Below are 55861 nucleotides of genomic sequence, written 5' to 3'. Positions count from 1 at the left end.
CTGTTTTTTTCTCTGTATGAGCAATAAACAATTGCTCGAAACAATTATGGTCGGGAACATGTAACATTCTCCTGTTTAGCACGTTCTATTTCGAATTTTAACGATAATTACATGTTACAAAGATTCTTAATATCTTTATTATTAATAATATCAAGAGACATAGACTCTTGATTTTTTCCTTGCGGAAAAAATTGCTATGATATTGTTACAACAATATGATTGATGAAAAGAAATGTATGTGGATTCAAGTTCATATTATATTGAGTATAACTATTAAAATATGCCCATTTATACATAATATAATTCTGATCCAATCGTACGTTTTTAATAAGTAACATTTGATTAAACTACTCTCGTGTACGATTACCAAAGAATTATTGTTCTCTTTCTAAAGTGATTTATAGAAAAAATAGTATAATTGAGAGATCTGTAGAATATATTTATAGAGCACTGAAAATGCAGTTTTATTACAGCTATAGAATAGATTACTACCAACTACTTGCGAAAAATTTTCACATAAAATAAAGTGTGTGTTACATTGTGCTGCTTATTGTACATTATTATTGAGATAATTATGGATAAAATTTGTAAAATAATTTTATCTTCAAAGCATAGGATTTGAGGACTCTATTCCTTATTTACAAAGATAACATTCAAGATGAAAATTTTTAGTTTACATTTTTAAGTTATCACAATTACAAGAGTTAAGAATAATCATTATGATAACAACTATATAGATCACTCCCAGAGGACTATAGTCCTTGTAACTTTTATATAGATAGGCGAAAAATTATTATTCTGTTGTAACAATCACAATTTTTCTTCGGTGTTGGATAATTAAAACTACCTATAAGTTACCTATAAACTGTAATTTTTATGAATTGTTGCAGTTCGAATGCCTTGTGCTTTGCGTGTAGAGCAATGACCGAGCGTAAAACTTCCACGTGCGGTCTTGTGTGTTGCGATCTTCTTTTACTTCGAATCTAACAATAAGGTATTTAAGAAGGATGTATTAAGCTACACGAATCAAAGGTATATATTAATATTTTAAATAGAAATCGAAACAAGCTTTTTTGCTCGCAAAGTTAGTCCGCGGACAGAGCCGATTCGAATCTCGCGATTTCGCGAGCGGCAGGTTCCGTGTCTGGCGATGTCATCGCTCCCGCATATGACGAGAAATCCGAGGAAACCAGGCGCGCGCTTCCGCGCTGCGTCGCGTCATCCAACTCTCCCGCGATTTCCATCGCGAAATCCTCGAGCATACCACATTCGACCGATCATGCCGATTTAGCATGCCGCGAATCGCGTCTGCGACGTGATCGTGATCGTGCTCTCTTCGCGCGCGGTAGCGCCCCATCGTTGTCTCCCGTCCGCCCGCGGCGCTCCTCGGACGGGAAGGGAGTAGCCGACACGTCCTCCACATGGACGGTCGTTCACCCTCGCCGTTGGATCACACAGACAGAGCGTAGACCGCGTTTCTCCTGTTCTTTTCCTCGTACTGGCCGTTGCAATTACCGTCCGCTCTTTTCCGGTCTTCTTGCCCGCGTCCTCCTCTTTCGTTTATCGAATCCTGTGCCAGAGTATTGATAAAAGTTGCAGAATAACTATAACTTAACTTTCTGACAATGAGTCATTTTCGCTCCTTCCTTTCCCATCTCTCTCTCTCTCTCTCTTTTTCCGTGCATGACAAATGAGATATCATGAGATTTCTAAATTTTGAGGAATTTGTATTGTCCATGAATAATGATTTGGCAAAGAAAAATGAAACAATGGAATATTCTGAAGTGACAGTGGAAAGGGAACACGGATAATTTTCTCTTCCAGAGAAATTCCTTTCGGACGGTCATTCACCTCCATTAATAATATAAGGGATATGAACGTGCTATGCTGCTTGTTTCTTGTTCTTTCCTCTTTTTTCCTCCTATTATCTACAAAACGGATTAGGACTGACTTATTTTCTTCATTCGTTCTCATTTGCTGGCGATGAAGGCTCCGAGATCATACCATTATTTAATTAATTGACACACATAATTCCTTTCAGTACTCTTTAATTAATAATAAAAACATAGGATATTAATGATACAAAAACTCTTTTCAACGATATTACATTTAAAATATTACGTTTTAAAAAATGTCTTAAAATTAATATTTCAAATGTTGACACTAAGTCGAGAAAAAAATTTTTTTTAAATTATGAAATTGCATTTTAATTGATGCACTTAACATATTTTGATGCGATAAGAAAATACTTATTATAAGAAGTCATATATATTTCATGTTTGGATATATGCGTATATATAAAATGATTTTTTGTTAATATATTTTGACGATTTCACAACAGTTTTAAACAAGCTGTAATTAATTTTGAAAATCTTGGATTGTAAGAAACATTATGAAAAATGATATTATTGAAAAATAATGGATAAAAATATCGTATCTCTCAAAACCTTTGAAAAGTTAAAAGTTAATTGGTATGACTTTTCCAAACATCCTTATCTAATTCTCATACCAAACTGAAAGGGACTCTGAAAGACATCACCACACAATGAAAATGACTTTCCGTTTATTTCGTTAAAGAGAAACGTTCGTTAACGAGAAGAAAATTAAATCCTGCCTTTCCTTGATTTTTCTTGGAAACAGGTTTTTCTCGAGAAACGAGTCAATGTCCGATATCGGGCAACAATGAATTAGCATATCGCCGGTCTCGCAATTGAGCGAAGGTAGTCGCACCGATTTAATCTTCGCACTCTGCACCCCGCGCGAGAGGCGACGTGATCTCGTCCATGTATTCCAAGCGATATATTACGAAGATCGAGAAGGTTATCTGGACGCGCACGTGGAGTCCTTCATCGACGCGACGAAGTCACGAGGATAATCGAGGCGCGCGTGGCTCGCCACGGTATCGATACTCCCCTTTCATTGACCTGCGCTGAATCGAGCAAATGACGATGAGAGAATCGTTACGTTCTTGTTCCATGTTCCGGATCAATGACCGAAGTAGTGCAATCTCCGACGCGTACGAATATGCATATTTTGAGTGCATCGCCGCGCACGCATGACGTTACACCGCGAGAGGCTTATCCGACCGCGATAGAAACTTATCCAGCTGCAAAAAATTCTGATAGTCGCGCCTTCGTCGCGATTATTACCACGTCGGATAAATTCAATAGCCGTGTGAGTTAATACACTTAATTACACAACTAATCAACAAAGCGGAAAGTTTTAAGAGAGCTTTCGGTCTTCAGGACATGTTTTTTGATGTCTCGCAGAAAAATTTATGTTAAGATAAAAAAATTTAATGTAAACATCTTACTAAATTCTCTGATATATATATATATATATTTAAATATTGGGTGATTTCATTAAAGAGATTTTATTATAGAGATATATTTCTCTGTGTGAGAAAGAGAATACAATTATGTTGAATGGTTGGAATAGATATATTCAACGTGAATATTTACGTGAATATATTTATTTTTAGAAAAAAGGGTGTTATCGTTTTATTAAGCGCGTTGAAAGATAAGTTCGACTCCATCGTTTGACCACCGTTAAGACTTACGCTGACATCGCTTTGGCACAAAGTGCTAATTCCGTGGAAATTCCAACGTTTGTAGACAACGACTCGAGTTTTGGCGAGTCTAAGCGACTTATCACCTACTGGAGACGGACAGCGTCGTAAACTGAAACGAACACCTTACATTCGTTCAAACGCGTAATGAAAACGATTCCGTCTGCTGTTGCATAAAGTGATCCGACTGGAAGGGATATCACAAATCAATTTTAGTTAGATAATCGGATTCCTAAAACTGTTTTCCTGTAACTCGTGTCCACGTGTCCTATTACCCCTGCAACACGTGATGAACATATAAACACACTTCGGCTATTTATGTAACAGATATGATTCTGATCATTTTACCTTATTTCGGAAAAGTATATTTTTATGAAATTGAAAAGAAAACAAGATTGCGTACTTCTCAAGCACTATCTGATTTAATTTTAAGGTTTAGAGAATGGCCATACGTTCCGAGGTTCTAGAAAATTGCAAGAAATTTATTTTATTTAAATTGAGTTTTTGTTTTACATCTGAAATAAACAATTTCCTACTCTGAGGTTCAAGAGAAGAGTTTTCGATTATCATCAATAAAATTTTTAAATAGATAGATAGATAGAAGTAATGTAAATATTAAATAATATCAAAAGAGATTGATCCAATTGTTCAAAGCAGCATGTAAACTGTTTCTAATTAAAACTAAAAGTAATAGAAAAATTTTGTCTTGAGAGATTGTTTCTATGAGCTTTTGTGTCAATAAATTATAAATATTAAATACTAAATATTAAATACTGTTTTTATATTCTGCTAATAACAATTTTGTAATAGCAATTTTCTTGTATTACCTACTAAATCAACTCTACGAAAAGTATAAAAAATTATTAAGAGAAAATTCACCTCATTATTCTGTGCATGAAAGTATTAAAATAGTTGCCAAAAAATAAATAGTTTACGAGATATTTTATACTTTATGTCAAATTATATATCAAATTTAAATCTCATAAAAGAAAGTATTTGATGAAAAAATACTTTATTATAGTGTTTTGAAAAGTTCTCGAGATTAGCTACAAGAATATGTAATACAAAATAAAATTCCATATAAAAAAATTGATGTGACCTTGACCTGACCTTAACGATGTCATCCAAAGTCAAATTGATAAGATTAGTAAATAGATCTTTTTAAACTCTACAATTTTTATTCGAAATGTTTTTTTGTAAAATTTATATTCTTCGAAATATTCAGGGGTCCCGACCTTATTAGGGGGGGGGGGTTCAGTTGTATGTATTTATCCTAATAATATATTAATCGATTAACTCGCGATGTACACAGATAATTTCTTGTGACTGATTAAATATATTTAAACTTTGAACTTTGAAATAAATGCAAGACGAGCGCAGGTATTTATGAATTCTTAGGTCAATGACCTTATACGTAGGGTTATGGCTCAATTCTAAATCAAAATAGCCTAAGAAAACACTATAGAAACCTCTTGTATAATCCATTATTCTTTTTAAAAAGAATCTATATATCATTTTCATAAGGATGACATATGGAAATACGTAATTGAATTGTATAAAGCGTAAATTTTAGAAAACTTTATAAATGACATTTATATGATATTATAAATAATATATAAATTTATCATCAAATAATATTAAATAATTAATTAAACTAATTTATTAAAATTTTATACAAATCTAATCCAATCTAATTTCGTTCTTTTGTCTCTTGCCATTCTCGCATTATGAAATCAATCACGTGTTCATGATTGTTTATTAATATTTATTAATTACTGCATTTATTCAATATTAATTGGCATATTATATAACGTTCGTGTTCTTACTAATTTTATAATACTTCGTTAGTAAGAATTGGCCGTTTAAGAGAGCTCGCGTGATCTCTCGCCTCAAACCGTTTGCGTAATTAGCTTCATTAAGTTACAAATACTGGCGCGCGGGATGAATGCGTCCGCGATTGAGATTAATTGGATTTACACGTAACGGCCGCTGCGAATTATGACTATCCGAAATCTCGGGCGATGCGTCTGACCAAATGACCTCGAAGTTTTGATAAGAGAGGCGACGTCCGGCGCAAAGTCATCGATCGGCACAATTTGCGAATTATGATGCAAGCGGTCGATTATGAGACAGCCCGTTATTTCTTCGCGCGGCACGTAGGCATTCATTGCAAAGTGTAATCTGCACAAGCTGGCCAGTCAAAATATATTCGCGTCAGCGTATCCGTGCGCGGAGTAATATTTTCAATCACGATAAATTGCCCGTAATGACGCTCGTCGCTTATTTACTAAGTATAGAATACATTTTATAAGTATCGATTCCTCACTTTCGCTTCTAACATGCTGCTTCGAGTGTACCACATATGGATGGTAATATTTATGTAATAAATTTAATACGTGCTTAATTCATCAATTATAATGATAATAAATTAATACATTTATTAATTGATATGTTTTATAATAATATTTTGTAATATAAGTTGAGATAATATATCGTGCAAAAATAATAGTTAAATAATTGTTTCAGAGAAACTTTCTATTTCCGTCTGACATTATAAAATATTGCAATACTATTTATAAATGAATAGTAGTATTTCATTCTGTTTTATCAGCTTGTTATCTCAAGATTGAGTAAGTCATCAAATAATTCTTAATTCAATGTGACGGTCAAGTACTCGAGTAGTTCTGTTCAATATATACAAACAATGACAAACAAACAGATCATATTTAATTATTCAATTCATTCTTTTGGCATTTTCATTTATTCTATCATCCTGTTCCTTATGTTTGCAGCCGAACGAGAGATAGAAAGCGGACAATGGGAAACTTTCAAGAACCGTTATTACTAACCGTCAACAACTCTATCAATGAATCCGTAATTGTACGACGCTTACTTCGAGGAAGTAAGAAAGTAGCTAACATTTATTTTCATATATCAATTCTCCATGCACTTCAAACGGAACGAGCGAGATGCGCGGTAGATCGCACTGCAACGTCTGCGCAAAGAATCGAAAACCGCTTTGGTTTACATCGACATCTCCCACCACCCGGGGTAGCTGAAGCAAGATCCCTGCGGGGGACCAGTGGTCCCCACCTTAGGGCGAGAGGCCTCGTGGTCTTTAGCCAACGAGGTCCGAGCATACGGGGTCCGCCCCGCATCCCCAACGGAAGTGCTCATCACCCCGCAAACGTACGGTGATCGCTGTTTTATCCCCACCTGTTTCGCCCCCACCGTCCGCATGTTCCTCTCTCTGTAGTCCGACTACCCCTCCATTGTACCAAAGGACTGCTGGGGGACAAGTCAGATGAGTCACTATATAAGACAGGCAAGGACAAGAAGGTGTATGGTAGTACATACTCAATCCTTTCGTGGCTCGCACAGTCGTGGCGGGCAATAGCGAATTCGGTTGCGGCGGTGACCGACTTTTTTCTCTTTCTCTCTTTTTTTTTCTTCCAATTGACCAATTAGAATCCTTCTTCCTATCTTCCTTTCCTCTCCTCTCCCCAACCCTCCTGTCTTAAAGCTATTGCTTGTTATTCTATATTTTGGGAGGGGGGAATTCCCACTTCCTGGTGTCTAGTACCCTTAAATAGTTTACCTTCCTTAAGCACATCGCTTATTTCCTTCACGACAGTAGTCGGAGCGTCGTCAGATATAAAAACACAGAGTCAAAGGAATATAGTACATCCGAGTAGACAAGATTGTGTCTCCTTTTCTTTCCTTTTTTCGAATATCGAAAGGCTAAGAAAGACATACAGATATACAGACTTCGTGCGGTACATATATATCAGTGATAACTGCACACTGACAAACGTTCGAAAACATTCACGTTTCGATTTTTGGTAGAACGTGATCGGTACAAAATGTTGGTGGAACAAATTACTGGATTACTGTCAGATTACGGTTTTTGGTGGACTGTTTTAAAGGACAATTTCACCCTGTTTGTCATCTTTACCGTTGTGATTTCCTTTTTGAATTATTTTCGATATCTAAATTCATTGCCACCTGGTCCGTGGGGGTTGCCGTTCTTGGGCTACATACCCTTCATGACACCACAATTGCATCGACAATACAAAAAGATGGCTGAGAAGTATGGTCCCATATTCTGTGTCAATTTTGGATGTAAACCCGTCGTTATTCTCGCCAACCATGACACCATACGTGAGGCATTCAACCGCTCGGAATTCGCGGGCAGGCCGAACACCCCATTCATAGGCATCATGGAGGGATACGGTAAGTGTGAAATGCAATATAGATTCCAATAATACGCTTTATCTCGCGACTTTAGCACGCTCTCGTATCGTTGCGGGTTAAAGCACTCCGACTGTCGACTCGGTCGTCTTTTTTACATGATTTCATATTTCATTGGTTTTATCACAAGTTCTTTGCCTGTGCCGCGTCCGGATTATTTTCAATGCTAATTGATATTGAATGTCCGTAACTTCTTATACTAAGTCTACTAAGTGAACAATAAATTAGATTATAAAATCTGAAATACGAATATTTGAGAAAACTTGACAGATGATTGTTTTTCGCAATTTGTCATATTTTCCAAATCATCGCGTTTCCGATTACACGTTTTCACGGTTGCTTCTCGGTCAATGCTAACTTGTTTCGAGGTTGCAATCGATCATCCGCGAATAGATCGATACTATGAAAGCAGAACGAGTTCGATACGAATGAATAACGTACTCGTATAAGAGTTTCCGCGATTCAACATCGCTCTTATTGTTATTGCAGGAGTTATTAATGCGGAAGGTCCCTTATGGAAGAATGAGAGAAAATTCCTCAATACAAAATTTAAACAATTTGGTGCGAAAATGATGAACAACCACAGTGACAATTTGGAGTTAGTGATAAAGGTGAATATAGAATTAATAGATCTGTAAAAAAATCTATTAATTTATCTTGTCCAGCAAATTATGGAATTTTTAAATTGCATAAGCTTCTCTTGTATTTTTTTTTATTTAAGCTCTTTATGTGATATAAAAATTATTTTATATAAAAATAATATATTAAATATATTATTTATTTATAGAATTTAACATAATATAAGAGAGAGATATATAATGCTCGGGACTAATTTTTTCAATTTAATATTTTATATTTCATATTCTATATTTAAATAGAATATGAAAATATTTTCACGCTTGCAATACCATGAAATTTTTATTTTATATGAAAAAAAATTCTTAAAAAATTAAAATCAAAACTCTGTCAAAAATAAGCAATTTAAATGTTTTGATTTAGCGTGAAGTCGATACGTTGCTGCGGTACATGGCAAGGCACGAATTTGAACCGATACATGTTTCGTCTCCTCTCAGTCTGGCAACTACCAACGTGATTAGCTATCTCGTAATGGGAAAACGCTTTACAAATGACGAATTTTTATTCCAAAGATTCATGAACCTCACTACCGAGGGATTTAGACTCTTCTCTTCATTAACGATGGCGAATTATGTACCAGCATATCGTATTTTTCCGGGTACGCAAAAAATAAAGAAAAAGATTCAACAGAATCGGGAGGAAATGTCAATGTTTTTTGAAGAGGTTATCAAAGAACATAGACAGAAGTACGATAGCAACAATCTTAATGATATTGTTGACACCTATCTATATGAAATTGAGAAAGTCCGAGAAAAAGGTGAAGAGAATTTCGAAGATCGTTTCGAAGGAAGAGATGTCGGTGAGTGAAAATCGATCAAAAATTTTTTTAATCTTCTAAGTTTTTCAAATATACATTATATTTAAAAGTTTCAAATTTTACACAGTATTATGAGCAATATTAATATAATATAATATGAAATTTATATAGTTTAATGATTGATATGTGTGTACTAGGAACGCTTCTTTGAACAATTGTTTTTCTTTACAGATCGTCATTTGCAGCAAATTATGGGGGATCTCTTCTCTGCCGGTATGGAAACGGTGAAAACTACTTTGGAGTGGGGAATATTTTTCATGCTGCACCACCCGAATGCAGCAGAAGCAGTGCAGAATGAATTGGACCAGGTCGTAGGAAGATCAAGACTGCCCAATCTGCAAGATATGGATCAACTTCCGCTTACCAAAGCGACAATTCAAGAGATCCTTCGGAAAAGTAGCGTTGTACCGCTTGGAGCACCGCATGCTACTACACGGTAAACTAATCTTCTAATTTCTACTATGTCTTGCAGTCTTTAACGAACATTTTCTTTGTCGTTCGTTTTCTTGTCCTGTTGAACAATCAATCGTATCATCGGCCCTTTCCCTTTCTCTCCGTCTACACGAGCTAAAAGTGGATTTCACAATGGGTCCTCGCTTTCCTCCTTAGCAGCTTTCCGTGTCTGGCATATCAGAATCTCTTGCGCGCGCAATCGTTTCGGATGATTATATTCGGCAGGCAAAAGTGAAAGCAAAAGGTGCGTGGCCCCTCTGTCTGCTTTTCGGTCGGATCGCCCCGCCTTTGGTCCGAGACGTCTTTGAGGTCGACGACACCGTTTCTCATATAAAAAAAACCTATAAGCCAGTCTGACATATCAGAAATACTTGTTAGGAATAATCGCGCACGAAAGCAACGGGTGTCGTTAGAAACAACGCGGGCGGCACGGTTTCACTTCTTCGCGAGGAAGAACGCCAAAAAGAGCGTGACGAGCGCACGTGCGTGCGTATAAAAAAAACCAACTTGGCCTGACTTCATCGGCAAATTCGTATTACAAACGACTGTAGAAATGCACGATTATTACACATCAAATGCAAATAATTAAACTTTGTGCGGAAAATTAAATTTACGTATATTACATTTTAAAAATATTAATCAATAATCAATAATTCAATAATTTATAATTAATCGTAAAGAGATATATCTTGATCCTTTTAGATAAAATTAAATGTTATAATTAATCGAATAATAATCATTAGTTGAAATTATCATAAACACGTTTCTCAATTGATGTTACAGGCCTACGACATTTCAAGGCTACCATATACCAGCTAACTCTGAAGTAATATCATTGATATACGCGGTGCATAATGATCCGGAACTCTGGGGCGATCCGGAAGTCTTCCGGCCAGAACGTTTCATCAAGAGTGACGGTAAAATCGACAAGCCCCCGAAATACCTCATGCCCTTTGGAGTTGGTCAACGAATATGCTTGGGCGAAAAACTGGCACGCTACGAACTCTTTTTATTCTTTAGTTCGCTGTTACACACATTTAATATACGCCTGCCTGAAGGCGCCTCGTTACCTAGCATCGAGGACGGCATTCTTGGTACCACTTTTGCACCACAACCTTTCAAGATTTGTCTACAGATGAGAGATTCTATACTGATAGATGGCAACGCCAACAACGAGTTTGTGCGTAACGTTGGTGCGTAAGTATTCAAAGAGTCCACAGCACGGGCGCAGTACTTGTTCCTATTGACGCAGGAGAGATGAATAAAGAGAAGAGAATTTGGAAGTCGCGTGTCGATGCGTGAAATCTATTCGCGCTAATCGCACGCGCGCATCAGCCGAGATGAAAACATGAGAGACAGTAAGATTGTTTAATTATATGTTAATTATTACTAAAGAGAGAAGGGTTGAACCTTCTCGTTCCGCCAAAACCTTCATACAAAGTCACACTCTAATATTTATGAAAAATTTTGACATTAGCCGAACTGAAGTTTATACATTTACTCTGCTGAAAAACAAAAAAAAAAAAAGCATTTTCTTAATTTAGTTAAAAAAAATTTTTTTTTTTTAGAAACTAGAATTTTTTTTCTTTTATTTTTTTCTTTTTCTCTGCCCGAGCAACACACATTGATTGACTTTTAGCTAATTTAATAGATGATCAACATTATTGGCCAATGTATGATCACTATTTTACCATCAATAGTTCTTGCTCGGATGATGTCTAATTCTTTAGTGGATAATTATAAAGTAAGATAAAAAAAGATTAGTATAGTAAGATACTAAAATAAGTTGATTAGTATAATAAGATTATGTAAGCTAAATGTAGGTTCTCGAGTCAATACTCACTATGCCCCTGCCACTAATCCGTTTAACTTTGGTATGAGATCTTATATAATTCCATTTTAAATTAATAGATTAATAATGAAAACTACTTGATTATTAACAAAAATACTTTTTACAATTTTGACTATCTTTTACTTTTTTATTTTTTTGATGAATTCAGGATCTCACCATATCGGAAGTGGTTTCTTTTCATTTTCGTACATGTGAAAAATATTAATTAATTTGATAGAACCGATTAAGCAAAAAGTAATTAACTAGGTCGTTAGTATGTTGACGAATACCGTCACACGAACTGCTACGGACTGATATCATTATCAGTCTCATTAAAAATTTTAAGTAATTATTTTATTAGTGCCGGAATCATAAAAATAATCAAGATTTTTACTACGGAGGCAATTTTCTTTTTTAAGACTAACTAGTCTAATATCAATCAGATGAGTGTAGGAAAGCGGAAGTCCTCTTCATTTATGTTTTAAAGTACAAAAAGAACCTACGTTTTAAAACATCTCTCCCTACCTCCTTTCTTTTTACTCTTTCATATTTTTCCGAGCTTACCATTCCAACTCTTTTATCGTCTTCATGAATATTTATTGCCTTGCAAACGTTTTATTCCCATTTACCTTTACTCTTCGCTTAGTATTTATTCACGCTTAGTCTAGTTCGGTGAGATCGACGAGATTTCGATCGTTTTAGGCAATTGTCATTGGTACGACAGTTGTCAGCACAGTTGTTGTTGTCAATCATTGTCAGTCATACAGTTTCTGTTAATAACACACCTCTGATCAAAGTGTCTTATTGAGAATTATTCGTTAACAATATGATTGTTCCATCATCACGATTTCGAATATCGCGTCGATTCGCCGTAGATCTCTGCAAACGAACAAGGATAGTGGCTATTCGGTGCCCTTCTTGTTTACATTAATAATAGTAATCCGTTAAGGCAAAGAGAAAGATAGCAAATGAGTGAGAGAGTGTGAGAGAGAGAGAGAGAGAGAGAGAGAATAAAAGAGTAAAATAAGTATAAGTTAGTAAGTATGGATCCAAACAAAGTTCAAATATAGGGATATAAAATGTCTTTCTTCCCGATTTTTAAGATGTCTTTCGTAAATAATATTATAAATAATGTTTTTAATATATTTTATATCTTGATCTTGGACTTTGTATGTGAGGAATCATTTCGTACATGAACGTTAGTGTATGTACGATCGCAGTTTAATGATAGGTTGTCGACGAATCACGTGCCGTTTGATGAAAAAAATGCGAGACAGCCCTTGCACCCGAGATCGTTCGCGTTAATATTGCGATACCATTAGCTATTCTAGCGATTATAGTCAATCCGACAATCCTGTTGGATAAAAGAAGCCAGGCCCGTGAGCGATTTTCGTGAAAGTCGTTGTCAGATTCTGTTGCGACATCCACCGATGACGTGGCGACCATGTGGCGCGCCGGCTGATCGGAAATGATAGAATGAATATCGATCAGGATATGCATCAAGGAACTGTAAGGAAATGGATTTCAATCGGATTCAGTTATTTCCCAGAGTGTCTTTTTGAGAAAAAATAAAAAAAGTTCCGCTCGGAATCCATTTCCAAAAATTCTCGTTCCACAAGTAATACCAAGTCCAAAATCGAGACAGAGAAACGTTTTTAGCAAAAATGTCTTTAAAATATCTTATGTTTCGAATTTGGAGTTTATATTATTTGACGATGAGACAATATATCTTTAGCTCATTCGGGTGCGGGCTGAGGCTGTGAATTCAAGAGACCCGGGATGTACGGTCGACGATTCATTGTGACGTCGCGTTATCCGATTTCCCAAAGATCCCAGGCTGTGCATCCTAGAAGCGGCGAAGAGTCGCGTAGCGAGTAAACATTCCCGATTTTGATATTAGAAACTCAAGTCCGAAATGTATTATCTTAGATTCAGTTTAAAAATACTCGCCGACTGATAGACCCGTTTCAAATGTAGAATTGATGCCGCGCGCAAAACTCCCTCAAATATTTGATAGAGCGTTAATAAATTTTACCGTAGCATGCATGAATTACAGAATGCCGCATTGTGTTCATCCGTCGACGGAACGTTTATCGTTCTCTTTTTTTATAAAATAAAATTTTTCAAATTGAAACAATCGTTTGGTTAATTAATATACCTATCATCCTGATTAATATATCTATCATCATAATCATTTTGAAACTTTTCATTATAAACTTATTTCATAAATACTGAAAAAAAATTTCAAAATATAACTTAAGGATCTTTTTATCTTATTTTTTATATAAATCGTAAAATTACAAAAATATTTGTATATAATTCTATTATTTTACTAATATTTAAGTGCACAAAAATCTTGTTAGATTTTGATGACTATATATATTGCCGATGGAAACTACATTATCATTCATAGAGTTACGTGTGTTCATCGGCCGAATATTCCAAGAGATTGAATTCTTTATCGATCATTCCCGCGAAAAATTTTATCTGGAAACTGCAGTCTTGGGAACCGGATTCTTAAGGATGAGTAAAAAAAACTTGTAGTTCTTCGGCTGCGTGCACCATCGGCCTTCGACTCTGATCTCTGAGATCGCGCGCTCATCCCTTCCTGTCGTCGCTCAATACTTCGAGGACTTTTGCTTGGGGCCTACGAAAGAGAACTGAACTGGACCTAGCTTTCTCTTCCACTGGTCTGCTCAGTCTCTCATTTGGTAGAATGCTTTTTTTCAATTTATACGGCCATTCGTATTCCGCAGTTATAACTAAAAATAGTCACGAATACGATGCCATTTAACTATTTCAATCAAGTGATTAAAAGAAAGGATTATGATCATTGTCAAATTAAACAAAATGCTGCTGAGAAATTGTCGCGCTGAAACCTTTTACGTAAATTTTAATAATAATTACAAATTCGATTTAAATGTTAAACACAATAAATTGAAATATTGGAAATAATTACATATTTGTAAAATTGTGTGGACCACTCTTATCTGAGATTTTTATTAATTAAACTTAAACAGCTTATACTCGTTAACTTGACATTTTTACATTTTATGAAATTCCCTGAAACGATTCCTGAAAATCCGAAAATGAAAAAATTCGAGGGATGTTATGAGCATTTAGATTTACCAGTCCCCTATTTAATAATCACATGAGTTCATTCGCGGATATGCGAGCCGTACGTAAGATTTCTGTGGCATCGCAGAGCGAGAGACGAAGCGCTTGGCGCGCGCTTACATAAGAGAAACTCGCGCGTTCTGGGTTTCTAACGAAATATCGTCGCCGAGTACATTACGCCGAGTAAGGTTAATGACACGAAAGTCAACTGGCCCCAAACCGCGCACAAGTTACGTAAGGTCAGCTCAGCCGGCCGCCAGTGCGTCCCGGGGACGTGCAGTGATAATGGCGCATTTCCTGCAATATCGTATGTACGAAAAAAAAACGCATTAGCGTCCCAGGTGTGCAACCGCGACACGTGGCGCCTGTTGCCCCAGTAAGGGCCCTTTTACTTCGTAACTTCGTGGCCTTTTCTCGTCGAAGAGTCGGTCGAGCGCCAACTGGCTTACCTGTCTTCACACAGTGAAGGCAGAAAGTTTGAAGAACCGTTGCTCCAAGGCTTGGCTCAATGAAGCAGGAAGAGGCGTTTTGTGGTTTATTTTCTTTTTTTTTTTTTTTTATTACCCGGCACAAAGCTGAAAGTATGTTAGAGCAGGAGGGTCTTTTTATAGCCAGGATCACTTGGATTTCTTTATCTTTCTCCCGATAAAAATTTGACTGTCACGAGGTAAATTAAAAAGCACTGAGTTTTCATCTATGTAAAAATTGAATAGCATTTTATTCTATTTGTATTATATAAGTTGCATTTATGCTGTATTTGTCTAAATCTTATGATGGTTTTTTTTATTTCATTAAGTATTGTTTCAATTATTTACTACATTGTACGTTTACAATTGCAAAAAGCTGACTGACTCATCTTAAAAAGCATTAATTTTTATTTCATGTACACATTTGTGCTGTTAATATGAAGAATTTCCTATATCTTATTGTATGATAAAAATGTAATAATAATTTAAAAATCAGAGAAATAAATTTGACAAGCTAAGATTAATTAAATTTTTTACAAGTAAATTTCGCATTGATTATATAATTTTACGTCTATAATATAATTCATATATTTTAGTAAAATATTGTACATAAAAATGCATAAATGTATTCAAGTGGATAAGAAGCAGGAAGAGGCCTTCGAAATGCATTCATTTATTTCGGAGCCGTGACCTTTCCATTTCCTTTCAATAAAAATAAGAAAAATAATACTTAAATTCCTTCTTCTTCTATGCTCTGAAGAATTTTTGTGCGTTCCTAGACTTAGTAGAAGGAAACACAGTTAATTTCGGCAGTAGGTGAACGGTGCGCTTGTACTTTATCCAAGGCCACTACATTGTGAGATAAAAACGCGTGTTGCATAACGCTGACGGAATCTCACGAATCCGATGCAAGAAAAAGAAGAGAGACGGAGAAGAAAAAGAGAGAGAGAGAGAGAGAGAGAGAGAGGGGGGAGAGGAGGGGAAAAGTAAAATCGTAGGGTGGCGCGGTTTATGTAAAATCATCTCCCAATACATGATCGCGGTTGACATTTTAACGGCTTCTGTCGCCATATTGGGAACGCATGGTGGTAAAAATGCGCCAATGTAAAATACGAGCAAAGTGCGTGCAAATAAGTGCCGCTCCATTTTCATCAGGGTGGATATTTTTTCGCGGCTCGCCTCACTACGCGCGTTTTAATAAAAAGAGTTCCTTTTGATATCGGTGGACTGAAATATTTCTCGATGTCGAAATTTAACTGCCAAAGTTCGCAATCATGTTATAAACCGGCATGCGGCCATACATCTGACGCGTCCTGCAGCATTCGCTTCATTCGCAGCATTCGCCGCCGATCTCATTAATACCTACCTTGTGAGAAACATAAAGTCGAGACACACTTCGTAAATAAATTCAAAAGGTAACAGTTAATATCAAGAGCAGGAATTAATAAAGGATAGGTGTCAATTATTTTTAATGTAATTTTATATATATATATATATATATAAACATGCATATAATAAAACATATCCATATAATAGAGCATATATTCTATGAAATTCAGGCATGCTTGATTCTATTATAATGATATCATGCGTATAAAAAATATCGCCGATACGTATGTAAGCTTATTCTCGCGATGTAAAAATCAAACGGTGTGATTTAGGAACCAGAGTAAGTCCGCATATACCTTCCATATCGAGTTGCGTATCAAGTGGTACGGAAATAATAAATGAGTGAAGAAATCTTGCGGTAAAGAGAAATAATATCATCTTGGCCAGTTCGTCACCAACACACATACGTTTACCTTGATATTGAATAAATTAATAATATACATTCAGTAACGTGCAAAATTTATATATAATCTTGCATTTTTTAATGTAAACTTACCCATCTGATATGGCAAAAAAGCTTTCGGTTTAACGATGCTTCCATCTTCAGTAATAAATCTCTCAGGTTTGTATGAGAGCGGATCGTCCCAGTACATGGGATTCGTGTGAATAGCCCATTGTAACGGAATTATCATGGTGCCTTTCGGTATGTCGTAACCATTTAATTGTGTATCCTAAATGCACATCAATCTAAGGTCATCTTACTTTTTATTTCGTTGTTGACGTTAATTGATAATGAGAATATTAAATAGTTACCAAATCATATAATCAGACACGGTTAATTTTGTAGAACGAAAACACGAAGAATAATCGTTGTTATCGATTTTCGCATTCTCTATTCGTTACGCGTATTTGTTACCTCTATTGCTCCGTGAGGGATGCCAACCGGTGTAATGCTCCGCAATCTTTGTGACTCCAAAATAGCCGCTTCCAATCGGATTAGAAGAGGTCTATCCTCCAAAATAGGTTGTTTTTGTCCCAATAGTTCATTCATTTCATTCTGAATCTTTTTCTAAACAAATCCAAGGATGCATAGTATTTGAAAAAATTTTACGACAGATCATTGAACTTTTTTTTTATCAAGAGAAATGTTAAAGGTTCCTATTCGGATTCATTGCAGCTGAATTAATGATGTCAGAAGCGAGGGAACATATGATAAAAATTCTTGCAAAATATATTAAAATGGAAGCAATTGTTGATAAAATAGTTTTGCAATCAATGGAGTAGATCTATAAAATATATTGGAAATTCCTTTTCATGATTATTTATTCATTAGACTGATCTACAAAAAAATGTTTTATCTGATTCTAGAATAGGCTAAATATCACAGTAGATGTTTTAATAATAAAAACAAGTCTGACCGCTGAATTTGTGTATCACGAATTTATTTATTCATCAGAATTCAAAAATAATAAGTTATAAAATTCAGGAAAAAAAGCACAAAATACAATCATATAATTAGTAATATATCTTTTTATATATAATAAAACGAACAATAAAATATTCATAATATATGCTCTTTTATACATATATAATTAAATAATTTTTTTCATATACTTTTTTGCAAACTTTTTACCTTTTCTTTAAATCTTGACTTGCTACATAAATTTGATCAGATTTCATTTTAATAATATAAGATCTATACAAAACAACTAATTCTAGAGATCAACAACTAATTCAGATCAAAAATATTTTTTGTAAGTCTGTGTTATTAAAATAAAAGAGAAGTTTCCTATGCATACATACATATATATATATATAGTAAATATATAAAATATAAATTTATTTTATTGATTGCAAATGTTGATTTATAAAAAAAATTTTTCGTTTTAATGTATTTTATAAAAATATTCATCATGTGTTTTCTCATTTCTAAAGTCATAATTTAAGACAAGATAAACCAGGAGCTTTAAAAAGTTATTGTTTATAGAAAGACAGAACTTCAAAATTTAATTTATTAAAAATTAAAGCATACTTGCTCGTCAGGATACAATGCCATGAAAAGCAGGATCCAACGAAAAGTTGCGAGTGTGGTATCAACACCTGCTCCATAAAGATCAGCTAACAAATGATAATATTGTTGCTGCGTGTAATACTCATTATCCGCTTTACTCATTGCTTCTTTGAAAGCTGCGAGAAAGTTATCCGTTTTTTCAGGTCGAGCACGATAATTGTCGATAATCTTTTGATATATTTGATGCGTCTTTATCTTTCCACCGATAAGTAACGTCATTATTTTTTTATATCGCGGTAAAAATCTAAATAGGGAAGCAAATCCAGAAAAGAGAACTTTCTATTAGTATTTACATCAATCATGTAGACTGAAATTACTTCTTTAATTTTTAAATTAATATTATTATTATTAATTCTAAAATATATTCAGATATTTCTAAATATAGTTTACTCGTATATATGTATAGAAATATATTGTTAATACATTCAACATATTGATTTATGCTATTTAAAAATAAAAAGATAGAAATTCGAAATAAAGAATATGTGTCAACGATTATCATAATATCCGTATATTATTGATGTAATTATGTTATCTTACATCCGTTTTACTATCGTTAGAATAAGCTAATTTGATTTTATAATTATAACCTTTTGTTAAGGACGTTTTATCAACCTTCCGATCTAACGTATGCAAATTTAACGCGTAATGATTCAACAAAAACAAAATTGTCCTTCGCGCTATTTTTTTTTGTTTGCAAAGATTTGTATTTACTTTTTTCTATCCAGTTCAATTTATCATGTCACTTGCGAATATACAAAAAAAGACAGTTTCTTTCCATATTTGTCACAGGCACCGCCTTCGATGAAAAACATTTGCATCGTAAACGGTGAGTGAATCATTGTCACATCATCGACGTGTTAATTGATCGTGCAAATTAATTTACTCAGATTTTTTTCTTCGCGGTAATGCGGTTTACCTTTCGTTAGCGAGATGCAAAACATATCACGCGCTATGCAAATCAGAGAGGAAGAATCCTCGAAGGATCTTTCTCAGGGATAGTGTCGTACCTGAGGAACGGCAGAAAGTTGAGTGGCCCTGCGACTCCAATGTGCTTGACTCCTTCCTCTTGCAGATATCTCAGGTATTTCCACACTTCGTCATGATTCTCATAAACTTTTCCGAACACGAGGTCGTTCATTAAATTACCCAGACAGTGATGAAGCGTCTCAAGCGGATCAATACCGCCTTCCATAGGAAGCCTTTTCAATCTCTGAAGTATCAATAAGACGGATATCTCATTTACGTGTTATAGAAATTTAATGCGAAACGCGTTTAAGAAATACGTTCATATATCACATTCGTATGTACTTGCTCCCGATACGATGAATCAACGAGGAGAACTTTTTCTTTCAATATAATATAGAGTGCCTTTTAATACTAAAATTATTAAGCGATGGCATCAAAATGTTACAGAAATTAATAGCCTGATTAAATGCGATGACATTTCTAGATAAATAAATGTTAACTTGTTGAATAATAAGTTAAATATTTCTTCTGGAATGAGACGTTCGGTCATCGACATACTCGTTTAGGGTCAGATTTAGTGACATGACGGCCTTGTGTTAAATACCCTAGGCGTGCTTAATTTACCGATATGCTCTCATTCACGGCCGCGAGAATCCTTTCCTCCATTCTGTCCCTCTTGGTACCGGATAATTTGACCATACCAAAATTCTTCAGACATCCAGCTACAAATTTTCTTTGATCTCTCCAACGGTCACCCTCGGCACAAACGATACCTGAGAAGTGCATTAAAAAAATGACGGTAAGAATCTCATTCGAATTTCCTTTCTCTCCTCTTCTTTTTTTTCTCTATTTTTTTTTTTTTGCATAAAGGCGATCCTCGTCGCACCTTAATCGCATGGTTATAAATAAGCCACCACCCGAACGTGCCTCCGTCGCGTTCCCTCTTGCTGCGTGAAGGCGAGCGGCGCTTGGTGGGAGGGTGTAAAAAATAGCGAGAGGATTACCGTCATTCTGTAAGTAGGCGCAGCCACTGAACTCGTCGAAGGATAATCCTCGAATGAATAAACAATAATCTCTCACCGCACCCACTCACCGTCCCTCTCTTCGGCGTGCGCGTATTCGCGGCATAAGCCAAGTACGGCGATCGTCGATTAATAGCGATCGCGATTGCTGATTAAGCATGACATCGATAGTGACAAAGTGTTGATCGCCGCTGATGCCATCCGTATGATTCCCTTTGTTTTCCGACTCTTACGTCAATTCTCTTTAATGTCACAATTTCTTTATTTTCTTTCAATTCCCCTTTTTTCTTACATATATTTACTTTCTTTATATTTTATATTTATCTTTAAATATAGAAATAGATTTTAAATATAAAAATCGATAATATGAAATATAGAAAAGATAATAATAATTGAGCACAGGTACATTTTTAGCTGTCGATTTAATTAAAGTGATTAAATTAAATTTATTCTTAAGTCCGCACGACAGTTCCGTTCAATTATTTTAGGAACAATAATAATGTGATAATAGATGGTATTGTTTAAATATAATTTATTATAAATATAAATATATATATATATATATATATATATATATATATAAATTTAATTAAGAAAAATGAAAAATTACAGAATACCTAAGATCCAATCCTGCTAACAATGTCTATTATTTTATTATTTAAAATTTATCTCGGCTTATTATATTATTTAATAATAATTTAATAATAGTGTGCTTATATCATGCAATTCTGGACAGTTAAATGGATTATTAAGATTGAAAGACGAGACTTCATGTGCTGAAGTTTATGCATCTGCGCCACGATAAAGGTAAAGGTGTGTCGCTTATGTATATCTGCCGCGTCGACTTTGTAGACAGATCACACGCGAATGTCGCCGACGCGAGAATGATCTTGGAATCTTGATCATCGGTCAATGAGATTATTGAGGTTTACAGTCGGCATGCCACGAGAATACAGATACAGAATCTTTGGCGTGCAATTTGACAGATGGTATTTCGGATCTTCGACTCTCTCTTTTTTAAAGTTACGCGTGAATTAACGGTCTTATCAATTACATAAGGGAAAAAGACGAAGAAACATATGTGTGTGTGTATATATATATGTATATATATATATATATAGAGCGAGGAGTCAATTTTTAATTGGTTTTCGTCGAGGATGGAATCTGGCGTTTTGATTATGCTCCTGAGAAACGAAAGTAAACTCGTATCAGGAGAGACGAGCGTTTTTCTGTGAATTTAGGATTCGTCGTGTTGCACGCTTGAGACGAGCATCGAGAGAAGAAATAATGAAAGTCCGCTGAAGTATAAACAGGTCACCACGCGATGCGTGTTTGCGATACTATTTATCATTCGCAACTTGTTCTAAGAGGCAGCGCTGTCGATAGGTCAGTGTCGTATTTAAATGACGCCAAGAAAACTTTCCGGGATCGCAGGTGCGCCACGTGTGCATTAATCTCTCTTCAATGCTTGATCGATCTTAAATCACATTCATATGAAGAAATAAAACTCTCAGCATATAACTGTTGAACTTTGACCAAACGAGTTTTATATTTCTTCGTACTATCTATCTTTATTCGTACTATATTAATCTCTCATAAAAGGAACATGTCATATGTTACAGTTTCTTATTCACATTATTCATTTATTTTGTAATAATTTTGTAATAATAATAAAGTAATTAGTTGATTATTTATTTTAATTCTTAGGTAATGTATTAACGATACGTCAAAGTAGTTATTTATTGTTAGTAGAATAGCTAATTATTATTTAACAATTATTTAATCCACATAGATTAAACTGTCCAATTAAATTGTCTAGAATATTGTTTCTTTAATTTAGAATCTCCAAATATGTGAATTAAATTGTTGCAATTTCTCCATTTTTATGAATATTGCGTTGATATATTGCGAGAAATTATAAATTTGAATTTTTTTATATTTTAAAAATAAAATTTTTTACGATATTTTTTAAAAGTTATTAATAAGAGATGAAGAGTGAAGGAGAGTTATAGTAGCTTTAAAGGAAAAACTTTTCTAAATGAAAAAGACCGCGTATAATAATTCTAACTTTATTGATTACACACTTGTTTCTCATCTTCGTAATGCATCTGTGCATGCGACTGACGCGAAGCAAGGGGAAAGGCTACGGACAATGAGCTCTCCTTGCCGGTCGATTCTTACGCAACTAAACACCCCGCCGCGGTGATTTCAAGGGATGACATCACTCGGGCTCGGGCACGGTAAGGAGAGGAGCGCTTTCCACGAATTCGCGAACCGCCAGAAATAAACCGGACGAGAGACGGACGGATAATGCATACACACGTCCGAACGTTTCAGGGCCGGTCATTCCACCTTCTGGCAAAAAGTCGACGAGTGCAGCGCGCGAGATGGAGGCGATATGTGATAGTCGTCTTGTCCAAATACAGTCGACCGATCGATCGCGCGCCATTAAAATGCCACGATAGTTTTGGTCGGTTGAAAAATGTGACTATTCGGTAATGAGCCTTCGCAAATGTTCGCAATTGAATTAGAGATTCGCTTGAGATTTCTTGAAATTTGCGCGAAAAATATCAAAAAGATCTGTTATGCCAAATAAATAAATATATATTTTAATTAATTAAATGAAATTAAATAAATATCCCTTCTTCTAATTTCTGTTAAAAATTTCGGTAACACTCGATTAATTTTTCTGTCCGCAATAATTCAATATTTTTTATCGCAAAGATAATTATGAACAATATTCCGATTATACAAGATTGACAAAGGATGAATCAGAATTGTCGAAGAGATAATAACGGATAGTCAACGAATACTGAATAGAAAATGATTTGATAATTACTGTTTAAAAATCAAAATGGTCAAACCATTTTTTCAATTGCTTACCCAAAACTAATATGAGAATTATTATTATTACTCAAAATTATGAATAAATGTGCTCACTCTTTTAAATATTATACAACCTTTGTTTTATTCTTTTATTTAGTCACGAATTAATTTATCTCTCCAATTAATACAAAAAATATTTTTAAAAAATAAATAAAAGAATTGATTCATTAAATTCATTCATTAGACTTTTATTAAATAATTTAAAAAAATTTTTAAAGTAAGCGTTGTTCTTTTTAAATGTTTTTTCCCATTTAATTTTTTCTCAAAACTCATTTCATTATCAACTTTTAGATAAAATTATAGATAAATAATACTTAAAGAAATGTTACTTTATTATTCATCAAATTAATTATTTCACAATCTGTTCATTTAGAAAAAAATTAAAAGTATTAGTTTACGTTAAAACAATCAGAAACGAAACATCCTATCCTTTTTTTTTTTATATCGAATCACCAAAATTTTCCTTCACGAGGCGTGTATTATATGCACAATACATTTCGATTAATTGCGCCAATTCAAGCAAGGAAAGCAGGGGGAACTCCAGATGATTACTGACGACCTTCGAGTGCATGCGAGTCGCGTCAGGTCGACGATGTGAACGCCGGGTCGTCCATGCTCTGTCGCTCTTAACGGGAGAGGCCGTCGGCCCGTCCTTGCGGAGCTAACTGTAATTCCCCGCGGATGCAGAGCAGAACTGTCGATGACCGGGAGAACTTCCTTCAAGGAAACCGATAAAAGTGAGAGTCCTTCGCATCGGTACGAGTCGCGGCCAGTCCCGGCTTTGCTCGGACGTGCCTAACCTATCCAATCGCGGATAAGCCGCTCATTATGAAAACGGGAAAGGATTGATGAATCCTCGAGCAGCAATTAATGAGCAAACTCGCTCCGATACTTATTTACTTCGGTAATCGTTAATTGAAGAAGGACGGATTGCAGGCGCGGGAGACAGAAATTTATCTCAATGCGAATACATAATCGCATTAAATGACACATTTTTTTTTTTAAATAATTTAGAAAAACGCTCTATATGACTAATTTGACATTTCTTTCCATAATGAATAAGTTTTTGAAGCCGAAAATTCTTCAGATCGCAAGTAGCATGTACTACTGATAATACTGATAATATCAGTAATATTAATTTTATAAAAACTACACGAAAGTAATAGATGTATCTATTACTTGTATTATGTAGAACGAAAACAAGGATATTGCGTAGGGGGCAGAATCGCCGTGAGAAAATCAAATTCCACCCACACCCAGGCGTTCGAAGGAGGAAAACAAGTCGTTCGCGGGAAAATCGCGGACGTCTTACGTCAGTGTTACACGTGCTTGTAATAAGCCAGGCGCGGGAATAGCTCTCTTGGAAGCTCACTTGTAATGTTTACTTTGCATGCGCACTTGGTTGCATCGTTGAGTCAGTGCTGTGGTATGCCAAGTCCGATTGGAACTGCGACGTTTCTATAACGATTGCGTTACGCGATCGTTGTAAAAACGTTTGTCTCTTCTTATTACATTTTTTTTGAGTTTGTATTAAAAAAAGTCTAGTAGAGAGAATTAATAAACATGCCAACTTATTCCTTCTTGTATGTTTCAATTCAATTTTGGAAAGGAGAAATCAAGTATTCATTTCGTTTAGAGATGTGCGAAGGATTTTTTTACGATAAATCAAATCGAATCTCGTTTCCTTTTTTGAATCCGAGTCGAATGAAATCTATTTTATGTCGATTAATCTATTGACAAAATTTCATTCAAATCGAATTTAAATAACAACTTTATTTAACAATATAATTATTGTTATGTGCGCATCTGTATGAAACAGAATGCACTCTCTTATTTTATTTTAAAAAAATGATTGTAGTATGTAGAATAAGAAATATGATTCATAAAAATTTGTGTTTGAACCCCGTAAATTCAAAATTTTCAAATAATTCGGATTCGAATTATAGAGATTTTAATCTGATTCAATTTCATCTGATTAAATTTGTGTTCGAATAATTTACGCATCTTTAAGTTTCATTAAATAATAAATGGAAAAGTGATATTTGAAAAAATAGAAACATTTTAATATCATTTGAGCAGAAGCCAAACAAATTTAATTTCTTAAAAATTTCTTAATTTTAATATCAGAATATACGATTGCTTCATAATTTCAATAATTTTCCCTACTTTTTATTTCATGAAGTCAACTTGATTTCTGAAAGATCCATTTATTATTATTTTTATTTAAATCATAATATACTGGTTTTTTGCAGAAGAGCAATGTAATGATTTGTGAAACAAATTCAAATATAATACGATAACATTAGGGCAAACAATCAAGTCAATGAAAAACAAGTTTTTCACTTTTTCAATAAGGATCTCTCAATAATCATCAAAGAAAAAAAAAAAGGACAACGATGTCATTCGTGTGTAATTTTGGTATAAGTGGCGAAAAGTCGGTCGTCCTCGTCAAAGAATTCTACCAAGCGAATTGCGATGTCATAAAAGTGAATCGTGACAGAGTGATTTTTTGTTTCTCTCTTTGTCGACCGAAATTAGTCGTTCGTGGGACAGCGGCAGCATCAAGGACATCAAGAATTTCAAGTTTCGTCGACCCGCTTAAAGGCCAACGCCATCGCATTGTCCAGACACTTTTGACGATCGCAGTGTGCAGGTCGATGCACCGCAGTAACGAGAGTTATCGACGACGATGATCATTTTCCAAGATCAAGTCTCCCTCTTTGTCTTTTCTCCCCCTTTTTAATGTTTATCGGCGCACCTTGCCCTCGCGATACAAGGTGTAACACGATAATTTAAAATCCTCACACTCAATCATTCTCTAACTTGGGCTATAATCATGACGGTGCCGTCATGTAATCTGCTTCAGCAATATCTTCGATTTTTGCATACTTGTTATTGAGATTAATGGCGTACGAATTGTCATATTATGAAATTAACATTTATGCTGACACACTTTTTTCAATTAACGCTATTCATTTATTTGCACTTATAACGTGTGTAATGGCATACTTTTCTATTTTATGCTTATTATTATGTTTTATTATTAGATTATGAATGCAGAAGTGCTGTGAAAAATATTTAAAAAATTTATTATATATATTATCAATATTAACATGTAATAAATAAGATTATATTTAGTAAAAAATATTTTACATGCAAAATATTCCTAACGTAACGTGTAGTTTTGCAAGTATTATTTTAGGATTTGCAAAATATTCTTAATATATCGTGTAATTTTGCAAATATTATTTGAGAATTTGCTCTAAAACGTGAGAAATACTAGATTATTTCCCTTCCCTATCTATATAGACGTATCTTATAAGGAATATCATCACTCTCACTTTCGGTCTGTTTCCAAGAATCTATTAATACTTTAGTTCGTCGGCATTTAACCGTTCTTTTAGATTGTCCTCCGTTACCTGATCATTAATTAGGCATCCATGGCATTTCCGATCTGCTCTATTCCCTTCCACGATCTCCGATAGCATTATCCATAAAGATTTCGCTAAAACAACTAGAACAACTTCTAAAGAAACCTATTCCAAGAAATACTGCTATTATCGAATATTTTATAAATCTCACACTGCATATTCTGATTATTTTTTTGGATTTTAATGAAAAGTCCGCAATGTTTAAATGCTCAAAATATTATTTCAGTTCAGTAATAGAAAAAAAATATATAAATAGAGTATATAAACTTGTTTTCTATAAATTCATTCGTTGTAGCTACATATCTATATTTTTTCGAATACAAGTCGAAGAAGCACATAAAAAAAGAATTGTGGTCATTGTTGAAATATACTTATGCTATTGACTAAATTAAACGATGATATAAATTAAATGATGATATAATGATACTGAAATTTAATCAACAAGATCAATTATATATACAGATAAATAAGACAAAATACAAAAGATCAGCCATAAAAAATAAAATATATCAAAAGTTAAGAAACATAATTGATTCACATCTTAATTTTTTTCCTTATTTCTAATTTACGTATAATACATAAAACAACAGAATTCTACGATATACGAATTGGCTAGTTGATTTGATAGTACGATGCAAATGAAAACTTGCGTAATATGTTTACAGACGGAGCGTTATCGCCATCTCTCTCGACGCGCTCTATAATAAATTAATGCTATTACGCATGGCATTATCCATCGTGGCGGGGCAACCAGTTTGCCGACCGCATAAGAAATGTGAGCGCGCCCATAAAGAAGCGCGTGTAAACGCGCTGTCGGATAATCACTGGTTGTGCCATCGGAAGGCACGCGTCGGTATTCTTCCCCGTATCCATCTCTCATATAAGCACCGTCATCATCGATTTATATATAACATTTCTCTCGTAAAATTATATCGGGCTACAAAAGTAATCGCAGTAAAACTGAAGACCAAATGCGTAAACTAGGAATAGTTTTTAATACACATTTAATACACATTTATTTTGAGAAAAATTAAAAAATTTATTTTAAATGCAAATACATTTAAATTAAAAGAGTAATATTCATAGAAATATTTAATTTCGGGAGTACGTTTATTAAAGCTTAACAATGAAAGATAGAATAAAATTTTATGTTTTAATTTATTGTAAGTTTTCCACATAAAAATTTTTTTGAGATGCGTTTTGCATCTCAAAGAAAACATTAAATATTATCTATTAAAATATCAAATCTAACAAAATTGCTATTGCTAATAAAATAAAATTTTATGAAGTATATAATTAATTATTTAGCCCAGTTTTAAACATAATAATTTTGTTACATTTTGAGTAATTATATAGTACTTCATAAATTATTATTATATTCATTGTCTATTATATAACTTTTATATATATATATATATATATTATTTTATTATTATAATATTACAGAATTATTTTTGTTGTTATTCATAAATATTTATGAATATAATGAATACATTTTGCCTTAATTTCATTTGGCGTTTTACAGATTATACAATTATAAATTTGCATATCGAAAAAATGTAAATAAAAAGCTATTTTATTCGTCATACTCTGTCAAAAAGTATTGGAAAGCGATAATTTGTCGATAGAGATTTGGCGATCTCAACGCGTGGTGATGTGCACTTTCGTGAGGCTAAGTAGTAATGGTCCTGCAATCGGTCGCCCGTCTGATAAATCCCGACTCTCACTACTTGGAACGAGTGTTAAACACTTCACTTGCGATCTAAGTTTAGCGAAAGTTTATATACACGAAATATGTAGTATCTGATAGTACCTTGATGGAGGCGTGGCTAGTGTATCCCCACCAAGAATTATTCCAATGAAGAGAAAGAAAGGAGACCCACGGGAGGATCTTCCTGAATGCCTTGGAGGGGCATCCATGAAGGAGTGGAGGAAGGCTCTCCAAACGCAGGAATCGCATGTGAAAGGTAGCAGAAGTGCCTCAATGTTGCGAGGGTGCGCATGCGAAGGCTGTAGCTGCACTAAATTTATTACGTACTACAAATCGGTTAATTGTCATTCATTCGTCGCACATTTCAATTAAGTGTTTTTACTTTGCCTTCTTTTTGGATTCTAAATCATTTTATCTTTTATATATATATATATATATATATATATATATATATATAATATATATATATATATATTTTATATATATTTTATATATATTTTATATATATTTATATATATATTTTTTTATAATCTTTTCATAGCTAATTTCAAATTATTGAGAAAATATAATTTTGTAAGGCAAATATATTTTCTTCAGTTTACACAATGAAAATTAAAATGAAGTAGGGTTTTTTGCAATTTACAAAAAAATGCATATATCTGTAAAAATTTTTTGTCATATTTGTCATTTTTTTTATCATTATTTGTTGACATGAAAGCGGTAATAAAATTTTCATTAGTAAAGATATTTTTTACATAGGATGCTTATCCTTATATATAAAATATATATATATATATATATATATATATATATAAGGATGCTTTTCTATAAAATCTCTTTGTTTCCTTATATTTTTAAAATTATAAAATTAATTTCTCATTATTATTCGTGTACTATATATAAAATTTCATTTAAAGATGTGCTTTCTAATCTCTGCATACTCGTTTTCATCAATCGATCTATTGCTTGTGAAAAATAAATTTCTTTACATAACTCTTAAATTATGATAGATCTCTAAAATTATTTAATAATTACATAAACATAGGTAAAGTGTTATGTATAATTTGAGAAACAGGTTCTATTAAATCGTCACCTATTAACGATACAAACTTCTAATATAAATATTTAAATTGAAATTTTATTTCTCTTTATTTGAATCAAAATTTTACTTCTATTTTTGATCTTAGTTGTTTAGAGATTGTGATAGATTTATTTTAAATTAATCTTTGAATTTCAATTTTTGTATCTAAAATAAGCAGACAATTTTTTTATTCCAAAACAACAGTTTTTAGCCATCTTTAGCCATCTTTTTAATAAAATTTTGTGATTCTAAATAGAAATTAGGAGGTAAGTAATATCAAAAGAGATTGATCTGATTGGTTAAAATATCAAAACAGAATCAAAAAAATCCTAGGTGAAAGTGAAAGAAAAATTTCAATTCAGAAAATTATACATTTAATTTGTTTTCAATTTCAAATTTGCGATAGTTGATGACCGTTTTGACATCGATACCGTAGTCGACTTGTGGATGCACGCGAGTCTTTATCGGCCCGCTAGATCGGCGCGCATGTAAAAGATCGGTGGCGATAGCGGCGAAGGAAATGAATGGAGAAATCACGGGGCCGTTGACTCGGAGGTATGGCGCCTCGTAAACATCGCCAAAGGCACACTCCGAGTCACATACACGCGCGTGCATGCACCGGACATTGGAAAAGAGAAGAAAGAAAGAAAGAAATGAAGAGGGACGAAGGTGCGGAGAGTCAAGGGGGCATAGGGAGAAGGGAGGGAGAGAGCGAAGTGTGCTGAAGGTGGCAGAGGATCGCGAACGGGAGGATGAGAGCTTTCGAAACGAGGTGTAAGGTACCACCGGGACCCGTGGTACACTTTACCGTGAAATTATCGTCCCGCTCGACTCGACACGACACGGCACAGCATCGCTCGAGTCGGCCGCCGACGGAATTTGTGGCCTTGCCGGCGAATTTTCAGTCGGTGAGCGAAACTTATGACCGTTCGAGTAACCCTGTTTTCGTCTGGAAACAAAGGCCGCATCGCACCAAATCAAGGACTAATGCGAGCGATAATTGCAATTTCCGACTGCGTTCTACATCGAACACATTAAGCTCGATATTGATATATTTGCATTGATATATCTGCGATACTGTCTTATCTATCACGTATTATGTCCGCGATACTTCATATATCTCAAGTAACGGAGTGATTCGAGGACTCGTATGCAGAAGACCCGCTATCAAATATCTCGCCGCGATTGGTAACGCCGATCGTAAATTGAAAATCGTAACGGCACTTGGATCTAGAGCCCTCGTTATCTCGAGAAACCATCTCGGGACCATCCGGATGGTAAGCTAACTCTATTCTATTTCCTCTTGATGATCCATATCTTGGCGAAACATCCGGTTTTCTATTTCAACATACCCTAGCAACATATCCTGAACAGGTATTAGATGGCAATGATTGGTTTTTAATCGGGAACATAGTCGAGATCAATATGTTAAAATTGTGTCAAATATTTGTTTTATTCATTAACAGCATCTTCTTATAAAAATAATGTAAATCATCTACATACACACATTATATACATATATATATATATATATTATATATATATATATATATTATATATACATTATATATATATATATATATATATATATATATATATAAAAATATATATATATATAAAATTTTTTCTATTTTCAATTACCAGAAAATCAAAGAAATTATAATGAATAATCTTCTGCTTTAAAAAATAAATTCTTAATCTTATATTAATTAATGTATTGTTATATTGTAATTTCGATATTTCAGATAATAAGGAATCATTGTGAGAGTCCATTTAAGATCATTTTTCATTATTCGACGTTAACTAACTAAATAATGACATAAAATAAATGTAATATTCTTAATGACATATTACCATTATAAAAATATCATCTATAGTCGATTTTTATATTTAAAATTATTTCGAAATAAGAACGGACTATGTGAGTGTATTAAAATAAATAAATATATATATATAAAATTAAGAATAATTAAATGAATATATTGTGATTTTTTTCAATAGTATTATCAAATAATCAATAGAAAATTATTAAATGCTACTGATATCATACATAAAAATCGGTGAAAATTATGTTCGTTTATATAAAACAATATGTCAATTATGTACATATGTTTCATTTTTTTATGAACATATATTAAACAAGTCTGTTATATCTTCATAACATTTAATTTTCTTTATTTCATCATTTAAAATATTAGATACTATACAATTGAAGTTAAACAGTTAGATATGAATATAAATTAGTAATTTGTGAAAATATCATATATTTTTTGATATTTTTTGATCATCTGTAACATAATTTTTGATTATATTATTGATATATAATAAACTTGACTTCATCTTGTTACTTGGCATATGTCCAATATTGATCAATATTTTTTTGCAAGATCATTTTTTAATCGTTGGCTTAACATAATTAAATATATAATATAATATTTGATTAATTATTGACTATCGATTAATCAGTGTGATATCGTCACATCAGTCTATTATTATTTCTGATTATCGGGTCAACATATGAATGTTAGGTAATCAATGTAAGGATTCAATATAAGATTAATATTTTCACACTGCTCAGAATCGCAACAAGTTCTGGCTAGTGTTGTGAAGGAGAGAAAAAACTTAGGAAAGAACGGGAGAGAAAAAACATTTTTCCTTGGGGAAAAAATCCGTAATGAGAAAAAACGTTTTTCTCTAGAATTGTACTACTTATATATATTGACAATATTTCTAAAAAAAAATAAATTTATTTTAAGAGAAATTTAAATATATATTGAAGATGTTGATGAGTTTCTTCTCTCTCTCTCTCTTTCTCTCTTCATAATTAGATTAAAAACAATACAATACTTTTGTTAACAAATAAACAGCCAAGCATTACTTCTCTATTGTTGAAAGACATTCTACATAGAAAAATATATATTAAGGAAATCTTTTTATGACTTTTTATTGATACCTTTAATGATTCAACCTCAGTGATGTTGACTTTTTAGAATGCAAAAAATCTGGTCTTTCCTTTGTACGTGATACTTTATTAAATTTATGATTTTAATTTTCCAAAATTTAATAATGTTCTGTTGTCAAAATAGTTTATTTATTATTTTATTTATTATATTAAAGTAATTTATTTTATATAATTCATCTATACATATATATAGTTTATAATGTCTTAATATATAATATTTACCAAAGAAAATTTATATTAAGAAAAAATATAGAAAAATTTTACATTTTACATTTTACATTTTGTTTTTCATTCATTTATACAAATATATGTTTCATATTTAAAGAAATGTATTTTTTTAGATAATGATGAAAATAAGAAACAGTATATTTCAAAGATATAATTTCAAGTTTTTCTAAAATAAAATTTATAAAATAGATTCTAAAACAAGTTTTTCAAAGATATTATTACATCAATTTTATGTGAATAATTTTAAATAAAAGATTTCAAAAATTTAGAACAAAAGAAAGTGAAAAACATTCTTTTACTCTAAAACGTTCTTTCCCAATGCCGAGTACTTTCCTGGGAAAGAAAACTCGAGAATGAGTTTTTTTCCAATCAATTTAAATTTGCCGGGAAAATAACAATTCTGACGAAAATTGCGCGAATGTAATTATACCTTGTACAACTAATGATCATATAGCAAGTTAAGCAAGTTTTACAAGATCTTTTCACAATTTTTCAACATTTCGATTTTCATTTCGATTTTCAATATTTTTTTATTATTGCCCGAAACAAAAATTATTTTCAAAAGATAATTTTCAAAGATAAATGCCAATTTAGAGCTGACATTAATTGTTAATGTGTAATTACAAACGTGTATTAAATGAAATATATAATAAAAATTATTTTAATATAATAAATTCTGTTTTCCAATTATTGTAATAAATTAGAATTTTTGTCGTAGATTTATTTTAAATTTTTTGGCAGATATTAAAAGATCCGCGATCATACATGAAATACGTTCGAAACATAGACTGTAAGACGAGAATTGAGTCTTACTTTCGAGCGTATTCTAACGATTTCGCGAGAATATCTCAAGTGTTGTTAAAATGGTGTCGCGAACAAATACGATACGTCGCCGAAAAAATTCCATTTCTCGTTTACACCCGGGCGAGGACCTCTTCAAAGTGACTTTTACTGTGAATACACGTCGGATTAACAGGAAGAATGCTTGTAGGTCGGCGATTTTAACGATTACAGATGATGATGGCAGATGGATGCCACGCAAAGTTCTCCGAATCCTGCAAGGACCGATGTCAAGTCGACCTCGTTTTCTTTCCACGGGACGACTAAGATGTTTCAGACTCTTTCTTTTTTTTTTTTTTATAAATTCTAAGACTCTACCGGCAGATATATCTTTTAGATGTTTAGTAGGTTAGTCGGTCCACGGCAAATCTTCATTCGTTAAAGGAACCGTTACGTCCTACAACGACTGCTATCATGCCCTTTCATTAAAACTGTTCGCTCCATTGTTATTCTCTTGACAGCTTGTATTTGTCACGTGCATACGTAAACAAAAATTTATACATACCTTTGAAAATTATTTAAACTACGAACTGGACACAATTGATAACAATAAACTTCTTTATATGATTTTAACAGTATTTACTATGAGTAAGATTTATTATTTTGTTTATTGAAATAAATAATATAATTGAGTTAAGTAAGATATCCTATATAATTGCAATAAAAAATTTTTTAATTCCAAATGTCTCCAAATGTTAGATTTTTCTATTTATTCTTCGTTTGATTTATACTGTCTATCTTACTTTTCATAATTTGTCTTGTAAATTTTATAAGTTTTCTTTCTTATTTTGCCATTTTTTGTTTTGTTTCTATTACATTGCTTTATTATGGTCAGGTAATTGCTAATATATCTTATTTTGCTCTTATATATAGGTGATGATCGAAAAAATTATATTACAATGTATAAAAACATAACTAAAAAAAAAAATGACACGTTTATTTCCCGTCGTTTCTTTCTCTTGGAACGATGCGCGAATCTATTTTTATTTAATAAAGGAGAGAAGATTATATACTCACCATATCCTTGCATTATTCCATGTGTTAAGTAGAGTGGAGCCCTGCCGGCAAATACGTCCTTAGCTAAGGCCTGCCTTACCAGCTGCGGATCCGACAACAAAACCGTGTATATAGAACCCATTTGTAGCCCACAAATAGGACCATATTTTTTTGTCAATTCTGTCAACGTTAGGTAAGGACATTTGGCATCTATCCACGGTAGATAGCCGACTATTGGGATGCCAGATGGTCCCGGTGGAAGTCTTTGGAACGTCTTTCGATTTTTACGAAGAACATAGATAAGTAAAAGTATGAGCAATAAGCCGAAGAGATTAAGGGATATCATTATGATAGAGAGGAAGCACTTGAAACGCGATGTTGTGTGTAGAACCTGCAAATTAAAAATGATACTTTTAAATGCGACGATGCACTTATCATTTCTAGCAAAAAATCCAGATGGCCAAATGATGCTGGAAGATGTCATATTGACTTTATATTGATGGCATAGACGTCATATTGCCGTCAATGTATGCTATCAAAATATTGTTTTTCGGTATCATTTGACTATCTGAGAAAAAATGCCGTAACATTTGATAAGATGATTAAATCATTTAACCAAAAAAAGAAGGAATCAGCTAAGATTATATGCAGTTGTATAAGTTGAAAAAAATCGATTTTTGAAAATATTTATTTTCGTAAATTATATCATCTAAAGAATATTTTTTGAAAATAATTGAAGTGATTTGAAGTAATTTGAATTAAAATTTAGAGGTATACGAGTTTGAAAGATACGCTGCACAAAGTACTTAGCGCAGATAGCACGCTGTAACTGCCGAGACAAGGCAGTCCATTCTGTATAAAATTGAAATGTAAATTGATATTTTGTAAATTAATATTTTGGAGACAACTTTTGTAACAGAAGGTTTACTTTATAGACCTGGAATAGATGATTCTGTATAAGTTGAAAAATAGTAATTTTACTTACGTGAGAACTTAATTTAAAATTGCGTTTTTTTCGAAATCAAATTTTTTTCAAACATACGAATCGGTGAACAAGATATCTTGGGAATCGTTACATCAATAAAATTTTGCAGACTTCTTTTACACATCAAATATTTGTCCTTGAACGATTGATTTTTTTTCTAATAAAATTTTTTAATTAACAAAAAACTTAGTCATATAAAAATCGTACTTTTTTATTAAACGGCTACTATTTTGTTCAAAATGAAATTAAAAAAAAAATCAATCGTTTAAGGACAAGCATATATATAGTAAAATCTTTTTGAATTTCTGATTTCATATGATCCAGTTTCGAGAAATTGTACTCACCGCTAAGCACTTTCAAGAAAACACCTTTCGCAAGAGTGCCTGTTATTCGTGTTTTTTAATATTATAAAAAAATTTGTATAAGTTTAATATTTTTAAAAAATTTGTATAAATTGTAAAATGTATGTACTTTTAAATACTATTTTACTTGCGAAAAAAAAAAGATGTTTCTAAAAAAAATTCTCAAAAATCTAATTTTTTTGAGCTATGCAACTGCATATAATATAATCCCTTAAGCGGCGAAGGGGAAAAGTAACTCGAAGATCAAAGTTTTATACGTTTTTTTATTAACATGCGGATAATCTTGCAAAACTAAACAATATTTATTTTTGTGTCTAAAACACTTCATATAAAATATAAAATAAAATTATATTTACATATTTATTTATATTTATATTTATTTATTTAATGTAATTAATTTCATAATAATCCTTTAACGTCAAACACATATAGCGTAAACGAGCTTATCACCTTCGAGCTTATCATAAATGAATGTAGCTGATGTTTCTGTGACGAAAAAGAATAGATTTAATCTCAGATAGTAAAATATTAACAAAATTTTGCTGATTGGCAGCAAATTCGATCAAATTTTGATTGTAAATCCACAGTAATTTGTGTTCACTCAGGATTTGTCGACAATGCTGACATATTGTACCGGTAAATTGACCAGAAACAGCAAATTTTACCGCCAAATTGCCTGCAATAGATTCTGCTTGGTTTCTGTCGCCAATCTACTCATATTGCGGATCACATTGCTTGTCACTAAATTCTGTCACATTTCATTTTTGGCAATAGTTTGGTAACATAATCAGATATTGTAGATTTCTTGACATTAAAAACTTATAATAGGCTTTGTTCAAAATTTTCTTGTGCAAAATTTATTTGGCTATTTTTAGGATATTAAACCTCTTGATACATGATCTATTTAAATTTACTTGAATTGCATCAAAGATAAAAAAAAAAAGTACAGAACAAATAACAAAATCATATAAAAATCAAGATGACATCAAAATGACAAGAAAATAACTGCAAACACTCATTTTTTGATCATAACAAAATTGATAAAATTATGATTGCGAAACTTGCATACTACTTTAAACATTTTGCAATAATAAACACTTAAATTGAAGAAAAATCATTATGATAAAAATATGATATTGTTTTATCATTTTGAGCATAATATTCTGGAAAGACTCATATTCTTTTCAAATAAATGATTCGTAACATATCGTAACATATGTTTAAGATGCTTTTCAGGTTTCCACAGTTATTATTTTCAAAAAAATTAATATTTTTACGGGTATTATCCGTGTCATTATATATTGTTGAATGCCAACGTTTCGTGAACATTGCAGTTCATTTTATCAGGGCGAGGAGCAGCCTGGTACTGTGAGGATACATATAATGACATGGATAATACTCGTAAAAATATTAATTAATTAAATATTAACTTTTTTGAAAATAGTAATCGAATTAATGACAAATAAGATTATTAGACAGATAAGAATACTAATAATATTCTATTGTGATCATAATTGCAAAAAGTGTTATTTAAAAATAACAAATACAATTAAAAATATAACTAAAATTTTTTTGCATTATTAATTATTAATTTGTAAAAGACGAAAAAAATACGATTGCTTTATTATGATTGAATTATGTATTAATTATTATTAATATATATAAATATATATTAATATATATAAAACCATACGCACTTTTTTGGCAAAAATCATTAAATAGTTACGATAAACTCAAATTACTATTCGCTGAAAATAAGAAATGATATCACCTTGATTTTTCAATAATATCATTTTGACGTCATTTTGATATTTATATAATTTTTTATTCTACTTGGATGTACTCTTTAAAAAAGTATATTAGGTCACTGTAGCTACAAGAGATTTTTACGCAGATGCAGTCGCGTGAGATAACACTGCGTAAAAATCTCTTGTAGAGAGAGAGCTAGAGTGACCTAACATACTTTTTTGACGACGACGAGGACTGTTTATTGTAACGAATAATGACTTTATAATCGAGCCACTTGAGTCATTATACTGCATTGCACTGAAAAACTCTCGCGCGAGATCCGCGTGTATGTAGTCATCGCGGATGTATAATAAATTACGCGAATGCCTCCCGACGATATCTCTTGATAATCGTGAATGTTTGTAATCAAGGGAACTCGTCGATTCCCAGCTTCTAGGAATAGGCACAACAGCAGAAGCGAATGATAAACACAACCTTTCTCTGCGCCTACGGCGAACGCACGCACTTATATAAAGTTATCTCATTAACAAGAGACGCGCACGTATACAATCGACGAGAGGATAAGGAATGTTTTCGTGCTGCAACTACGCGATATAGGTCGACACGTGGTCAAACACGTGCCGGCAGGAACGACGGCGATGAATCGAGGAAGTTTACTTTCAATGGGCAGGCGGGATTTTTATTATCAACGATATTATCGATTCGATTCGCAAGTAATTAGTGGTTATAATATAATTTTGTATTTTTATTCAATCTACTGCATATAAAGTTGTCTTTTTCATAATGACTAATATATAATAAGTGTTTTGAATTTCCCGGATAATGAGGATAATAGAAATTTCCGACAGTTATAAGAATGTATTATGTGTTTTATTTGTAATTGATATAATCAAATAATTGACTGTTATTAAATATTTCAATGCAATAGAATGCATTTAAATATGTAAAAGAAAATATACGAAAATATACGAAAAGATATATGAGATCTACGAGTAATATGAGTAATATACGAGTAAATACAAGTTTAAAAAGCTCCTGTATGTTATATTAGAGTATTAATAAGATGGTTCAATTCGGGCAAGCAATGATTCTTTAGTTTCCATCGAAATTTCAATTCACTCCTACAATATAGAGCCAAAGTCGGTAAAAACGTTTTCAACTTCGCTCAATTTATTCATTTTAATTTATAAATTTGTGGAATGGCAGCAAATATCAATCGGTAAAAAAAATAGAAATAGATAATTCCTCTGTTACTCATGATTTATAACAATTGCTCTTTATTAATTATTATAATGGAAAATAAACGTAATAAATAATAGCTACTTTTTTGTTCAATTGGGATTGTATTAATTTTTCGAAACCTATTATGTCCAACTCTGTTTATATACATTTTAAAAATAAAAATTTAAGTTGGCTCTACTGAAGTATTAATTTTCTTCATTCCTATTCTACTTGAAAACGGATTCAAGAATAAGAATGCTGGCGAAAATAAGGTGGAAATAAAGAGTTGAACATAAGTCGAATGTAAAAGAAGAGTGACAAAAGTGTAAATAAAGCTTCTAGGGAGCGTAGGACAGCGAAACGTAAAAGAAATATAAAATGTTTACGAAGCATTTTAATGCTTCTTTTACGTTCTATTGTTTCTACGTTTCCTAGAAGATTTGTTTACACTTTTGTCACTTCTGTCATTCTTCAATTACATCGGCTTACGCTCAAATCTTTATTTACGTCTTATTTTCGCCAGGAAGGGATGGAATATAAGTTATAGAGGCATGTTTGCAGCGAGGAGTTTACGAGGAGTTTTTTACGAGGATATTCATCCTGTAGATTATACACATGAAATGACATAACATATGTATATGAACGCATATATGTGTACATATATATCCGTATGTGTGGAACTCTTTGTGTTACCAACTGTGTTTAGCGCAAATGATATATTACAGACATATCTAACCATATTTGTATAAAGTGATCGAAACAAATATGGCGAAGAAACAGTTTCTCGGACGACACACACACACACACACGCGCGCGCGCTCGCGCGCGCGCGTTAAGTTTTTTTATCCTATTCGTCAAAATTAGGATTTACATTCCTCTAATCCTGCATGGTGGAAACAGTTAAAATTTGATTTATACTGAAATAAAATCCGGATTGAACATTTTAGTGGAAACTCAATGTTCATAAAAGATCATAAGCTAAAATTTGTACATCATATATGTCATCATTATATGTACATCATTATATGTTTCATGACATTTGTCTAATATCAGATCAATTTGTTGTCAACATGTCAGATATTTTTATCATAATACTTTTATTGAGCAATGTGTTAATTATAACTTCAAAATTCATTTGGATCTAACACTATCTGAATATTCTTAATTAGAATTATTAGAATTCGCATATAACGAATAACAGTGAAATCTGTCATCTGCAAATGAATAATATTATAATCGTGTAGCCCTTTTGAAACCGTACTTTTGTTTAAAGTATTTTTTTACAATCAAAAACAAAAAAATTTTTTAAAAGAATAAATTAAGATGGGACACCCCCCCCCACACACACCATACCCCACACACACTCCCCCCCCCCCACACACACACACACACACACACACACACGCACACGCACGCACGCACGCACGCACATACACACTCCCCACACACATACCCCCCACACCCCTCCCCCCCCCCACACACACACACACACTCCCCACACCCCCTCCCCCCCCACACACACACACACACACACACACACACACATATAAACTTTTATATAATATATAAAATTTTTTATTTTTGATTGTAAAAAAATACTTTAGATAAAAGTTGTACGGTTTCAAAGGAACTACATGATTATAATATCATCTTATGATATCGATCTTACTTAATTCAATAGATCTTACAATAATGATTTTAGAGGTTAATGTATTTAATATATCACATAAATTATGTTTTTTGAGTAATTTATGATTTAAAAGCAGAAATATTTTTAGCACGTATTATATTTATACCACGCATCAGCTATATGAAAATTCGGAAAACGAGTATAGCATTGAGCAAAACTCACCGAACCTGCGAACACCAATCTTTTGTCACAGAAACTATGTAGTAGCCATGACATCCACGCCTATGCCGAATAATATTATAACTGGTTGAGCGGGAATTATGAAACTTGAATCTATCGTAAGAAAACAATATGTATAATTTTATATAAAGAAAATATATTATTTATCTGATAGGATAAATGTATAAATATAAATATACATACAACTATCGTTTCTTAGAAGAAATATATTGCAGAGAAGACTGTACGATGTAACATCGACCATAGTATCGAGCTAAATGTCGTTACGAAGCGACAAAAGTCGGTTGACGAAAGTGATCCTTGGATCGTTTGACTACCAAATGCAGAACTGTGCTGCGACAGCAAAGATTTGTCCCGCGATATTCGATACAAGTGAATACTAAAGTATAGTTCACATTTCCCTAAGTATAAAAGTAAAAAATAAAAACTTCAAAAAATTATAATCCTAATTAAAAACAATAATGATTTAAAAACAATTTTCAATAAATCATTATGAAATATCGAAATATTTTACAAACTATGAAAAATGTAGACTGTTGACATATGACATTGACATATGAATGACATATATATTAGGAACGCTTATATTGTAGATTATACGTAAAAGGATTGATTCGATGTGCTATTAATTATTAAATATGTAATTCATAATATAAATATATAATAAATATATATAATATAACATGTATAAAAATTGAATCTTGATATAGAATATTGTTTAAATTTCGGTATTTGGCACCTATGCGAAGAATACGCCTATGCGATCCTTTTCGGCAAACTACCTGAGATAGATTCTAGAGATGCTAGACAGAAGACATAAAATCACAGATATATATAAATTAAAAATGTATATACAGGATGTCCCAATATTTTTGATTCGAAATATTATAGCAAGAAAGTTCTCGAAAAATTAAGTAAAACGTTTCTTTGTAACTTTTTATTTTAAACAGTAGTTTTTAAGATATAAAAATTATAAAATAAGTTGGTTGGCTCATCACATTTATATTACTTATATTTATATTACTTTTAAACACTTATCCATGAATACAGTATTAGTGACCACGTACTTCTGATTATGTGTGCGCTTTTGTTACTTTACCGTGCAAGATATTATAATATTTATCGCAAATTAATGATGTCAAATCAAAATTCATCGCTAGTATTGTAGATTACAAAAAATTTTCAAATTATTACAATTTATATTAATGATCATCTGATTATATGATCTGAAGTGCGCGCTCACTACTGCCTGTGCAACTTATAGATAAACGTTCATTTAAAAGTAATATATGATTGCAACCTTTATTAGAACCACATTACAACCTTTATATTTTAAAATTAATGTTTGAAATAAAAATGTATAAATAAACTTTTTATTTAACTTTTCAAGAACTTTCTTAAAATATTTTGAGTCGCGAATTTTGGGACACTCTGTATGCATATATGTGTATATGTACTAACTTCACAGTGGACGTTAAAAATATATGTATAAAGATCACTACACTTTTTTTAAATGAAACTATATGATTTTTTTACATAATTTGATTTTTTTTACATAATTTTCTTCTAATTATTCTACATATAAAAGATTTAGGTAAAGTGATCGAAAAATCAATAATTTACGAGATTCTGACATATAATATAAAATATCTCATTAACTATTCATTTTTTTGATAATCGTACTGTCATATCTTTGTGTACAAAAATGAGATAAGTTAATTAAAAAGTATAAAGAAAATATATAGTTATTTGTACGTATTTGCAAATTGCATAATTTTTTTAAAACAACTATGTATCTCCTTTTTCACCAATTAACTTATCTTCTTATTCTATACATAAACATATTAAGGTACACTTAGAGAATTTTCTTATAGAATTTACTCTCTGTCATTTTTATAACAATGAAAAGCTATATGATGAAAAAGGACAGACCTTCTTTTTTCTTTATGACTATCCTTCTGGCATTAGGTAACGTGATCCGAAAAATAACTGTGCAATTAGAATATATATGCAATTAGAATATATATAGTTCAATGTCTGTTCTATTAACATGAGCCACCGAGATAAGCAGAGCTCATATTTTCATGTTTCAGCGATGATTGAGTTCTAGTTAGATTCAACTGATAAATGACGATTAAATTATAAGAAGTGTTTTCAGCCTTTTTTAACCATTTTCCCCTTTATGTTCTATAAACATAAGGATAAACATAAGGAGATAGTACAATACATTAAGTTCCCAAATAAGTGCAGCATTTTTTTAAATATAAAAATAATAATTTAATAAGATATTATTAATATTATACTATTTCATATATATTTACAGATTTTTTTTATAATATATAGATATAAAGTACAACAATTATGTATATTGGATATTTTATTGATGATTATAAGTTAGTGTTAATGTTTGAAAAATCTAAAATCTTTTATCTCTTTGTGTATAATATTCTCTTTAATGGGATTATGGCCGGTATTCCTAATTCGTTCTTATATTTAAGATTTTATGACGATCTTAATCTCTTAAATAAGTTCATACAGATCCTATTGGTTATATATAATATTATCTTAAGACTATTTTAAATATAAAAACTGATGACTTATAAGACCTATGATTACCTATAAGATGGCGCCAATTTTTTGATGGCCTATAAAATGGCGCCAATTTTTTATATCAAATACTTTACAGAAATAGTAAAAAGTGATTCATGGAAATATTTATATGAAGTGAATTTTATAAATAAAAGTAATGGAACGCACAGATCTCTTTCTTGTCTCTTTAAAAATTATAATTTTATATGAATGCATATGCTTTTTAACTGATTGGCACAACGAAGAGAGTATGCATTTCATCGAGGCCGAATCTTAGTTCTTAATAACCATAATAATTTGATATCAATTAATTAATTTTGCACATGAATTTCTTATTAACCAAAAATGGTTTATGCAGTATTTAATGCATGGTAATTATTATTTATTCTTGTAAAAGGGTTAACTATTTATTGTTAATAAAAAATTGTTATATATTGTTATAATTGTATTGTTAAAAAAGGTTAGAATTTCGTTGGTGCGGTCTTTCATTGGTTACCAGTGATGTACTAACTCGATTAACCAATAAGATATGCATTCACGCAGGAAATTTTAGTGATTTATAGTGGCTTACAGTTATAAGGTCCATTATACATAAAATACGTAACATGGCATAAACATAGCATAACATCGTCAGACCAATGAGTATTCAATATATATAAGTGTAAATTAAAGATCAAAAAATTAAAGATTAATAAAACCGTAAAATAAAAAAATAAAATAAAAAAGGATTAAAAGTTAAAAAAATAAAAATTAAAAAAGATATAGATAAATAAATAGTAAATAAATTATAAAAGTAAATAAATAGTAAATTAAAGATTGAAGAAACAAAGAAATTAAACAACTAGAAACAAAAAAAATTAAAATTAAAACTTAAAAACAAAAATAAAGAAATAAAAAGGATTGGAAATAAAAAAAGTTAAAAAAATTGAAAATTAATTTTTTAAAAAAAATCAAATTAAATTAAAAAACAAAAAAATAAATAAAAAATGTTTTAGTAATTATGTTTTAGTAAAAATGCAAACTTAAAGATTAATAAAAATGCCAAATAAATCATCCTTGATTAATAAAAAATTAATTAAGAACTTATTTAAAAAAAAAAAGTTCCTGACTGCTGTCTAAAGTAAGTTATATCAAATGTAGATTATATAATAAAAGTAAATTAAAGATCGAAAAATTAAAGATTGATAAAACTGTGAAATAAAAAAAAAATAAAAAAAAGATTCGAAATTAAAAAATAGAAGTAAAATATTTAAAAAATTTAATACATAAACAAAATCTCATTTTGAAATAATATAAAAATTTTATTTACATTAAGCAATAATAGAAAGTAATAATAAAATTTAAATAACCAAATAAAAAAAAAAATAGAAAAGATTTACTAAAAATTAAATACATATATTAATTAAAAATTTAGAAGCTTAAAGAAATTTAAAATAGTTTAATTACATAAATAATAGTATAATTAACAAGTAATGATTCTAAAATTAGTAATAAAATAATTACACATTTTAAATTAATAGAGCAGTTCAGAGACACTACGCCACACGTGTACACACACACCACACGCGCGCGCACGCGCGCACACACACACACGCACACACATACAATTACCAACGACTCGTTGCCCTTATACATACAACTATACATGTAACTGGCTTTACTTTACGAGTTCAGCTCACCTTACGTGCATTCTGCAAGTATGTTCACTCACGTGCAAGTTATCACTCGCTTTTGCCAATCACGTGCAAGTTCAAATGTTCATTATATCTTTGCAGACCGAATTCAATTTATTTGGTACGTGCCCAAGCGAGTTAAAGCGAGGAAAAAATTTAAAAAGAAATAAGAGAGCTCAGTTTCCTATCGACCTACTGGCCGCTTGAACAAATCCGGAAAAGTTTCAAATGCGGAAGTATACTCCTTGACCTTTTGGAAAGCTATCTTGGAAAGATTTATTGATGAAAAATATATGACTTATTTGATATTTATATCTCAAAATTGCAAGTAATGAAAATTTATTATTATATTAAACTACCAAACTAACTGGAATATAGTATTATTAATTTATTTTTTGTCTCATAATTTTTAAAAGATAGCATAATAAGAATTAAAATATGACATAAATAAATCTTTTGTGCTTTTAGATAATGTAAAAGTTTTCTATGCAGTTGAAAAAAAATATAATTATAAACTAAAATATCGCAATATCGTGATATATGATATAAGTCTTACATTAATTTTTTGTTCATAAACATTGAAAACCTATGATCTTCAATTCGCATTTTAGATTAATATTTTTTTGACAATTAATATGATTCATAATATTTTTATATTCGATAGACATTTTGTATGTGTGTGCGTGTGCGCGCATGCATGTATAATGTAGATAGACATTGAGTGGATTAAATAAAGTATTACAATTAAATATCTATTGGAATTCAACGAATTAAATGTAGTCAATTTTAGCTGTTGAAAATGGACTCTTATGTGAGTTAAATTTAATTTTCTGAAAGTTTTCCTTTTGCAGAAAATTTTGTTTGGACTCATTAATTAATGCATCTAATGAAAGTTTTTCTTGTTCATAAAAAAGTTATTACAAAGTTATGCTCAGAAATTTTAAGTTTAAAAGTTATTTACATCTTATGTTAAAATAGCACAAATTAAAAATTAACACAAATAAATACATTATATATATATTTTTTTTATTTGTATTAATTTTTAATTTGTGCTATATTTTGACTTTAATTGATGTTTTATATATATATCATTAATTAAGATTCGTGATTCCATCAATTTATATCTTTATAATTAATCATATAAGTAAATACAAAAGCACAATAAAAGAAACACTGTATTAGAATGGAAATACAATTGAATCAAGTATAATCTGCAGAAAATTAAAAACAGTTTTTTAAATCTGATTTCAGATTAAAAACTTACAATAGATAATTATAACTTTTTCCAGAATGCGATATTATAAAAAAAGAACTATTCGAAGTTTTGAAAAAAGCAGTCGCCGAGCTCTTGACACGTGCAGAATCTGCTTGCACGCTTCAGATAAATCACACGTTTGTGAACTCGCGTGTACGCACGATGATACGCTCGCGGAACCGTAGCCACTCTACGCGATAGCATGCGACGGACGGGCCACTTTCCCTCCACTATAAAACGAACTGAATTGTGTAGAGGAGGAAGAAGAGCTGCAGAAGAAGATGATATGAAGAAGAGACGTGCGTGTGCAGAGAAGACCGAAACGTGATCGGCCGTGCACGTTACACGATAATCGAAATGTACTTCTGGGACTCATCTACAACGGATCGCATGCACTTGGAAATGTGAGGCACGTTGATGATAATTGCACGAATATGCTGCGCAATTATTAGCAATTGCACCGCCTGCCGATATCTGATCTCTCTCCGTCGAGCTTCTTCAGAGGCACGTGCTTACGCGTTAACAATGGTTCGATCTTCGCGTGATCGCACATCCTTAAGCCCGTATCACACTACTGACTTCCGACTTTGACTCGACTATTGACTAGGACTCCCGACTATTATTCAATCAATTACAGCAAAGCATTGACTGACTCTGACTGTCGACTCAAGAATAGAAATTATTCTCTTTGTCGGCAGAGTCAGAGTCAAAGTCGAGTCAGAGTCGGGAGTCAGTACTGTGATACGAGCTTTAATTCTGCCCTACAGCGTGCTAAAATAGTATATTAACTCGTCGAGGATTAATGATTTAATTTTCGAATTTCGAAATAGAAAATTGTTGGAAAAAAAATAATAGGATTTTCTGCCTGATTAGTCTGCAACTTTTTTGACTTTGCAGATTAATTTCTAAGTTTTTCCAATTTTGCATACTCTTTTATGATTGCGATAAATAATTATCTAACTTCACATTTTTGTTAGTAAATAAATTTTACATAAAAAAAGAAATTAAAATGTCTTTAAGAAATATTTAAAACTCTCCGAAAACGATCGGTCTTCTATCGATTTGTCTTCTGTTCCAGAAACATTAATTCGCGAGTTGAGCGAAAACGCATCTCAACCATTTCTTTCGGCAAAGAAACTCTAAAACTCGCGATCGATAATTCATTCTGTAGAGTAGTAGCGTGATCATGTCGAAGAGAAAGGAAGGAATAAAATGAAGGGCGGACGTCGACTCCTTAATCGGACTCTTGCTCTCGAACCTTGCTGGATAAAGCAACCGGCCGCTGATGAAAGATCGGTAGTCTTCGCAATGGACCCCCGCGCGAATTCCCTCTCTTCTTTTCGCGAGACCCCCTTTGCACTGCGTTCTGGTTCTGGTATGCACCAGCGATCGCGGAACAGAGTACAAATGCACCCGACGCTATCTGGCGGGACGTGCAACGACCGACAAAGGTCACTCGCAACGTTAAATCTACATATCGCTTCGCGCGTGTCTCGTTCATTCTCCTTCGGCGCGCTGAATCGGCCAGGTAAGGAGCTTTGGTCGCACGATGAGCACCAGCCAGACGGACGAGGTGGACGCGGCTGCGACCGATTCGATGTCGAAAACGAAGGAGATTCCTACAAGGCGCCGGTTTAATAATTTTCGTGTCATACCGTACGAGCGAAAGTAACGCGACTATTGTTAATCTCATAAAAAAATCGACTCCAATTTTGAAATATATGTTAATTTGAATTTGATTAAGCTATAAAACAGAAAAATAGTAAAATTTGTAAAATTATTACATGTTTCTGTGTTCAAAAAAAAAAAAAAAATAAATAAATAAAACACTCGTCCGGAAAGCAGGTTCGATCCCTGAGGTATTATTTTACTCGATAAAAATTTCTTATGAGTACTCAGTTGTTATTAAGTTGTTATTAAATGGAGTTTATATACATAGTTGACAACTGTGTTTTCTGACATAACACATTTCTAATAAATAACACATAATTAGGGACGAAGATTTAGAAATAATTTCTCAAATTTATTTAATAAATTTAAATAGACACTCAGGATCCTTACTTGACCATAAATATATAGCCGCAAATCTTCCTATTGTTTATAAAATTAACTTTGTAAAATTCATGACAATATGTCATATTTTTTTTATTTGTGATTCTCCTTTCTTTTTTTTTTGAGACTTATAATTATAGTATTCTTTTCTATTTTTGACAATACGGAAATTTAGCACAATATAATAGACTTGCGAATAATTATTTTTTACGATGAATGCCCAGAAAACGGCAAAAGAGGTAAAGGGGATGCTTTGGTAAAAATCCTGTCGCAGCAATAAAGAGGAAGAACGGAGCGTGAGAGTTCGTCGTCTCGTCTAATGCGGCTGATAACCTCGCCTAAACCCGGTCGTCGTACCGGTAGAGACGGAGGAGAGGGATGGCAAGTAAAAGAAAGAGAGTAGTGTAGTGCGAAATAGAGGGAACGGGATAGGGAAGAGGCAACTGATCGTTTCGAAATTCCGACGCAGATCACCGTCGCTGCAGGTAGATTGTAGAGTTCAATAGAATTAATCGCGGTGATCGATGTGCTCTAGATAATGGTTGCCCGCGTTAAGAGATCGTTAAGCTGTGCCATCGAGTCGTTGAACCACTTTGACTAATCGAGGGTTTTATTCTCAGACGTCTGGTTTTCGCGAATCCGAGAGGTTAAAAGAGGTGTCATTTGTCACAAATTTACATTTGATTCTTTTATTTGCTGTAATCATTAAAAAATGCATCTACACACATATATATATATATATATATATATATATATATAGAACTTGGAATTAATTGTAACAATTTTAATAAATTTTTCGCCTGTTCATAACAAAATTGTATAATCTAGATTAAAAAATATTATATATTAAATATATATATATATATATATATAAAATGATGCATAAAGAATATTTTTTAATCCAGATTACACAATTTTATATATATATATATATATATATATATATATATATGTGTTATAAAATTATCCCATTTCTAATATATATATATTAGAAATGGGATAATTTCACAGTTAATTAGAGAAACTCTCTGTCTCTCTCTCTCTCTCTCTCTCTCTCTCTCTCTCTCTCTCTCTCTCTCTCTCTCTTTCATCTTACATCTCATTTTTCTCTATTTCATTTACAAATTGCTAATAAAATCACAATTAATTCTTTTGCTATGAAAATCTACTCGTTACGTACGTTGATAACGCTTACATTGTATGTAGTGCAAGGTTAATGTAATAGAAATATATAGAATCTAATACATAGAGAAATAAAAGTAGATTGTCTAATATGCGTTTTTAAGATATTTCTAACAAATTATGTGTAAACTAAACAAAATTATCTCACATACAATAAGCGCTTTTTGATTAACAAATATTATAATAAAAGGTGGTTGATCATTGTCATGTCATAATATTATTAATCACTTCTTTTCTCCTTTTCCTCTTTTTCATTGACCAATTTATTATTGAACCATGGAGCTCTTTCCACAAAAAAAGTGTTGGGTATCCCAAGAATTCTGAAAAGGATTTCATCGAGCTGTTTTGCAAAAGAATTTGCACACGGGCGCCAGAGGTCTTTTCAGCGAAAAGGTTCGATCCTACCCCTCGAAAAATACAGACCGTTATTTACGGCCTCTACCTCCTCTTGATTTTCACCAATCTCCGACTCCCCCGAAGCATCGGCATATAACTACCACCACCTACCGTATAAGCGTAAGCCGGATTCTTCTCTCTGAGGCGGCGGCGGCGGCGGCGGCGACGACGGCAGACATCGGGCAGCCATCTAGATATCGTCTGCAGCGTGCATTGAACGTGGGGGGAATGCACTGAATGCAGAATGCAGGAGCGAGGGTACCAACCCCGGTGTTCTCTCGGGGGGCCCCAGGGCTGCAATCGCCATGGTGATCGATCGTACATGACCAAGAACTTCGACGCGCCTTTCTCCGTAAAGATGTCCTTCATAGGTCTCGTTGCGATTTACGGATCTGCATCCGAGTGTCCTCCTACGGTGTCGAAGAGCTATTATAAACTCAGAGAAACCGGATGATCGTGTAGAAATGTAGTTGTTTCGCAATGACGAAGAGAATATTTGCTAAATCCGTACCTGCGAGACAGTATAAGCACCCGGGGTAATGAAATTATTTTTCTTTCGACGACTAAGGACGACTACTCCGGGTTCGATGAAACGAATTTTTCTACGAGAACTGTCTGAGCGCAAGGCAATGGACGGTAGGCAAAGGAGGTGGTGCTGATAGGTTTTTGTCCTGTACTTACTCTGATCGAGAGAATAATGAACTCTGGGGTGCGTCGATCTCTCGAAGCGCGGCACGGCTCCCCTGACTCGCGATTCTTTACGTTGTTCTCCTTTCTCCTTTCCATCCCCCTCTTCTACCTTCAACGACCTCAAAATCGAATGCATCCCATTTTTGCTCTCTCCTTTGTGTTTTCGCGCGCGATGACCGAGCGATCTTAAGGTTCGCGAAATTTTGTAATTTTCCGTTTTAACAGCGGTAGTTCTTATTATCTGCAATATCTCCAACGTACAAAAATAAATGATATTTTATTTTATCTAAGCTTAGGATATATTTGATTATCAAAATATTAATCTGTAAACCTGAGATTGAGTATTAGACATTCAAATTTAGTAGCAAAATTATTTTAAAATTCAAATTATCTCAGAAAATTTTGTTTTCTTTCTGTCATAAAAGAATAATATCATATATAATTGTTAATATCATATATAATTAATTTTCAAGATTAAGATACTTTTATATAATACTAAACAAAAATTAAATTAATAATGTAGCTCTTTAATTAGATAAAAAAATAATTTTTGTTGTGATTAATGTCATCATCATTATCAATTACATCTGTACTAAATGTATATCAATGGCATGATAAAAGTAACGGTAACATTTATCTCTCTGGTACGTGCACGTGCATCAATTGTAACACCATTTTTGCGTATTACGAAGAAAATACCGGCTGCAAGCACGTTTGCAAGGAGAATTCAATTATCTCGCCATTGTTCCTCCTTTCGCTCGACGTAGCGGGGGTATCTATTTATATCTCTCGGGGAGATCCTGCATCTTTTTTTACGAGACTCCGAGGTAGGTGCTCGAGGCAACTAAGGTTCCTGGCAGCGGGTACAAGAATCGTGCATATCTACCAACCCGCTCCTTCTAAACCCCTCACGAGGTAGGTATCGACCTACGTGGCAACGAACGACCGGGGTCATTGCCTGGATCCAGTTGGAGCAAGTGGTCCTTTTCCTTCGGTAGCGAGAAATCGCCGTTTCTTCTCGACATGTATCAACTTTCCAACTTTATCTATGCATCACCACATTTACGCTCGACAACCCTCTTCGAAATTGCGCTTGCACTTTTGGTGCGTGCTTCAGGAATAAGAAACACTGAGTTGCATAGTATTTATCAGAAGAAAGATCTTCTTTGTTATATAACAATAAGAATTATGTTCTCTTATGTCATAATTACGTTAAAAGTGCAATATTGACTATCTACTTTATTTACTGAATTTTCGTATATTTCTATTGTGTTAACTCACTATCAATGTATAGCATTAGTAAGTAACGAGCAAATTTCCACAACGAAAGAGTTTCGCCAATTAATTGGATTATTGTGAATCCAAGTATTACGATTTTACAATTTCAATTTAATCTTATAACTATGGTTTTGTAATCTTGTCATTAAAAATAAAGTCTGTGATAATTATTAAGACAGAGAGACAAATAAATTACAAAATCTATTCAGAACACTGTATTAGAGATATATATGCACATGACTGTAACACCGACGCATTTTTCTTTTTTCATGCATTCTTTCAATAGTGGTTGAATGAGTAGCTGTCCCACAACACAAAGAACATATATGTTTAAAATAGTTTTAGGACTATGGAAATCAAAAGATCTTCATTCTATTCTGGAACAGGTGTAGTATTATAGTAGTAAAATAGTATTTCATGCATTCTTTCAATAGTGGTTGAATGAGTAGCTGTCCCACAACACAAAGAACATATATATTTGAAATAGTTTTAGGACTATGGAAATCAAAAGATCTTCATTCTATTCTGGAACAGGTGTAATATTACAGGTGTAGTAGTAAAATAGTATTTTTTGTCATAAATATATATTCGAGTCACAAAATTATATTCTATCCTATTCATTCAGATCATCATCTATCTACCTTGCAAAGTTGAAAAGATTTGCGATAAAGATCAAAGGACAATCTAATTTTCTGTATATTTCGAGAACTGACATTTAAATATCCTAAAACTAACATTTTTCAGCATGAAATAAAAATTAACAAATTTATTGTTTATTGACCAAAATTCGATATAGGTTATTTTATTCTATCTAAACAGATAATTATTTAAAGTTTTTTAAATAAAACTGTCATTTAACATTTAGAAATATTTATTATACTATAAAATTCTGCGTTCTGATTAATTAATAAATAAACGAAACTATATCATTAATACTATATCAATAATAATTCTTTATCAGTAAACCAATATCATCTGATAAGAATTATAATAATTATTACAAAATTCGAAAATGAAAGTAATATCAATAATAGTAAATATTAATTATGAACTACTTAACAAGAATTTAAAAATTTCTGAAACTACGGAATCTCTCTTTATTGTTTATTGGGATAATAATACTATTTAACTAGGAGCATTTCTAATCAGACGAAAATGCGAAATGCCGATCTTTTGCCGAGAGACGAGTAGGCGTAGAAGGTAACGAAGGTGAAGAAGAAGAAGAAGAAGACGAGAAGGAAGAGCAGAGGAGGTAGAAGAGAAGTATCGAGCGTAACCGGTCCAAGGAGAGCTGCGTTCTGATAACCCAGTTTCATATGCTATCGGCCAGATCGACCTCCCCCGCCTTTGTCGAAGCGGAACGATCCTAACTCTACTACCTCCATGGCGCCGACCGGCTCAGTCATTCAGCCGGGGATAGTCAGTGACTAGTTTGCGACTAGCGGATTAGCTCCTAGGCTTATCGTTCATCTCGCACGGCCATTACCTCCATTCAAGAGAATATCCGCAACTCACCCCGCCGGCAGATTAGACGGATCCGTACTTTTATCTTGTAACTTCTCTCCGGCTAGAAAGCACAACACGTTCCGAGCAGCCACGATTTTCGCATAATCCCGCGCACTAATGCGATTTATGTGCAAATCGTATTTTAAGAAACTTTCACAAATAGCCAAACCGAGAAATTTACCTACTTAACAGTTATTCGATTGTAATCGCTTGTTGACGCTTGCGTATTCTTTTCTAGAAATTCAATAATGAAAGCTAGCTGATTAATTACCTACTTTGAATATTAAAAACAAAGAGAGATTCCGTAGTTTCAGAAATTTTTAAACTCTTGTTAAGTATCATAATTAATATTTACTATAAACACAATTGTTTAAAATAAAAAGTAATTTTCGGCATTATATTGGCCAGTATTAAATTGGATTTCTATAAAATTCTATTTGTTTGCTACTCTTCTGATCAGAAATAATAAGTTACGAAATTTATTGTTATATGATTAAATTATTGATTAAAAGAATTATTGATTATATATAATTTTAATTAATTTCTAAAAATATTTATTATTTGAAACGCGCAATATTTAATTTTAATTTCAGAGAAAATAAAAAGATTTTTAATTCCAATTAAATTTATACAATATATATATTCTTCAAACAATCGCTTTTCACAGTTTTACATTATAATATAATTACAGTGTAATTACATTACATTATAATTACATTTTAATGTTAAAAGTACTAATTATGTACTATAATTATGTGTTTACATGTTACATGTAAACACATAATTATACATAGTACTTTTTACGTTTACATGTGTTTACATAAAGCGATCAAACCAAACAAAACAATGTAGATGTAGATTACACATAGCGATTGTTATAAAGATAAATTAAAATTATTAGTGCTGCTTTGAATTTTTTGATTTTTTTTATAGTTATATTGATAATTTCATGGCTGAATTCTAATTTACGCTAACGGACGCGTTTTGTTTATGTTCGCGTTGTTCTTCTGTAATGAGACGACCAATATGATTCGCTCGGCGTAATTGGCATCGACGAACTCGTGATGAAACGCATGCTGCAGTGTACATGGGGAAGAACATAAGGCAAATTAGCCAGTCGTCGTCCATGTATATGACTGTAACGCAAATGCGTGATTTGAAAGTGCGATAGGTTTATTTCTGCCCCGCGCCCGTTCCCTCATCCATCCGTTCGTCTTTCCCCGCGTGACAGCCAGGAAATTGGGTCGTCGAAAAACATCGATCTTCGCGATGTGCGTACACGTAGCCAGCTGATCGACGCTCCCCTCTCGGGTTCAACGACCTACCCTGTTCGCCAACTAGATATTTGTGCCTACTTAAAGTGTTTGCACGACGGTGGACACCTCGCTGCAAAATAAACGCCGCGGCGTCTCCGCCGTTGCACTTATGCAAGTGCGTCGTCTTTACACATCACTCCATTGCGATGTTACGTTTCAACGTGGTTAGCTTCGACGTGGACCTCTTCATAGGCAAACTTTGCTTTAATTTGAGCGCGCAAATATTTTGCCGCAACGGCGTTTTTCGTTGTCTCTCTCTCTCTGTCTTCTCGCGCGAATGTGACGGGTGATCATTATTTTCGCAAAGAGATTGCATATTAACTGATGATATAATATTTGATTAATGTTAATGTTGTTTTTTAAAATACTATAACACATCGATGGCTACTTAATCAATAATAATACAAGATGATCGGAGAATTATCTTTTTTTAATCGTAAGATCATACAGAATTGGATTTGAAGTTCTAAAAGTGATTTTTAGAGACCAATAAACAAATAAATAAATGAATAAAGGATTAATATAAAAAATAAGGAAATAAAGGATCGATATAAAATTTAGGCTTATGAATGTAATCATCTAAAAATAAATAGACAAATTAGATATCAATCTAATAAAGGCATTCTTTAATAGTAATCGCGAGTGTGCACAGATTTCGTAGTTTTCTTAAGTTTCATGTGTGAATAAAAAACAAAATAGATCAAATTGACTTTTTCGACAGGTGTCGAAGGGACAATGGCAATTATGAATCTGCTCGCGCACGTCAGTCGAGGATTTCACACGAGTTATGTGCGCCGGTTTTTTATCTCTTTCCTTTGAGAGCTGTTCGCACGAGAATTCGCAGATTCGGCACTCGCGTAAACGTGGTCGTACGGCCGACGACCGCGACTTTCTCCTCTTATGCTAATTTCGTTAATATGCTATTTTCACATCTCGTATCCCAGCCCATGCCATTGTGCCGCCCGGTGTTCGGAAGGCGTGCGACAAAGAAAGAAAACATTCCCCAAAGCTACGATAATTAAAGGCAACCAGCTGGCGATTTATTACGTAAAATTATATCAACGACTGTAC

General features: G+C 32.6%; 2 protein-coding genes and 1 long non-coding RNA gene across 4 annotated transcripts; 2 read left to right on the top strand and 1 right to left on the bottom strand.

Annotated features, from left to right (window-relative positions):
- The first annotated feature begins 6851 nt into the window (after positions 1-6851).
- Cyp18a1 (Cytochrome P450 18a1) lies at positions 6852-13693 on the top strand. Its single transcript, XM_011633559.3, has 5 exons — positions 6852-7801; positions 8309-8430; positions 8819-9254; positions 9444-9708; positions 10509-13693. Exons 1-5 carry the CDS (start codon positions 7432-7434, stop codon positions 10924-10926), a joined length of 1611 nt encoding a protein of 536 aa, XP_011631861.2. The 5' UTR covers positions 6852-7431; the 3' UTR covers positions 10927-13693.
- Positions 13694-16664: 2971 nt separating this feature from the next.
- phtm (cytochrome P450 enzyme phantom) lies at positions 16665-46559 on the bottom strand. Of its 2 annotated transcripts, none has more exons than XM_089082423.1 (8): positions 46380-46559; positions 34688-35057; positions 20134-20282; positions 19551-19753; positions 18502-18784; positions 17386-17538; positions 17026-17200; positions 16665-16942 (listed from the first exon to the last, which is right to left on the bottom strand). In XM_089082423.1, exons 2-8 carry the CDS (start codon positions 35010-35012, stop codon positions 16764-16766), a joined length of 1467 nt encoding a protein of 488 aa, XP_088938549.1. In that variant the 5' UTR covers positions 35013-35057; positions 46380-46559; the 3' UTR covers positions 16665-16763. The 2 variants fall into 2 exon arrangements, with proteins under 2 accessions (XP_088938549.1, XP_011631862.2); XM_011633560.3 differs by lacking the exon at positions 46380-46559 and adding an exon at positions 40836-40946.
- Positions 38254-41196, top strand: LOC148935082 (uncharacterized). The gene is made up of 3 exons (XR_016140616.1): positions 38254-38475; positions 40762-40951; positions 41069-41196. It is a non-coding gene; the product is annotated as an uncharacterized LOC148935082 (long non-coding RNA).
- Positions 46560-55861: the final 9302 nt, after the last annotated feature.

The sequence above is a fragment of the Pogonomyrmex barbatus genome, unplaced genomic scaffold (genome assembly GCF_055798465.1).
Source record: "Pogonomyrmex barbatus isolate J1 unplaced genomic scaffold, ASM5579846v1 scaffold6, whole genome shotgun sequence".
Classification (NCBI taxonomy): domain Eukaryota; kingdom Metazoa; phylum Arthropoda; class Insecta; order Hymenoptera; family Formicidae; genus Pogonomyrmex; species Pogonomyrmex barbatus.
The sequence above is the reverse complement of the archived record's forward strand: the minus strand, read 5'-3'. Positions and strand labels throughout refer to the sequence as shown.

Coding starts and splice junctions, on each gene's coding strand:
- Cyp18a1 (XM_011633559.3), top strand. CDS start 7,432: ATGTTGGTGGAACAAATTACTGGATTACTGTCAGATTACGGTTTTTGG. Junction 8,431..8,818: donor ATTTGGAGTTAGTGATAAAG/GTGAATATAGAA, acceptor GTTTTGATTTAG/CGTGAAGTCGATACGTTGCT. Junction 9,709..10,508: donor GCACCGCATGCTACTACACG/GTAAACTAATCT, acceptor TTGATGTTACAG/GCCTACGACATTTCAAGGCT.
- phtm (XM_011633560.3), bottom strand. CDS start 40,889: ATGTCATGGCTACTACATAGTTTCTGTGACAAAAGATTGGTGTTCGCA. Junction 35,058..40,835: donor GATTGGTGTTCGCAGGTTCG/GTGAGTTTTGCT, acceptor TTTAATTTGCAG/GTTCTACACACAACATCGCG. Junction 19,754..20,133: donor CCGTGAATGAGAGCATATCG/GTAAATTAAGCA, acceptor TTGATACTTCAG/AGATTGAAAAGGCTTCCTAT.